The 72,089-nt window shown below is 53.3% G+C and overlaps 1 protein-coding gene across 1 annotated transcript; it reads right to left on the reverse strand.

Moving 5' to 3' along the window:
* Positions 1–6,977: 6,977 nt before the first annotated feature.
* On the reverse strand, positions 6,978–47,085 carry LOC122382393. The gene is made up of 6 exons (XM_043367633.1): positions 46,942–47,085; positions 33,356–33,671; positions 16,195–16,294; positions 14,225–14,247; positions 9,419–10,951; positions 6,978–7,454 (listed from the first exon to the last, which is right to left on the reverse strand). The coding sequence occupies exons 1-5, from the start codon at positions 46,975–46,977 to the stop codon at positions 9,993–9,995; spliced, it is 1,434 nt and encodes a 477-aa protein (XP_043223568.1). The 5' UTR covers positions 46,978–47,085; the 3' UTR covers positions 6,978–7,454; positions 9,419–9,992.
* Positions 47,086–72,089: the final 25,004 nt, after the last annotated feature.

Here is a 72,089-nt window from a genome sequence, read left to right on the forward strand (position 1 = left end):
CGGTAACCGAGTAGGCCTCAGATGCGGCCGACGCGACCATCGATCCCGGCAAGGTCGGCTATTCTTGCGGTCGGCGCACAGCGGCTGATATCTGGGCCGCGATCTCCAATCTGACGGACCTTTCGGCGGCTGTGGGACTGAGGACATTTTGTGGACTGTTGTCAGAGATGGTGTGACCTTTGGTGGACATGTGTGACAGAGGGAACAGCCACGAATTGGCACAGGCGACAGAATGTGTGGATGTGGTCACATATGGAGTGACACAGATCACATGGAGCTGGAGGTCACGAGTGGTATGGGTGATAGCACGGGAGTTTCAGTTGGCAGAGACGGCCAATGACGCACACGGAACTTGCATAGCATGCGGTATAGACGACACTGAATTTAAAAGATGACATAGACGCGTACCTACGGACCGTGCATAACATACGACATAGAGGGCACTGGAGAGTGGAGCCTACACAGGCATCGACGTGTTCTGTGCACAGGTGGGCCAGACGGCACAGACAATAATACGGGACATGAGTAACATTCTAAAGAAATAAAATACACTGCACATATAACTCGAACGGAATTTATGACACAAACGGCACGGGCGGCACAACTGAGGACACGTATGGCCACAGATAACAGTAGTACTACTACTGTTATCTGTGGTATGGCATAAAAACTTTCTGCAATTACATGTGTTGCAGACGGCCCTGAATTGCACAAGAGCCAAAGGTCACAAGCGGTCAACGACTTTCTTATTTAGCGATCATCTGTTGCTGGCTTGGAAGGTAAGTTGTCTTGCATATAACAACCTTACACATTTTTAATGCCTCGTCTTCAATGATCAATTCCAGTGCCAACACCAGATGGAAACAGTGCCTCAGCAGATAAATGCAACAATCTTCTTCCATTAGCAGTAACCGATCGTCACGATTCTGCTCACATCTGAGCACAGCTGCTGTGGGAAAATGCAACTCAAAAATGTTCTTTTCAAACGCGCTGTTCTATGCCTAATCATTAATCGTCACTCGTTAAGTCCCATTATTCTCTCAGCTCTCTTCCCAGGTCATCTACCCATTCAGCTCATGAGCCGGGGCGCTGACCGTCCGGCCTTATCTCGTCTGCAATAAAATGATTATCGATAGCGTGCTGATAGAGTGTGCTGTAGCTATAGCGAGAGGGGACCGGCGAACAAAGGTGGGTGCTTACACCATTCACGCAGCTCTCGGGACCAGTCATTGCCAGACGAGTTAATTACCTTGGCGGCCGTAAAGGAGTCAGAGAGTCGTGTAGCTGTTCATGCCACAGAACATACACATTATGTGGCCAATCATCGAGCCACCAATCGTGTCTTCCTGTAAGTGATGACAAGCTAGTCTTCAATAAACTGATATGACTTATATGTAGTGCATTTTCTTGGACATAATGTTTACATTTTCCCTTGAATATTATGAGGACCATCTCAGAGACATATCTAAGGAGCACGCACCCTTTTTAGGCATCTTCATGAGTGCTGGTGGCCATATCACCCGTCAGTGGCTCCCGACTTACCGTTCACACCCGACGTCAGCCCACCGCCCGCCAACGCCCGCTCCGGTGTTACGTTTTTACCGGGCGCTCTAATCTCCTGCCATGCGGCACAGCAAGCCCCCGCCGGCAGGCGGCTGCTGGGCTGCGCTTCTGTGCAGCATTGCAGTCTCCGGCGGCGCGGCGGCTAACGGGCCGGCCCCCGCGAAACGCGCGCCTCCGCGGCAAAAAGGCGCGCGCGCCGTTTTTGTCGCTATCCTGCGCCGTTCTTGCCGCTGGGCGCTGTCCGGCAGACGCCAGTCGTATGCAAATATCCCCGGCGTGGCCAGCACGGAAGCTGTGAAAAATCGCCGACTTTTGCGCCCGGCGTGGGCGCTAGCTAATGGCTATGTCCGCGCTGGTAAAAACACAATGGCCGGCAATTAGGTGAAAAGCCGCCAGTCGCATGGAGCAATTTTATTAGATATAGTAGTTCATGCTTAAATCAAAGGGGCGAAGCTAGACGGTGCTGGTTTAAAATACCGTTCAGGTTCATTATGATGCAGCTAGGTGATCATCACCTGCCTTATCCGGCGCTCCAGTTTCACATGAATTTCGTGATTTACTCACTACTGCAATAATACAGACAAATGTGAGAAAGCAAGTGATTTTAATCGCAATGTTGTTCATCGTTGTCCGACCGTGGCGTTACTCCATCCCGTGTCCATTTGCCGCATCGGTCTGTCCACTTCCTTTAGGGTGTTCTTTCGTCACCTGCCAAAGGCATTTCTCCTAGTCCATCCGTTCATCTATCGGTCAGTCCATCCCAGCCTCTCCCTCCACTCGCTCATGCGGCCGCTCCGTCCGGGCCTCAGAGGAGGGAGGGCGCGGCGCCATGCTTGTTTTGCAGCTGGGCCCGCCGGCCGGCGGCTGCATGCAAACTGAACCGCCAATAATTGAGGCGATAAACAAAGTGTATCGGCGCAGCGTCGATGATATACGCCGGTGGAGCGCCGGCGGCGCCGCCGCGGCATAAGCACGGCATAAAGCCGTCGCTGGCTCGGAGTTTACTGCGCCGGTCGGCGACTGTGTGCCGGTACAAACGGAGTTATTACCGGCTCGGCCGGCCGGCCGCCGCGGCTCGCCGCACGTAATTGATACGGCCCCGGCGCCGGCCGGTATCTGCTCTATTCATATGTGGTGTAACTGAAGTCGTCACTGCCGATCGGCGGCGATACGGAGCGCCGCCGGCCCGCCAATGATGCACTGCTGTCCCCGCGAAACGTGTGTAAGTGCCGGCCCGATGGATGGTCGGCCGGCCGCCCGGCAGCCAGTGGCACGACAACCCGCGACAGCACACGGCGACACGGCGATATACAGCGACCGCTGGACGGCTTATTGCATTATATATGTCACCGCTATTGCACATACATCACCGATTATCATTAACATAGTGGCGCATCCCGTGCATAAAGAAACAATATTCCGTGTCCTTTCCAGATACATTTAATCCACGCTAGCATGGTGCGGGTGTCATTATGCATATGGAGTCGGTGACGGCAGACCATCGCGGCGCCGTAACTCACTAACTATTTACGGCCCGTTCGGCCGTGTGCCCCGTGACGCGGCGCCGGGGGACCGGCGTGAATCGTGACCCGTGAAATATCGGCCCGTCGCGGCGCCCTGCCGGCCCGGCTATGATTTGCGGTCGGCTGTTGGCGGCGGCTCTCGGCGGGCTGGGTAGGATTACCGGACCGATCGCTGTTGGCTGGCAGCGCTGTTAATTCGGTGGTCGTGTTCGGCTGATAACGCAAACGGACACAGCGGGCAGTCGGAGACAGAGAATCGGTAGGGCTCCTGCGTGAGGCTCTTGGACAGGTCACAATTCATACAGTGGATGGCATTACGTTGATCACACTACCACCTGCCGTGATTGTCCATTTGGGTTCATCTCATCTTCGGACACCATCCACCAATCTTTCTGACCCACCTCTGACCAAGCTCACACATCTCACTGACCATTCCATCCACCGTCCGGTCATACTCTCCACAGCTAGCTATACGTGTGACCGATACTACCGTCAGTGTGTCCGTCGGGCGCCCGCCAACAGGCGGCCATCTGTCAGCGCGCGGCACTCGACATATGCAGTTTTTGTCGCGCCAGATAGCCGGACTGATCTATCTACCTAGCTCGGACAATGCCCGCTGGACGCCGAAACGTCAAAACACACTCGCGGTGCCGACTGGGAATGAAAACAAACAATGGCACACGGAAGTACACAAAGCGCCGTGCTGTGTTCCAATAGAGGCCTTGGCGGCTTTCCAGAAATATGAACGGATAATTAATCTTGGGAGCTCTTGGCGGCATGAAGGTAAGGTCTGCATTTCAAGGACCATGGGAATGCCAGTTCCTACAATCACACATCACGTTCGGTCTTTCGCTTTTGTATTAGGTATGTGAGCTGACTGTGCCAGAGACATTGGTGGTGTCAATTTCAGAAAACGCATGTCCAAAGTCCGTCCAATGTCCAATACTTACGTCGATTGTCCGTCCAAGCCAGACATTTGTCCAAAGATGTCCGACACCTACGCAATAGTTTACACTCAACACTGTTATTTAATTTGCTTTTCATGTACCGTTACAAGCTCAAAAGTGTTAATCATATCGAAAGCTGAGCTTTCTAATAGCCAATCAATGTTAAACACGACTACTTTGTTTAAAATGTTGAGATGTAGCAAGCGATTGTCCAAAGCTGTCCAAAGCCTGCTGCCATTGTCCAACCGAATTCCGAATTGGACATTAGACAAAATCGGAATTCTGAAGATTCAAGTTCCGATTGACACCACTATCTCTCAGAGGTTGTGAGTGACTGTCAGCTCAATTTTATTGCTGGATATGCACAAAATATAAAACTTTGTAGATGCGAACGAACTGAAGAGCAAATATAGCGCGCCTATGCACCAATGCCGGATATAACACACACCTCATATATTGCTGCACCTTCATTCCACTTACATCACCAATGTATTGTCTTGTCTCAATGAAAACTGGCATTTTCATAACAGATAACCGTCAACACTGTTGAAATTGTAATATCGTTCTACGCAGCTGTGCTACGTAATAACAAAGCGAAAAAGAAGCATGCTTTTGATTAAATAAAACAGAGATTAAGCTCAACTGTGGCTTTGTTCATAGGTGAGCCAGTGTTCCCTGTTCCCTGTGTTCCAGGTATATTAATGAAAAAGCAGTTGATGGATAATATGTCTTACTTTAGGTCATTTGGACAAGAATTCGTCCGTTTTACTTATCGTATAAGCAAAATCGTCACAAAATCCTGCATTGCGATTTGCCAAAACGAGCTATGATAGAGAGACAGTCGTCAAAACACTCGTCTGATCACACAATGGCGTGTAATCAACGTCTCGAAGCCCCACTGCATTGATTTCAAATTTGTCCATCACAGCATGTGTTCATTTTACGACCCCGTGCCGATTCGCTTCGGCAAGCGTTTGATATCCTCCCTGGCGTTTGATGAAAGGCAGGCACAAAAACATATCGCCATCACAATCGTCTAGACTATAAATACATGCTTTATCTGTGTTGTAAGCCAAACAATTGGCATGCAATCATCAACGAACTTTTATGACGTCTAGCACTTGGCGGAGCAGCAACGGTTATTTTCTATTGCTGATATGAGCTGGTCATATCTCACGGTAAGTGGATCTTTTGCTATCGTATTAACCAAGGTGTTGCATAAATATTGCTCCAAAGTAAATAACTACGCTGGAAGATGCACGTAATGAGGATTGAGTGATTATGCTTGTGGCTTTCATTGCAAGCAACACCGCGTGGTAAGCCGATACCTTATTCAGTGTAACTGGGGACATAGGTATATTGAACACGAAAAAACTGAATTGTTTTCTGTCAAAAGGTTCAATGCTTTTACAGACATTAACAGAACAGTTTGAGCATGTAAACTTTTACCAGTGCTGTCAGAGTATAATTGAAAAGTACCTCTGTAGTTTTACAAAATTGTAGCCTACTATCAAACACTGATTTCCTGCATCCATTTTTGTTTAAATGAAGGAAACTGACATTTCACTGCCACCGTGACCAAATCGTCTGTTGTCACTTGTCACCTGTGACAGGCCGTTTGCTGTCATGGTGATAGTTCATCCGCTACCGCCGTCAAAGACCGCCCGTGACAGACAGACCGTCCTCCACCATAGCAAGCTGGCTTCTGTCATCGTGGCAGCCCGTCCTCCGTCTCCGTGAGTCAGTCAGATGCCCGTGACGGCGTGACAGTCTGTCCTCTGGCACCGTGACAGTCCGTCCGTTTCCACCTGGTCCGGCCCTCCTCAATTACCGGCCGGCCCACCCGGTGCAGATCACGGGGTCACGCACCGGAACATGACCTGTCACCGGCCGCGGGCCCAGCTTCCGCCCCCCTCCCCCGCCCACACCCCCTCTGAGCCGCCGCTTCCGGCCGCGTAGCACAGCGGCGCGGGTAGTGGGGAGGGGGAGGGGTCATTGTGCGTGGCGATTAGCGAAGGGTGGCAGAGTTGGTAAATGGTAGTGTTAACGATTTATTAACGATATACGAACAATAAATGACTGGAGCTATGCTGTTTCAGCTACGCTACTTTTTATATAAGGTGGAGATATTTAATCGCCATGTGTGTTTCACTCCGACATTTCTCTGTTCCCAGCCCTGCCCCAGTCGGCAAAACTCTGTCGTAAGCCGCCAGTTCTGCTACAGTTGGCGAGTCGTGACTCTGTTCGCGACTCGACTTCAAGGCGGAACAAACTTGGATCAATACTGACTGAACCGTATCTGCCTGACCGTGAGCACGTTCCAGGTGATTGGATGTGCCGCTTTTAAATGTTTCGTCACAGTGCACGTGCATTGCGCAAAGTCTTTTAGAAATACGTGGAAAGCATCGAAAAGGGAATAACAATCCAATGGGATGACAGATGAAACGTAGTTATAAACCTCAAATGAGATGGCTGATAGAAGGTCTCAGATGGCATTGCCAAACTTATGATTCTTATAAATATGCATAATACTAATTCTTTTAATGCATGATAAACGTGCTGGCTAAAGAAGATACGAGTTCCTGTTAGTGTGTGCATGTGTGTGTAGGTGTGTGTGTGTTTTTTTACTATGTACTAGCTAATCTGTTTGTAAACTGCAAGCATCTTTCGCCTACGTTGTTTCATACCGCTTCAGTCGTCACCCATCAGGAGAACGACATGCGTCTGATTCTCGACCTTATTTCACACGAGACACGGTACCGCTCTATCGTCCCAGCTCAGCACGACGTCTATTTCCTCTGCCGACAGTTCCAGCTGTCCCATCAGCCGGACAAAGTGCCCCGACTGTCATGACAGCTAACGACCGTCCACGGATGATGACGGCGATAACCGACCAGACAATGTCCTCAACTTCGGCCGCGTGCCGCGTCCACAAAACGCCGCCTTGTTCAGCAGGTTTTTATTCTTGAATGCGATTTGGTATAGATAAGATAATACGATCTCAGGACTCCTCACATATGTACACACACGCATACACACACGTACAGGCAGGTTACAACAATCAAGGATATCACAAACGCATGGAGACGGTCTCCTGAGTGCGAAATAGTTTGATATGCCAGTGGCGATGGGCGCCGACTGCCGGATAAAGCCGAGCGCGTCGGAGGGACGCCCTCTGGAATGGTCTGCGGCTGGGCGGAACGATGACCTCAAATGGAGCCAAGTGCCTTCGCTGATGCCACCTAAGAGCGGTCGGGGCTCTGCAACTGCAGCTCTCTGCCGTCCATCGGTGCGTTGGTCCGTTGGTGCGTCGGCAGCCGCCTGAACTTCGTCGATCCGTCGATTCGTCGGTCCGTCGGTCCGTCGATCCGTCGGTCGGTCGCTGCCGTCTGTGCCGCGGCCGCCCTGCGATGCCGGTTACCTGGAACAAACGGCCGCCGAGTTACCGCGCTGGCCGAGCAATGGGGCGTGTCGCCGGCCGGCCGCACCGTTCATCAGCCACTCCGGCGGCAGCGGCGCCGGGGAACGGATCGACCCGCTTTATGCCGGCCGTTTCGTTTCACCCCTCTCGAGCATCACCATCGGTGGGTTTATTACGAATTTCCTCACGAACACAATCGGGCCCCGGCGAATGAGGTGACCCCTATCCCCTGAGGGAGGGGGAACTGCAGAGGTCAGTGACCTTTGAAGTTGACTAAAGGTGCTGTCCTGCCTGCAACCGACCTAGAATCCCACTTTGCTGCACTCCTAAGGTTCCCACAGGGGACAGCCCAAGTGTCAGAGACGGCGGATAAGTAGCTGCTTAAGCGTCGCCCATTTGAATGAACCTATCAAATTGATGACGAGGCGATGGTGAAACGTACATACACGAACAAAAGCTCTTTCAGTCGGAGTCACCGCTTCTTTCCGGTGACTTCCCAGGCATAATAATTTGCATAAAACCTGTCCAAATTATCCGTTGCAAATAAACCTAATTCGGCTTTGACAAAGTGTCCATTCTGCATTTTTATAGACTGGTTGGGAGTAACACTGATGTACCCATTCTAGTGCTGTCAATTCAGCCCCTCAACAAAGCGCTATAGCGCTGACATGGTCGGCAAATCTACGACACATCACACCTTTTGGCGTTTCAAAAATACGCTCGGGATGTTTATCAATGAGGAAAAGGAAACTGTCCCATTGTTCGTTAAACAGATAAACACAATTTTCTGGCTGAATTGGCGTCGGAAATGAGCGGTCAGCCGGGAAAGTGGGCATTCTTTTCCCGGTCAGTGACGTGAATTCCCCTTAAATAGTCGGCCGGTGAGCGACTAATCGGGCTGCGCTCGGAACTGTCACGTCAGGGTGTCAGTTCGCGTGTGCCTGACGCGGTGACACAGACCAGCCAATCAGCGGCTGAAGACGCGGCACTCGTTTGAAGTTGCCGAAGAATCACAGTCACCAGGATGACAAACACCGTGAGAAAATAGAACTACATAGGCTCGCTATCCTACGGAGGCGCTCTTTACAATGGTTTAGGGTTTGGAGGCGGTCTTTCTGCCTACCTCATTACTTATTAAGCTCACGGAGATTTGGAATATGCTGCTTGAAATGCCGAAGCGTCACGACACAAAAACTGGTGATATTCTAATGTTATTCCAGTTTTTCCTCGGCCCGGGCGCGATTCTCTTTGTACCCGTTCGTCTGAGATTTTATCATTGAAAAATGCGTGAAAATCATCTCTCTTGACCTCACGATTATTCCAGTGCTTAGCCGGAGAAATGTGAACGTTTTTACCGTCCGAGTCGGTCTTTTTGTGGGATTCGACACAACGGCCATCGGCAGTAAAAACTGGCTACTCTGAGGGACAAAACTGGCCGCTGTGAGGGTCGGCCGAGAGGCGCCGGCCGCGGAAGCCGGCGGCCGTTCCGGGCCTGTGCAGACACATTGACGAGCGAGCCGCGTGCAGTCTCCACCCCAGCTGCGGCCGCCGGGCCCGCCGCCGGCACCCAGACGCCACAATGAACACACCATCGACCGCTAGCATGCCCCCAGCCCATTTATATCATGGCTAATGATATGCTAATTGGAAGCTGGGGAGCTCTGCATTGGACCCGAGTTACCTGACAAGTTTTCAAACAACTCCTAGCGCCAACCGATAACATCAACATTGAGACTGGCCAGAACTCGCGGCAAACACACAAAGACGGCATTGCAGATCGAGTTTGCACCGGGCCGGAGGGGAGAGCTGGTTGCCATGGTAACCCCATCTGGAACCGGCATCGGCGAGCGCCGACCCTACCAAAACTTCCTCCATAACACCCCGGGGTAAATGAAGCGCAGTCCCTCACGGTTATTGAAGCTGATCAATTTGCATACCGGAAAGGGTGGCGACGTTATATTTACCTTCAGCTGGGTTCCAGCGAGGCAGGATCTAGTCGGCTGGAGCTGATGACGATATTGGTGATGACGGCCCAAGCGATGACGATGCTGGTGATGACGATCCAGACGATGACGGCACTGATGACGGCTGGTCGGCGCCGGTTGAGTCGTCGGGGACCGAACGGAACGACAGCGCAGAGGGCGGGACAGCGCCGCTGCCTCCCCCGCCCTCGCGACCGGCAGACAGTTATGAAGAAATATCGAGCTTCGACTGCGGAGTAAACACTGAACCGAGCGCACCGGCCTCTGCTCGGCGCATCCCGAACGCGTTTTTCTGCTCTCGTTTTTGTCTCCGGGGATGAGAGAGCTCGTGACTAGATGATAACATCACAGCGCTTGCCGACCAAAAACAACGGTTTCCGCCGGTAAGCTCGCTAAGAGGCTTACACGCCACTGTTTTTTTTTTTGTGCGCGGTGACGAGTTTTTATCTCGCCGGAGCGCGCTAACGCTGATCGGAGTATCGACGGCGGACCGGGGACGGCGCACCCGACCGCCGACCGGCAGCTCTATTGCACAGTGAGGATGACACTGCCGCCGCTACACATACTCTGACGCGTGCGGCGGCGGCGGAGGCTCCTCGCACTGCTGTGTGAGTGTGTACACCCCGCGCTTCTGCGGCCCCTGCACGCGCCGGCTGGGCAGAAGCGGCAGCGGCCGCCGCTCCAGACTGCCCTGCTCGGAGCCGGAGCGGTTACCCGAGTCTCCGGAGCGCTGTCCAGAATCAGGGTCCGAGCGAAAGCTCATGTTGTGCGGCTGCCGAAGCGGATCGGTCGCCGAAGCGCCGGCCACCGGTACCCCGGGCGGTGTGGTCAGCCGGCCGGCGGCGGCCAGCGTCCGGCTGTCGAGCAGGCGGTACTGCGAGCCGCGCCGGGTCGCCGCGATCATGGTGCTCTCCGGCGGCGGGTTCTCCAGGTTGTCGGGCAGATCTGCCGCGTCTGGTAGTAGGTTGATGGGCACCGGTAGCCGGCGAGGGTATACGACTCTTGCTGACACACTGGCCAGCTCACGGCGTCGGCGCCGCTGACTACCACCGGCCGGCTCTCCAGCCGAAATGTCCGAGTAGTAAGCGCTGCTGTGGTTGGAACCAGAGCCGCCCGACTCTCCACCCCCGCCCCCGCCGCCAACGACACCGTGAAGCGCCGGCTCTAACACGTAGCCAGCGTTCTCATACGTCCCGTCGGGCAACAGGCGGCGCGGGTCGCGAATCTCACTATAAGTGTTCATCACATAAGCGCGGTAGGCGGGTACGCCCTGGGAGCCGGCCACGCTGTTCAGCTCGGCGTACACGGCGCTCTCCTGGTCAGGGAACGTGTAGGGCTGGTCGGCGTAGCTGGCTGCTGAACCCGTACCGCTGGGGGGCCGAGCCCACAGCCGTCCGGCCCAGGCGCGCTGGCGACCCGCGTCGCCGCCGTCGCCCCGGCCGGCCGGAGGTTTGGAGGACGGTAGAGGAGGAGCGTCCTCCTTCGGTCGGTCCAGTGACACCAGAGGACACAGACCTGAAACACAGAGAGGACCGCGTCAGAAAGATGAGCTGGAGACATGCAGTGGGGGAAGAACAAAGAAGAATGCACTAGCGATTTAGCAGAGGAGGGAATTTAAATGACACGTGTGAGGTGATTTTCAGTTGCCCCTAGATCCTAGTCACGTCGGAAGTCACGCCTTTTATAATACCTACGCGTTTCCAAGTACTTATGAGGTCACTAAGACGAGATACATCATCAAGCTGCCCAATTTCTCCTGGCTCTCCCTCAGACCATACAAGCCCCGATCCATCTGCGCACAGCTGGGCGTGGTTCTCGCCCCCGCCCGCCGCCCGACCCGTGACCGGCGCGGCGCAAGTCTGGCGCGCGTGCTGTGCCAATCCATCGCGGCGTCCTTATTCGGCGCGTGGCGGCCCGTGCCGGTTATGGACGACTCAATCTGTCGGTGGGGCTGGCTCGGTAATTGGCCCCGGACCGCGGAACGAACCAGGCGTCGGCGCCGCCTCGGCTCATCGGTCGAGAGTGCTTGGTCAAGACCATCTCGGTCCCGACTGGTCCGATACGACTCAGTGGTCCAAGCTGGTCCAGTCCAGACGAGGTATAGGCCTCTACCGCTCCCTCCCAAGGGATTGGTCGCGCGGTACTCAAACAAAACGGGAACATTGGTCCGGACTCCTGGATGGATGGGTCCATGGTGGAAGAGCTGTGATTGGATTGAAGTTCGAGGGTTCAATTTGGCAACGGAAAATTGAAGACCTAACTGTTTGGTGTTTCCTGCGGTTCAATGGAATGGTCTGAGTTCAATCCAATTTACTTAGTCCATCTTAGTCTAATGATTCGATGTCCAATGTCAGGACCAAAGTTCAATGAGTGGAGTCGATTCATCCACATTTTCATTCGCAGCTAGCTTCAATAGTTCTTGCGTTTAATTTCGTGCGCCTATGCTTCAATTCGCTACCATCACACTGAATACCCACTACACTAGTTTCGTAATGGGAAAGAGATACTGCAATTGCAAACCCGTTTTATTTCAATCACTCTAAAGCACGGCTCACTAAATACGACCCAATCATCGCAATCCATTCTCACGTCCCTCCTTTACTCGGCCCATCCCGTGACTCAGACGCCACTCAGACCATCCTGGGCACTCGCGAGTCAAACTGATACCTCGATGACGAGCGCCGAACAACGCCGCGGCAGGCGTGCGACGCTGCAAATTGCACGGGACACCCACCAGGGATTAGCATGAAAATAGTCAAATCAGCGCGCCGAGGGCGGAGCGGGCGGCGCAGTGCGGCTGGGTCAGGAATGAAGGCCAGGGTTGGGACTTGGGAGCGGCAGCACAGGGCGGCTAGGGGCGGCGAGGGGCGTCCTTCGGTGCCGGGTCGACTGTCCACCCCCCGGGAGAAGAGATGATGGCTTTATGTGTGAGAATGGTGCGGAGAGAAGGTCAAAGTTGCATAGTTCCTCAGGGCCCTGAGACATAGACGATTGAAACATCCGAGCGGATTGTTTACAAAATGATTTGCTGTCTTACTTCTTGGTAAACATCAAACTGCGACTTTGACGGTAAGCTTGCTAATTCAAATATGCTAAGACGATCATGTTAAGATCGCAGAGCGAGGATTATGCATTATCAACCAAGCATGCAAAGATCGTTTACGTAGTTAGTGGGGATAACAATACCAGTTGCACCTTGATGGAATGCAGCGCGGGTGGAGCAGAACTCTGGCCATCGGATCGTAGCGAGGGGCCACTTAATAACCCGCCAGCAAACAGCACTGAGCCGCATTACGAAATAAAAACGCCGCATTCTAACTTATCGGTCACTGTCGGCTTGCCGGCTTAGAAGTCTTAGTTTCAGCCAGCCGTAGCAGGAAACGAGGAAAATTTTCGCGCAGATTAGAGCCTCACTAATAAAAAACGTGATGGATGATTTCAACACTACGGTAGCTTGTGGTAGCTCGTTCCAGCGAAGAATTTACTCATCACATCAACCATGCACTAAGACACAGTAATACGACTACTGAGCCGGAAGTCTGAGCATGCATACCGCTCAGCACCTCGCGCACATTCTTTGTGCTGTTCTTCAGCGCATGCAACAGTACCACCCTGAGAGCAACAGCGGCTTCCCACAGTCGGGACAGATTGGCGCGCCACCGGAGCGCGCGCGGGTCGGGCGGGCCGCTCTGCTCGGCAGTATATCTGTGTGCGCGCCACCTCCGGTAGTGTCGCGATTTATGTGCCCAATTTGACGGCCCGGACCAGCATTCCACGTCCGACGTGCGTCGTAAACAACAAAGGATCACTCCAGGTAAACTGGAACAGCCGTAAATAAATCCGGCCGGCACCATCGAGCAAAAGACCCGGCCGCAGCAAATGAGGTCCCCGAAACGGGGCGACGGACGCGACAGACGATAGACGATAGCCTTCTTCCGGACATCGCTGGGAGCGGGCCGGGCCGCGGACAGTTTTATACCAGCGCTCCCAGCTCTCAGTCAAAGTCAAAAGTGGATTTTACTACAGCCTCTTTTGTGATGCAAATCCATCATAAATTCTTTCCTTTTCCCTTTCCTTTATGGCTCGGTTCTCGTTTTATGCCACCCATCCTTTTCATCTGTGGAGCGTGGAAGGGATGAGGGCATATTTTCGCCCACTGTCGAATAGTGGCCGGCGCCGGACTCAAATAGCCGGAAGGTCAAGGGCCTCTTCACTTCCAAGGCTGGGAATATTTCACTGAAAAGAATATTGACATCTCCTTCCTGGGGTGGCTTACTGCTCCAATACAGCACCTGCCCTGCCTCAGAGGCGGCCGGCGGAGACTGCCGCGGGCGCCGCTACACACGGCCGATATTGCGTGCGAAGAGTGACCATTAATAAAAATGACCAGGGTTACCCTTCAAAGCCGCCGCTATCAAACGGCCGGCTAAATTACCATGTCGTGGCTGGCGGGACCAGCGAGCGGCTCAATTACAGCAGGACCGGACGGCAGCCGCTTCTGATAGCTCGGCTGTGAGAGGGACCCGATCGGAAAACGGTAGCTAGGCTCTAACCCTGAACCATTACAGACGGGAAGCGGGCACGGTGGCGCAGAGGGGTGACGTGCTACATCCCGGAAATCCTGTTCTACCAATCTGCTGCGGCCCGATAGAAACTAGCCCGATAGAACATAGTGGTGCTATCACGAAAACAGAAACTGACATATGTTTTTCAGCTACGAGGCCTGCAAGGGGTATAAATGACACCAGCTGGACGTTTTTGATAACAGAACCGATGTGGCGTGCTTACCTTTTGATGGCAGAACCCGCAACCTGCAACAAAAACAGCTTGTTAGCAATGGCTACCGAGTAAAGGCACGAACATCACAGCAACAAACAATGAAAGCAACACAAACAGCAATAACAACAACAACACTGATAGGCAGCTTTAACCCTCGCCCGTAAACGGCGATCTGCCACCTTCGCCCATGCAGGGGGGGGGGGTTGGTGCGACCCCCCCCCCTTGGCGTTTGAAAACGGAGCGTCGTAGAGCTTAGCGGAAAAGACCAACGGATTGCTCTCGCCGAGATCTCGCGATTGGTGGTATATTTTTTGGTCCTAGGTCAACATTTGACCTACTTTTGACCGGTCAAAGGTCAAATTTTCGGAAAAATAGACTTTTTCAACTTTCCGCGGCGATTGCGGCAAAACGGTGGGAGATATCGACTTGAAACCTTCACTATCGTGTTCCTTGATCAATTCTCTATCGTTTGGTATGTATTTCGTTTCCCTAGCTCTAAAAATGGCGCGTTGGGAGCGCCGGAAGTCGGCAAGGTCACAGTCGGCGGCAGAAATTCGAAAAATCAAAATTTAAATTTTTGAAATCTGATTGTATTTTTGGATTTGGAAGGTCCATTTGCTCCCTATAGAAGCTAATATTGCTGCATATTCCCATTGAGGTGACAAGAATTAGCAAAATAGTGGTTCGGGCGCTTTTCAAAAATAGTACCGGACGCTGTTCCTCTTGTGACGTCATAGCTCCGTGACCTGACCTGACCCGGTCAAGTTTCTTATACCATATGATAGCCAATACTTGCCCCAACATGCATGGGACGTTTCATCACGATCCATCAACCGATGTCCGTACCACCGGCAGGAAACCTCGGGCGTTGGCACTCAGTTTGTGAAAATCCGGCTGGAGGCTGTTCCCTTTGTGACGTCATAACTCCGTGACCTGACATTACCCGGTCAAATTTTTTTTATCAAAAGATGCGCAAGGTTTGCCCCATAAGGTAGCCAAAATTTGGCGGCGCTGCGCGCCGCCGTTTTTGCACTATTTCCGAAAAACCTCAGGGGGGGGGGTTGCACCAACCCCCCCCCCCTACATGGGCGAGGGTTAAAATCCAATGGGGTTTCACCGTAAAATTGTACGTTTCAAATCACAGCCGACAGCCGTCATTCTTTCAAAGACATTGCAGTAAATAAGGACGCGTGACACAACATCTCAGTGCTAAGTCCGGCATCATATTACAAGAGGTCCTCGTCTGGCATCCCGATGTCACGGCTGCTCAAACTAACCACTCATAACGACCATCCGCCTTTCAAATAGTGTCATCACCTGTCCCTGTACCCCCTGGTCCCCCCCTAGACGCCGCCTCACGTAATTGATCTGTTTCCGAGGGACGGGCGCGGGCGCCGGCGGTTGGTCAGACTCCACAAATTGCCGGGTACGGGTCGCACCTCTAAAAACAGGCCGCCAAATGGCCCCCGTTTGCCGACACCAGGGCCGGCCAAATTGCCGACCCGGGTTGCCGGCCGCGCGGGTAATGGCTGAGGCCGGCGCCGGGCGCAGCCACCCCGGGCCCGTCTAACCAGGGAGAGTGATACAGCCAGTGACCCCGGGACAGGGCAGCCAGCAATTCACAGACGGCCTGCGGGTAGGCTGAGTAGAACGAGTGATGCCCAGGAGCTCATACGTCAGCCGAAACATTGGCGAAACTTCCACCATCGGGGTGTTTTAGAATTTCGTTCACAGTGCCGGGAGTCATGTTGCCACACCCTATAGTTATTCAGTGACCACGCCAGGTGCCAACCGGGCTCGACCCAGCCCACTCCAGGGCACTATCTTGGAATCAGTTTACTGCCATGATCCCCGGTCAGCTAGCGTGCCGACGCCGAGGCACAGTGGCCCGCATGCACATTGCACGCTACAGCGCCGGGCCCAAGTAAGGAGTATCTGACGCCCCGGGTGAAGCTAAGGAGTTCAGCACGCTGACCCACCTGCGGCAGCGGATGACGGCCACCATGCCGATGGCGCCCAGCAGGGCGGACAGCAGAGCCACCACCACCAGGATCGGGATCCATGACGATGACGTCACCTCTGTCAACAGAAAACGGGAACGAGAGTTAGAAACTTGGCATTGCAGTGTCAGTGGAGAGGGGGTAGCATTTGATACCTATAGTTCTTCATAACGTAAAAGACATTCATGAAAGGACACATCACACATTCATCAATGCAAAAGCGTTGTCATTGATCATGCAATTGCATATATCAAGTGGACCGTTAACTTACACCATATTGCGTTTCAACCTGCCTCATGTTTATTCCCACGCCAAATTTCAAGAACCAAACTCCAGCTATAGCCACAACTTCGTCCATCTCAAACTCCCAACCCAGCCTGGCCAGTTTCGGCACTCGGCTGCGGTCAGTTTCCTCCCATCCCCTTCCCCAGCACCGCCGCTCCGTGGCAGCTGGACAAATGACTCCGATCGGCGGTAGAGGCCTCTCGCTCGCTGTAAGCGCCGTGGGCTCGCTGTGAGAGGCTGTGAGCTCGCTGTGAGAGACTCGCAGAGCCGGCTGTAAGGCGGCGCGGATCCGCCGGCCGCCGCGCCGAGCTCGCATTGTTCTGTCTCCGCTGTCGATAGCGAGTGCCGCGAGCCGACCACTGATGAATGGCCGCCTGGTTAGCGCCATTTGCCGACATCGACAGCCAATGACGTCATTGGCGTCAGTGTGCAGCACGAGCGTGACGTCACTGGTGGAGTAAGTGTGTGAGTGACGCCCGTCGCGAGGGGATAATCGCCTCTGAGAAGCACAGAGGTTTCCTGGCCTGTCGTGTGGTGCACGGGAGTGTGAAACTGGTGGTTATGGTGAGTGTGATTGTCACCTCTGGTGAGCTAGTGACTCAGTGGAGTCAGCGTCACCAGCTGCTGAGTCATATAGCAGAACCGGACAATGAAAAGGCACAGATGAGTGAGACAGCCATGGTTAGACTAAGCCTATGACCGGGCTATGACAAATCATATATTACGATTACTGACTGGGTTCAAAGGGAGCTTCAAAAAAGTCCTAGTGTCGGATGACCAGCACAATTCATATGAGTCAGAATCCATTCGTGGCAAAGCAGTCTCCCATCATTCTCTTTCCAGCCACGACCTTTGACCTTCCTTCGTCCCACTTCCCGTGTGTATATCACGATCACTTCATAACCAGTCTGTCTGTGCCCTACCTGCCGCCATCAGCACTGGGTCACCGACTCAGAGGTCGTAATTAGCCCTGTCATTGCGTCACGGTGATTGTCGGCAGGTCGGGGCGCACTTCACGCCTATTCCACCGGGGCCCGACAGATGCCACTTGCACAATGAGCTGTCCAGGGCACACAGTCGGCTTCGATGGGCCTTTGTCCCCGGGCGCAAGCAAATTGAAACCTCATTGTGGCGCATCTGTATGCGCACTCGGCAAAAGTGAAAGGCTGGAGATGAAAAACACTCGGCTATTGTAGCGCCGCTCGGTGTTGGTCGGTCTCCTCGGGACGACTTCATTAAGGCTGGCCCGCGGGCGGTTGTGTCGAGCCCCCGTCCGTGCCTTGCCTCGGGGCACAGCCCAATCAGTCGCTCAGCGGCCAGCCTTGACAGATATTGTTCTCCGCTGCCGCCAGAAGCTCCGCGTCACTGACATTAAACGACGCTACACCAAGGCCGGTTACACGCCACAGTGAGGTCTCTTTCATCGTCCAGCAATACCGGCCGTCCAGTCGCCAGGTAATAAAGCTTTTCGGCTCTAAATATGACAAATAGTGCGCGTGGGGGACCGGCGGCGAGGCCGTTGTCGACCCAGACGTGCTGCCGACGGCTGGGCTGTACCCGACGCCCATTACACGCAGTACCTGTGTAATTAATCTCTCGCCAGCCGCAGCTGCACCAGGGGAGAGGAACCGCGGGCGCCGAGAGATTGGGAGAGGCACAGGGCAGCGCGAGAGGCACAGAAGCCAGACAGGAGCGAGCCGCAATCGGCCGCTGAACACACCGCCACCGCCGCCGGCGCCCGCGGAAAACTCAGAGAGAGCGTCCCATTCGTCCAGAGTAGCGGCACTGGCCAGGGCCACATCGATTTTTCAATCTGGTCCGATCGGACTTATGGATATGAAGCGGCCTCTGCTCCAATGGAGCTATGAATCGTCCGCCGGGCGAGCGGTCGTACCGACGATGAAAGGCGGCCTGTGGTGGCGACATCGGTTGAGGGAGGCCCGCTATCCCCGGGTCCATCTGAGCTCTGTGACCGGCTCTACCTCAGCTCCGTCTCGGGCTCTATCTCAGCTCTGTCCCCGGGTCCATATGAGCTCTCTTCCTCTCTCCTCCTCTGTCCCTCTCCCGGCTCTGTGTTTCTGTCTGCGTCTCGGTCATTGTCCCTGGCTAAGTCCCCAGACTGTCCACGCATCGGATTTTAGCCCGCATCTGTCTCTATTTGCTCCCTCCGTTTGTCTCTAAGTCGGGTCCCGTCTTCGTTAATTCCTCTGTCTCTCGGACCCCGATTCCATCTGTCTCCCCTCGATCGCGTTTGTCCCCGTTAAGCTCCGGAGACGGCGGGCCCTGCGTCTGGTCCGACGGAGCGACAGAAGCGTCTCCCCCCCGTCCGGCGCGACGGACCTCGAGGGCTGGCCGGCGACGCCCAAGGCCTTTTTACAGCCATCGGCCTGGGACAATGCCGTGCTCACCGCGGCGTAGCGGTGGTGCTTCCTGCGCCAGTTGTGACGCAGACGCGCGCCGCATACGTCACAATCAGCGCGGCCGGCCGTGCGACAGCTCCGGGCGCCGCTAATCGTCACCAGTGCGGCGGATTGTGCGCTGCCGCCGCACACAGGACGCACGGCCGGCGCGCGCGCGTCCAGCGAACCTAATGACAGCATAAGCGCGCACATAATGACGCATTGTCCGCCCGGGTGTTTAGCATGAATTGGCTGAAAATGACGTTCGGAAGTCGACTGGGCGGGGTGCTGCGGCCATTCCGGACAGAGCAGCACACGTTGGCTCGTTAAACAGACCACGTGATGAATTGGCTTTGCGAAACCTCGCACGATAGTATCTTCCCATACAGTGCTTAATTGGACTCGTCTTGGTTGTTCGCATACTTGCACCACCATTAGTGGGTCTAAGCGAGGTAATTTGGCATGTCCGCCATTTAAAAAGAGGCTGTTTATGCCGCTGAGGTCATTCGTCATCGCTCACGCCTTGCCAACAAGCTTTTGTCGGCCGCGTTAGAACGTTGTCTCATCAGGGGAGATAGAACTACTTCGACAAGTACATCGTGGGCCGTACCACCCGCATATTGTCGCAATAATGACGGGAAGGCTTTCAAACCAAACAGCCTGTGCTCGCAATTTGCTGCGGATCCAGATCGACGGACGAGTATGTTCATGCAGTTTCGCTGCGTGCAATTACCGACTAATTTCCGCTGTGGTCGACTGATTACAGTTCTGTCTGGAGCGATAATTAAAACAAAGACGGCGGCTGTGGGCAGGGTGGGGCGCGCCGAATGATTCAGTAGTCATTTGCAGCTTTGCCGACGTCAAATTAGGGACTGTGCCGCCAGCGGGACGGCCTTATAACCGCGGTCAAACCGAAACAGCCCCGTGCTACGGGCGGTCACCTGGACATAACGCAGACGCCACTGCCAGGTAAACGGTGGGTTTGACTTTAATTGGCAGGCCTGAACCTATTGGTATATATTTGAAAGTTGTCATCGTTAAAAACGGAATACCTACGGCTTATCAATACAAGGATACGTCGAAATAATAGCAACACTGAAAACAAATCTACTCATGAGGGGAGAGTAATTCATATTTGACTCGCCATTCATGAGTATATTTGGATGAGTAACTCATGCATGGAGCGTTAACACTCAAGAGTAAAAGTTTACTCGTTTTGAAAACTCAATTGCCCAAATGCATGACCTTCTCCCTATGAGTTGCCCGACTCATGACGCACAAAACATTGGTATCAAAACTCCCTGTTGAGTCTCGCAAACTCATGTAAGGCGAGTAAGGAATGTACTCACGACCCGTGAGTTAGTGAAACTGAAGGTTTGGGTTTAAGAACTCATGAAAAAGAGGACAGGGATTCTTGCTAACTCATTGTTCGTGAGTAATGAGTTCAAAAACCAGTTTGAAATCATTAACTCTTCAAACGCAGCTTAAGGAAACCAATGATGCGCCGGTAAATATGATCAACCGTGAATTATCCATGAGCTGCTTTACACAAGCCTTACGCGTTAATATTACCGCCATGACGCCATCTTGCATGTTTGTGCCGGAAGTGCAGCACGGGACGCGGCGGACGCAGTGAATTGGAGGCTGGAGCGACTGGTGAGTGTTAAATGTTACGTATTTTATTGCCTGTAGGTATGTTTAAGTGCAAAATGCATATTTTCATTGAAAATGTACCTACATGTGCACTCACACAACACTACTGATACCTTGGGTTGTCCTGTGGGTTGATTCTTCAATCAATCAACTTCAATCAATTCCCTACAGGTACCCAGAATTTGGCGCGCCTGCGGCGCGCCGTTTTTATGCTATGGCCCGGCGAAAAAAGTGGGGGCGTTTAACGCCCCCCCCCCCCCAGCAACTCGCGGGTTAACTGAGAGGTCGCAAAATTCACCTGACCTTAGGCCATCGACATCAAAATGCTAAGGTATACATTTTGTACAAACTGTTGCTCTTATCAATCGCTGCAAGTTTCAAAGCAATCGGTCACTAGGGTGTAGCTATGGTAGGCTTTATAACTTTTTAAGTAGTGAGGTCACTTGGCTTGACCTGGCGACCTGACTTTAGGTGATCCGGAGCGCCGCCGTTTTTTTGAGATATTTGCGAAAATCCACAGAAGAGGTGTTCAAACACCCTCCCCCTCCCCCAGCAAGACGTGGGTTAAAATTGCGAGAGGCATGCTGTACCAAATTAAAGTTTGCAGTTCGTGGCCTTGATTTCTGAAGGTAAATTTTTCCGTCGCAGACGATGCGATCGACCATCTCCTCTGCACCGTGCTAAAGAGCACCAAGTTGTGCATTCACATCGGCGCCGCAGCCACGTCCTCATGTGGCGGACGACTTCCACGCCATAGAGGGCGTGCCAGCAGTGCAGTTTAAGGAGCTAACGGCAAAGGTGAACAAGCTGCTGACGTGCAGGGGGCCGCGTTCACAGTGTTTGCGCAGTCGTTCAACCGCCCAGCCATCCGTCTGGCCGGCTACCTGATGTGTGCCGTGATCCTGAAGACCGATGTGTCGCCGCCCCCAAAGCAGTGGGCGGCGATGACCGGCTGCGTTTAGGAGTGCACGGGGAGGGACATGAGGCAGCACTTTAGGGACTTTCTGTCTCTTTTTGTGTTTGTGTTTCTGCCGGGTAGTTTTGCAAAGAAATGGCGTTAACGCTTTTTCATGCGTGTAGGCCAAGTTCATGTCTGGAAGGGCATGAGCGTCGTGCTGTGTTCATCACCCTTGTTCATATGATCAATGATGTAATAGTCGTGGTTTATCTGCATGCTATGCATTGTTTTAATAAACCTTATGTTTTAATGTTATGACTCTCATCTCATGGGTGAGGCTGACCGCCAGGGGATGAGTCGACAGAGTGGAAAAACCGGCGGCAGAGCGATCTAATAGGTGTGTTCACTTGACCATCATGTCATGAGTTACATTTAACTCGCGTATCAATCGTTGCATGGCATGAGTTACTAGCAATGCTTGAATTCGTCACAAACGGTAAACTCATGTGGTATGAGTGAGGGAACGAGAGTTAACCCGCAACTCATTGGTGATGTGACCGCTACAGGGTTAGTAACATTTACTAGCGCCTCATGTAGTCAAACGTGTGGTGTCTTCATTAACGGTGTAATATGAGTAAGCCTATACTCGCATATCATGAGTAATCAAAATGAGTTACCAAGAGTACATGAGTTTTTCACAATCGGTTAACTCATAATACACGAGTGAAGAGACATGAGTTAACGCACAATTGAGAGGTGGAATGACCGGTGCAGGCCTAGTTACATTACCGGCGCCTCGAGCAGTCAAATAGGTTGTTTAAAATTACCGCCGGTTCATGAGTTTACTCATCACCCATGGGTAATTTTGTTTTCAGTGAAGCTTTGAACTGGCTTCATATTTTCCAGTTACCAGCAGGTTCCTTTCCTGGGCCTTACAAAAATATCCCCTAGAATTTCCTACATCAACGTCGCCCTAGCTAGCGCATTCTCTGGCCCACTTTGTCTGATCCCTCGCAGACCAGAGAATGTAACCATCCCTGCCGATACTCCGGCCCGAATTACGCAGAGTAACGCACTCGCGTCTACCAAATGTGACCTCCGGGACCTATTCTCAGGCGGTGGCAGACTGCGCCGCGCCGGCCGGGTCTCAGGTGGTACCCGGCTCTGCTGACGAGCAACGAGATAACGCCGCCTTCACCGGAGGGATATGGCAGCAATTATCCTCTGCCATCCGTCAGCGGTTCGCCGGTTAGCAGCGCTGCGTCTCGGCTCATTTCACGCGCCACAATGGTCTCAACGAGCGCCGGTAATCGTCGGAGAAGCGGCGCGGCGGCGGCGGGATAGCGCGGAAGACAGCCCGCTAGGCAAAGACTGCTGGTGGAATGCAAATGGTAGCCCGAGTTCCGTCGAGCGAGACGAGGATTCGGCGCTCCGAGAGCAGCAACTGGTGGACGGGTGCAAGCTATTTATTTTGACTGACTGACGGCTTGTAACTGTGCATAACTACACTGCGGTAAACGCAGTCCATCTGTTTGGCTTAGATCGGCAGCTGCAGCCGATCTGGGGCATTGATTAGGTATACGGTAGATTGAGCGCAGCGATAGCGGCAGATTTAGCGCAGCGGCTGCGGCAATTCTGGCGCAGCGGTGGCGATGCGGCGCGGCTGCCGGAGCAGGCCGGTGCAGGGCCGTGTACCACACCGGCGTGAGGCTGCCTCTGGCGCTCAGGGAGTGGCCGGCCATCCCACCCGACGGCTCGGCCGCCGCCGGCGCCGCTCTCCGCTCGATGGTCCGCTCTCATGCACGCCAATCAATATAATTAGCAGTCCATCGGCGGTTGACCCCAGCGGCGGGGCGGGGGCGGGGCGGGGGTGGGGGTGGGCCGGTACCGACAGGTCGTCTCCATGGGGAGGTCGCGGCGCATCCAGCGGTGGCGACGCGTCGGTCACGCGGGTGCCAGCGTCACACGCACACTGCGGCACGTAACGCACCGTCACGCCCAGTCACGCAGAGTCACGCGGTGGCACGCAATGAGTAACGCACGGCGTCACGGAGAGATCCCGTCTGTGACCGGCTGCGGCACGTGATGAACGGTCCTGCAGGGACCGGCTCAGAGTCTGTCACTGACACTGACCGGTCGTGTGGGCTGCCGCGGCAGTGCTGGCGCAGCCGCGGCAGTACCGGCGCGGCGGCGGCGAGCGCCACAAAGGCCGTCCGTCCCGGACATGTGTCCGCTCACGCCGCGCCGCCGCCCGCGCTCACTGATTAATCGTCCGAAAATGAGCCGAGAAAAGCTTATCGGCCAATCAGGGGCGGGGCCGAGCGACCGGCCGGCCGGCCGGCCGACCGGCTGCACCAGGCCGGCGTCCGTGCACTGTGTCGTGCACTGAGTGGTGCACTGAGTGGTGCACGGCCGGCCGATGGGCATCCTGCACGTATGGAGGGCAGCCGCTGCCGCCCCAGGTCGGTTCCTGGAGCCGGATACGGCCGCAGCGGACGGGAGAAGACGAGGAGAAGGCAATAGAGAGAGGATGAAGAACGGTCGGAGGTTATTGGGGACGAGAGTGAAATTTACAGAGAGATGGTTGGTGTATATTTTGTGACAGGAGGGAATTCACTGAGGACAGACTGCAAGGTGTTTGTGGCATTTTGTTGATATAGCATGTGATGTGATGCATGTAGGTGCTAAGTTTGGCATTCATCTTTTTTTCTAGCGATTGGAGGCGGCTCATATCTGTCAGCAAGCGAATGCTGGCTTTGATTGTATCTTTGGAAGCGTTCGTGGAATGCGTTTGTCGTGAGAGATGTTCGAAAAAATGAAAAAATCGAGGTGACAAACTTGAATTCATGATTAATTCAGTTAAACGAACAACAATAGCATGCAACTCAAAATTTGGCATACAATTTTTGCAGTGAAACAGCGAAATGTACTTTCATCGTCATGTAACAAAGAGGGGAACAGCATGCATTCTGGTTCCCGTCGAGGAAAAACACTTAGCGTAGGTTACGAGTTTCCTTGTAAAACTGACCTACTGAATTTGTTCACAAGCAATGAACAGCCAACGGCATAGCATGACATCACTGCCTGAAACAGTCACTCTACGCATTAGCATATTAAGCGGCCAATTTTCGTTCGCTGCTCATTGGCATGCCCCCTCGTCGTTTGCTACCCTGCGTGACGAGTCAAAACGCGCCCCGATCACAGCATAAATGGAATCCGCACCCGCCCCAGCCGCGGACAGTCACCGAGCCTGTTTATTTATTTTTCGCTGTATCATGGCTGGGCGCCGCTCTGGCCCTTTGTCCTGCCGATCCACCCCGCTAATATTTACGGCCGGTATCGGTCTGTACACGGTGAGCGATGGCCTCAGAATGGCTGTTTGTCACACCCCCGGGCCGCGCGCGGACAGACACGCGCGCTTGGCTCGTCAAAGGCCTCTGGACGCCGGCGGCCGGCCCGCCCGGTCGGTGTCACCATATGGGGTATTGTTGGGCGGACCACCGTCCTTCCTCCTTGTTACACACGACATTCAGCGTCGGGCCGGGTCGCGGTGGGCAGAAAAACGTCCCACTCATGGCCGGGAGACGACCGAGGAGCGACCACCACAGCCGCTTCTGTCCCTCCCGCCGCCACCCACCAGTCCAGACCTCCGGCTGGTGCTAGCGCCCATGTTTTCGTCGCAGTCACCCTGGTGTTCCGCTGGCACCGCGCGTCGCAGTCCCCGAAATGAATTGAACGGAAGTCCGTGCGTGTTATTAACGGTCCGGCTGACAGCGGACGCTGTTCCAATATTTGCCGGGTATTTTAGCTGATTGCAGGTGGACATCAGGTGACAGGCTGGGGACGCAGGGGGGTGGGGGGGGGGGTGCAGAGTGTCGGCGGTGTCATTGACAGAGCTGACTAACCGCGACGGGGAGCGGCGGCGACCGGCCCAGCGTCCGCCCCGAGGACTGCATATTTCATGAGATGAGTCGCCAACACTGCATTCAGCGTGTGTATGTGTGCTCTGTGAATACAATAACGAGCGCATAACGTCCAATGACGGTTGCGTCCGCCCGCGAAGGCCACTTTCGCCGGCGTGTCGCTGTCCTCCCTCTGTCCTCGCCTGGGGAAATCGGGAGGACAAGCGGAGAGGACGGGGAGCGCAGGGATACCGGACGGGCGTGACCAAAGGTTAGTGGTAGGAGGCGAATATCAGGCAGGCCCAGCAGTCACAGAGAAGTCACAAAATCAGCTTGGGGGACCAAAATATATTTATACGACGAAAAACTAAGGCTTGAATAAAAAAACGTCATCGAAAGAAACACAACCTGGCACCACTACGCATTACCAGGCAACTTCATAATGCAGCAGCTCTTTTTTTAATCTTCTTTTACATTATCTATACTACACAATGCATGCCTATATGTTTTCGCCAGTGGCCATAAGCCACAGGGCCAGTGTAATATCGTTATCTGGATCACGTTGCCACCACCGTCGCCTCGGCGTACTATTACTGGCGTCGGAGCCGCAGCCACCAGATGGTTTCATTATTAATTCGCTCGGCCAGAGAGCGGCTCCATCACTGTGGTCTGGATATCTGACCAGTGCGGACCGTGTGGCACTCGCGCGGTCAACGGGAGCAGGTCACTGGCCCCAGACGGACCAAATGACCGAGGATGGGAGAGCCTGTAGTGCAGAGGACAAAGTACTACGCGATACTTGTATAGAAACAGGCAGCAGTCACTGGTTTAGATAATTAACATAATAAGGAATAAAAATACTAGAATATCGTCATGTCACTAATAAGTTGTCTCAGAGGGGTGTTGATGAATGACCTGCGAGTGGAGAAGTAAAATACCTGTTACAATGTTTGCTAAGAAGTTCTAACAACCAATGGTTTTACGTTAAAGTTAATTAAAGCATGACGCATCAATCGTGCAAAGGTCAAACAAAGCATCATTTATGAAGGTTAGAAACACAGAGGTGAAATAATGCAATTCTCTCCAACACCTTTCTGACCTTGACTCAAATTGAGCCGCAGTCAAAACCTACATTAATAAGAACTTAGGGCACCTGAGCACGAGTTGTACGCGGCAATTTACTCTCGCTCCAGCCATCACACACGCCGATGCCTGCTGAATGACCGCACATCCTGATGAGTTGATATTCGCTCGGACATTCAGCGTGCATTACTGCCGGGGCCGGCCTGGATAACAGAGGCCGAGAAGTGGGATAGGGCGTGCCCCTACATCTGGCTCAATAATAAGCCGCCCAAAGGTGGCCGATACCGTACTTGCCCGTCAAATACATCACAATTACGCAACGGTGCAGCTCTCTGGCCTTGTGAAGGCTAATCAAAATGCAATCAGGTTCTATAGATCAATGCTGTTATGATAATAATTTGCCTACGAGAGTCTCGGGTGAAAAATCGGTCTCATTTCTGTTGCACGAAGTTTCTCATAATCGACGGTTACTATTGATTGGTGTCCGAGTCTCACGCAGCCAATGCATCAGCGGCCCTCGCAGCAGCGGAGAACAAACGAGCTGGCGTGGCCGGCGGTTAGAACACATCCTCCGCCGCGCAGACAACCATTACAGAGGCGTGGCCACCTCCGTTCAGATTGAGTCATTTGCCTCAGCGACGCCAGCAATAAACATCCTAGACGGCCAAACGACCGGCTCAGGAACGCATTGATCACGCGGAAATTTGTTGTCGTTTGCCCGACACTGCCCGTGGCGAGTGCCAACGTCCATCTTAGTTCCACCTTACAACCGAACTCCCATTACGAAGATCGGGAAATAATCGCCGCCAATCACCTGTTCGACGCGCAGGTCACAGAGGTCAGGTGTGCGGCGACAGCGGTCACGTGACAAAAGACAGCCTGACAGCCGCAGGACACGTGACAACGGCGCCAGCACTGCCGGTGAGCACGCGACTCTGCTCCTGGGCAGGAAGACCGGCTACCCCGGCTGAGTGAAGGTAATGAGAAGAGGCAGGGACTGCCGCCCGTCGACGCCGCCGGCGGTGCCGAGACGCGTCCAGGGAGAGGAATAGGGAGAGGAATAGGGAGAGGGAGAGGGAGAGGGAGAGGGAGAGGGAGAGGGAGAGAGAGAGAGAGAGAGAGAGAGAGAGAGAGAGAGAGAGAGAGAGAGAGAGAGAGAGAGAGAGAGAGAGAGAGAGAGAGAGAGAGAGAGAGAGAGAGAGAGAGAGGAATGAACAACTCAGCCATACCTCTCCATTTTGGGAGAGGTATGGCTCGTAAGCCACCGCCTTCGGAGGCACACCCATCCTCTCTCCAGAACTCCCCCACTGCTCTGCTTTGAGCACCATCCAGCGGAGTTCTAAGATCTACCAAAAGCTACCGAGTTCCACCGATACCCGCAGCGGCTCATCGAGCTACCGGAGACACGAGAGCTGAGCGATCACATAATGGGAATCGTAGGAGACTGGAACTACTTTTCCGCTCTCTCGCCGCAACAGGAACAGAAGAAATGGAGAAACCGCGCCACATGATACAATCCAGGAAGAACGATAATGCTATTCAGAAGCATAACGAAATAGCCTTCGTTAGTGATTTCAGACGAGGCCGCAAAGTAGCTACTCAGTCACCCTGAATAAGATACCAAAATGAGCCATGTTTTATCGCATGGACAGCTGGATGAATGCCATGGAAGCGAGCCCGCGGAGCTCCCAACACGTGTTTGTCAGGTCACTGACTTGGCATCAGCGAGACAAATGGTGTATGACGGCTGACCCGTGGCAGCTGATAGATAGCGGTCCACGGTTGACGGCTGGTTCCTGGTGTCTGACGGAAGACGGATGACGGATGACGGCTGGGAGATGACGGCTGACGACCAATGTCTCAGATTGGACTAGCCTTCGATGGTTGACTCCTAACTGATAACAGTCTCCAACCGGGCTAAGCTTCTGACCACTCAGCGACGAGTAGGAACAAACACTATACATAGTCTCATTCACCCACCTCATGAGTCCTGACCACTCTTGCCTCCTACCACCGTCTATCCAGCAGCCCGGCCGGCCGGCCGGCCTGCTACCAGCGGCCCGGGGCGGCGCTGGCGGCGATTCGGCCGGGTCCGCCTCCTCACCCGCCAGCAGGGGGCGGTCTCACCCCGCGATGCCTTCATCGTGCGCCGTTCGACGGCTGGGCATGTCGCGGCTCTGATTTGCGATCTAACGGGGCTCCCATAAACCAGCGGCGGCCGGCGGCGGCACGCGGCGCGGCGGCCGGTACTGCGCCGCGCCTCACCGCGCCGCGCCGCAACACGCCGCATGCTAAACAGCCCCGCCGGCCGGCCCGTGGGCTGAGGGCTGCGGTCGGTCAGCCCTCCAATACCGGAGGTGGGTGACAACGGTCCGTCTCCAGCCGGGAGATATACAATACATGGCCCGTAAACCGACGTCCGGCAGACCCGCGGCGCAGCGGCCGCTTACGACCCACCCGACACTGAAGGCGTCACTTTACTGACCGTGGGGTGCACACGGTGGGGTGCACCAGCGCCGGGCGAGGAGGGGCGGGGACAAATTACCCCCTGCACGCGTAGTCGGGCCACTCCAATCCCCGCAGCCGGCGCCCGGCCGCCCGCCGGCGAACCCTCGCCCCATGCCGCCAATGTCATTACGGGGCCGACCCACATTGGAATTACGGCTTCCTCCCTCCTCTGCCTAGTTATCGCCCTCGTCCCAGCTCCTCACGCCTGCTTCTCTCCCCCTCCTTTGTTCGACTCAAATCTATTTTCCTTTTATCTTTCCCTTATCTCTTTTTTCTCTCCAGCTGGCTCCCTCCTTTGCTCTTTTCTTTCACCATTACTTCATCTCTCTACCTCCCTCTCCCCCCCCCCCTCTCTCTCTCTCTCTCTCTCTCTCTCTCGATCCATCCTTCTTGCTGTAGTTACATTCCCTCTATTCTCATTCCGGCTCTCTTTCCCACAGCACTGTCTTTCTCGTGAGACAAACGATTCTACCTGATGAAATATGTAGGGCCCATCGTGGATGCGCGGCGGTCGTGAAGCCGCGGTCGCAGTAGCCTGGCTCTCACTGTTGACAGGCCACCGTTACTCCTGCTCCTCGCCTCTCTCCTCTCTCTCTCTCTCTCTCTCTCTCTCTCTCTCTCTCTCTCTCTCTCTCTCTCTCTCTCTCTCTCGGATCTACTCCTCTCACCAGGTTCACCGATACTGAGCCGAATTGGCGGCAGCTCCGCCCCAGCGGCCGCCCGGCCTGCCCACTTACTTAGCCGTGTAATTCGAGGGAAATTAACCCTCTCCGCGCGCGAACTCCAGAAACAACGCCACCTGGCCGCGTAATTGAGACAAAATCGTTAAAAATAGCACGACAAGTCCCTGAGGTGATGTAATGATAGTGGGCACCAGAGAGGGACTCGACAAAATGAGGCTGTTTTTTAGTCGAAGATCAATTACTCTCCACACGTTTGTGGCCTACCAAACACTTTCAAATTGAGCAATTAAGTAAATGGCGAAGTTCGAACAAAAAAGACCACAGCTGTTTGAAACAGTTGAACACAACTCTAGAAACAAGGTCATTATCGTTATGCAACCGATCAAAGGCGTGTTAAGCGGCTACCGTCATTAACACAGCCGATAAACAAAACGTTTAGAGTCCGATTGCGGCCGACTGCGGCCACACGTTGACCGCACAGTCCCCGAGGTAGCCGGCGTGGTGAGAAAACACCGCCATGTTTTCACTAATTAACGCTCGACAGCCGTTCTTTGAATTGAGATGTCAGAGTCGGAAGACAAACGAGCGTCTGCTTCCGCCATTGAACGGCGACACAAAAAGCGGTGTTACTCGAGACACTGCGCCCCGGGCGGTCAGAGTGGTGTGGCGGCGCGTCCTCGGAGAGTGCTGGGCCCACTCGGAGTCCGCTGGCACTGACGGGATGCCGACTGCCCCGGCGGACACCCTCTCAGCCTGTCAGCTACACCGCATCCGGCCCACCAGCTCGTGTCGCTCCCAGTCCGAACCAGAGGCCTTCCACTCTCCGAGTCAACACACTGAGAGGTTCCTTTGACGCTAAACCACCAGGAATTCAACATCTCACCGTGTTATCGCGCTACAATGCCACGTTTTCCACAGGGCGGGGAGTTTTCATCTCCAGTCCAGCCGCCGGCGGGCAGCTCGTATATACAGTATTCATCCTCTCAGCAGCACTGCGTAACAACTCCGCCTTTTAGCGATCCGGTACCTGGCAACTCGGCACAGTCGACTTCATCCCTAAAAGCTTCCAGGCATTTAGGCCGCACTGTTCGTGCACTGCTGTGCTGCATGTTTTAAACAGAAACATAATTAGGTAATTACCTTGACTCTAATTAGCGTCGAATAAAGGTGTGCCAACATGCAGTGGCGGTGGGCAAACCCAGCCCAGGGTCCAACCAAGACAAAAATACCGGCGTACCTAACGGAATAGTGGTGAACAAAAGGCTTCAATAGAACCAGCAAATTATGTTCTTTTGCTTCTGAACAGACATGGCATTCACTTAAACGGTAAACATTACGTGCTATGCACCTAAAACTTAGGGCAAAAATGAAGAAAGATGAAAAACGATCAGAAGCAAACGCCTTCACTTTCTTGACACAAACACTGATTTCAGAAGCCCGTTCTCTATCTCGTTGCGTTAGCTCGGCCTCACGACAGCGATGGTAGGGTGCAGCGGGACCATCCCCACTCACCAATCAGCCCCACGGGCAGCCTTCCGCCCGCGCCAGGCCCTCAGATGAAGATGTTCATAATGGGAACAAACAGGGCCACGAGTTACGCGCTGACCTCTGACCCTGTCCGCGCAGCCGGGCGACCGATAATACCCCGGCTCGGACCGCTCCGACCCGCCTTGTTAGCCGTTCGTCGATAAATCCGCCCTCACAATGGCGGAAAATTGTCCAAAAACAAATAGCGGCGCGGTGCCGGGACGCCGCACGACCGGCGGGGTCAGAGGTCGACCGTGTCGCGGCGTCCGCGAGGTCACGCCAGGTCGGCGGACGCCCGGGGCCGCGGGCCGACACGCCTCACTCCTCTCCCGATGAGGTGTTATCCCGACATGTAAACTCCGCTTACTAAGCAGCAGCCGGCCGCAGGCACGTCGCTCGACGCGTCTGTACAGTCGGAACGTCATCTTTGTGGTGTTTTTCAGAAGGACCCGTCTCCTCCCGGCACATGCTAATCCGCCGGGAAAGCTAACAGCATCTACAAGTATAATAGTGTTGTGAGCCGACGCTGCGTCGACGAGCGTACCGCGCCCGCTTCTCGAAATCCGCTTTCGTAAAATGTTCAAACCGTTTTGTTGCACTGCGCGTTTTCCGCTCTTAACCAGCAGCCTAACAGCCACAGAAAAGGAAACAAGAGCCGCTGGCGAGCACGTTATTAGCAGTGGCATTACGTCTCATTTCCTTGCCTCGAGGCGGTCTGGGTCTGTACACGGTCTGTATCTGGCGCAGACGGCTGGCCGAGTTGACACACCGGTTGTCATGGTAACCGCGAGGCACGATGAGAAAAGAGGCCAGCATCGTGTGTCTGTGAGCGAGAGGCTGTGACAGACAGTGCTGATAATAAATAGCTCTGCCGAAGCTTGTCAGTTATAGCGCATTGACATCTGTTGACCGGGTTAAGCTGAGCTGCAGACAGCTCCAACAGCTGAGTAGGTATGAGGGAGTCCATATGCAGAGCGCGTCTGCACGCATAGAGTGAGTCCACTTGCCTCTCGGAATATTGATTTTGGGGCTATTTTTATCTCGCTAAATGATCAGACTCTCATGGGGTCATCAGACTCAAAAATGATCAGACTCAAAAATGATCAGCCGTCAACTGACCAATGCGGATATGCATCTGTCAGCTATGCCATACTGTCAGCTAACCATGGTATGAATTACATAGATGCTTCGTAGACCTAAGGAAAACTACTAGATGTCTAGATGGAAGCAGCCCTTAATCTATATAAATGATTGCCAGAGCCCCCAAATGACCCATCCTCAAAGCGTTTGAAGTCATGACTCCTCATAACGGTGATATCAATTGCCCGATTAGTGAATTTCAGCGACGTCTGTTCTGAATTACCAGAGAGCTAGAGCATCTCATGCCATTTCTGTCAGATCAACGCAGCGAATTTAAAAATCCGACTTCCATTTGAGCAATTTTACGGCGATCTATGACAGTGCTAAACCACTCCCGGAAAATTTATTCCTGCGTTCAACGCAGCTCAGGCTGGCTATGCAAATTTCACAAATGTCTTCCGCAATTGAATTGCGTCTGTTCGTATGGCTCAAAGAAAGCCGCGCTTCGAGGAAAGGAGCCATGCACGGCATCAATTTAAATAAGCCGTCAAAGCGAGTCCTGAGCCATTTCAGACGACGCCAGTGGAACGATCAGCCATGAAGACGGCTCTGGTCGTAGCAGCGGCGGCGGCGGCGGCGGCGGCGGCGGCGGCGGCGGCGGCAAGGGTGACCGATGATTAGGACACCGTCGGTCCCCATGCCGCCTGCGGCCCGGCCCGGTCGAGTGGCGCCTTCTCATCAGCTAACAACATTGGCGGCCACTAATACGGCCAATCAGAGGGGTTCCAGCTGGCCAGGGGTCTCAATTACCCGCATTTCACGCTCAATAACCGGCCCAGCCAGAAAAACAACGCCGCCGTGTTTGTATCTGTTTACGGCCGGGGCAGGACGGCGAGGGGAGAGGAGAGGATTGAGGAAAGGGATAAAAAACAGAGTGAAGATTATCCGGAGGCCGCCTTGCTGTCAGTAGTCACTGGTCAGTAAGCTGGTGGAATGTCCGACTTCTTTCTGTCTCAATCCGACCGTTTCCAACTTCATTTTGACTAAAGTGAGACTACTCACTAGTGAGCCTTCGTTACCCACCCCTCCTCTATCCTAACAACACCCTCCGGTGGGACTGACCTGCGCCAACCAGCAGCATCGAGTCGTTGTTGTGCGCCCAGTTACAGAGCAGACACTCTCCGCTGGCCTGATGGAGCCGCTGCACATAATCCTCCATGAACTCTGGCACGGGCGGCGGCGGCACCATGCGCAGAAAGTCGGGCGGCGGGCCCAGCTCCAGCTCCAGCTCCAGCCACCGGTCGCAGCTGAGCTCGGAGCTGTCGCAGCCCGGCTCCTCGGCGGCTGAGTCCGGCTCCATGAGCAGGCTGTCGGAGCCGTCAGAGGCTGCCTCGGTGGCAGCCGCGGGTCGGACCCAGCATACCACCACCGCTGCCGCCTGCAACAGACAGAGCGCTATGAACAGACAGATCATACACAGGCTGCAGCTCCGAGCACCGCCGCCATGATGAGCTGTGTGACGTCACAGGCCCAAAGGCAGAGCCTCACCTGCGAACTGGACCGGCTGAATGAGCGTCCAGTCGGCAGGTGGGCGGTATATCGGTGATACTGGGAAGGGATAGCAGGGGGCACGTCTGAAAGCCAAAAGGAAACAAATACGATAGAGAGACAGTACCTACGGTACGGCGCGGCAAATTATTAGAAGCACGGTAAATCACGGAGAGAACTGAAACAAAATCTGCAAAGCACCACGACATGAATTGAGGAATTGGTATCACGGAAAGTATCACGAACAACAGAAAGGAAATTGGTTGTGCAGCTGTCAGACGGTTCTGTCGCCAACAAATTATCACCACAAACTGCAGGCGGGTTCCCAGTACTCCGCGGTGGTCTGCCCAGCGTCAAAGAAGCCCCCTTCAAGCTATCTGATGGTCACGTTTGTCATTGTACTCTCGTTATACCCGGTCGATCCGAGTTTACTCATGTTTGACCACCGCTGTGGGGAGCCGGCGCTAATGCAACATTATGCAGCTATTCTGAAACATGGCCGCGGCCGGGAACACCAGGAGTTGGTGCCCCCGCCGACGGGCCATTTGTAGTGCCGCCCGGCGCCGATGTATATCGGAGAGCGGCCCGGCTGCTTTGAATTCAGCCTGCAGACGGCCGTATGTGTGCCGCGCCGCGCCCGGACAATACGCCCGTGTCGACAGGGACGCCACTCGAGAGCCCGTGACCGCGCGCGGCCGCCGCGGGAGGGTTCATTTTTTACTCAGCTGTACATCATCTCTCTCGGTCGTCTTTCGCGCACGGACAGGCCGCGGCAGAGCTGGCCTCGTGCCAGCGAGCGCGGCCGAGCTGAACCATCTGAGCTCGCCCATCTGAGCTCGCTGGCGCGTGGTCCAGACCGGGCGGCGTCTGTCTGAAACACGGCAGTTAAACTGCCGACATTTCCATACTACCACGTCAAACTATCACCTAAAGAGCCGGCCCATAAAGATCCCCATCAGCGCGACGGGTGGCGGCCGCGCGGTCGACCGAGTGAAACCGAACTCGCCGCGTTCTTCATATCGCTCCCATCTGGGCACTAATAGTCTTTTCATTAACTGCGCGATAGCAAGATACGTTCTGAGAAGCCGCTGGTAGTCAGAGAGGACGTAACCGTGGTCGGAGCCGCGTTTGAATGGCGTGTGCGCGGGAGGGTCCATTAGTGGACGAGAGGCGATGGTGCGCCGCGGCAGATCGGGCCCCCAGGAGCCATCAGGGAGGAGACATCCCTCGCAGCGCGCTGCACGGAGCGAGGCAAAGAAGTACTGGCGTGGGCCGGATCTGACAGCCACTAACCAGCGGCATCCTCCCATCGCCGCCCCCGCCCCCTCCATCGCTCTCCCACCGGCTCCACCGCTGTACGTTAGAAAGTGAGAGGCACTTGGTCGGGATGTATGACGGATTGGTGACCCGCTCCCCGCCCAGTCTGCCTCGAGGGCTGTCAATGGGGTGCCAATGACGAGCGCCACCCGCCGGGAGTTGTCTCAGAATCGGCCCGATCCAGTTTCGTCGGGCAATTAAGGTTAAATGGGGCTTGAAACGTTGTCATAGCCTAGTTGGGGTGATGGATGGGCATCTGGGATCAGCACGAGGTCAGGATGAGGGGCGGTTCGGCGAATTGCCCCCGCAGAGCTCGACTCAGCGGCGGCCGAAATCTGGACGGAACACTGCTGAGACAGCGCCAGCAATAGTCAGAGGCAGCACCTTCTGACGTAGAACAGAGAAATGTCGTAGGAAGTCGGTGGGAAATAGTGGGATAGAAATAATAATGCTGGCTGCTGCTATACCTAACATATATATATTCATATTCAAATAAATCATAGTAATATTTTAGTCATATTCAAGCATAGACACCATGATGTATAGAAGAAGGTCAATCGGGTCTTAGAATCAAAGCCAAGCTGCGACCGCCCGGGAATATCGTAAAGTCATTCGATCAGATTCCAGCGAGTGCCACTTAAATTGACATGCTACAAAAACGGTACTCAGCAAATTCGGTTAGTGCCAGAGTGAATAGTGTCCTTTGAACAAGGATGTGCAATTTGGGGAAGGATGGCGACTACCAAATGCGTTCAATTGCTTGAAAGGCACTCGACAAAGTTGGCTGAAAAAGGATGGCAATTGGGGTTGAATTATGTGCTCGTGGGCTAGTATAGACCCACGCAGGCCTTGGTATTTACCGATTGAAGTGTGTACACTGTACATACAGGTCAAGGCTGAATCGACAGTATTTGATTTTCCGGCCTATTTGAACTTCACCGTTAGTGCTCCATTTTGCAGCCGACAGTTCGGCTGAAACATGTCATTTCACTTCATCAAAGGCTTGCACTAGCTGTCCCGCATGCGAGCGCATATTGAAAACCAATGTTCTTATTCACACAAGTGGGTGCTCCGGCACTCAATAATGCCCAGAATTCATCTGATAAAGGCTTTATGCGTTCAGCGGAGCTGTTCATATCAAATGCCAGCGGCACACTTGGTCGATCAATTCCTGACACATCACGGTTGACTTCCACAAACTGACGCCGGCAAGTTTGCGCAGGCGGAAGGTCTGATTCGGTCTGATTTATCAATTTGCTGAAGTTTCCACTCGAGAAAGGTGACTGGATTTATGGTGGCATTTGGCGGCAATCAGCCTAACCTGGTTAGGCCGATGAACCGCGCTGATTACAGTCGGATACCAATCCGAGTCGACGGCGCAGAGGCGGATCCAGCTCAGAGGTTTGGGGGGGGGGGCAAACCATAAAAATTTATCGATTCTTTCCATGCATCGTCCATAGGCGTAATGTTAAAATCATGCCGTTTGGGGGGGGGGGCAAATGCCCATTTTGCCCCCCCTGGATCCGCCACTGTGCGCGGCACGGCTCGATATGAATTACCCACGCTGCTCGGGGGGGGGGGGGGGGCAGCAGCCGCCCGGTACAGGAGGGAGTGCTCGCACCCCTGCCCCGCGAGCTGCTCCTGTTCGACAGATGCGAGCGGCAACAAATGTGGCTATTGTTTTGCGAGCGGGGCCGCTGGCCGCGGAGAGAGCGAGCGTCAACGTCCCTAATGGCTGGTCCGTCGGCCTGACTGCTCCCAGACCTCCCCAGAGCAAGCTTAGGCTGCCACTTTACAAAAACACCCGGAAATTCGGCGAAAAGGATTTCGGAAAAACGAGGCGAAAGTGCGAGGTAATATTTTCACTTGTGACGGCAAGGCTTTGACAAAATCAATGAAGCAGTAAGTAAGCATTGCGCTCTTACCAGGGTTTTCGAAAGCATTTCCTGAGTGATTTCACAGAATGTGACACTCTCTTTTATGCTGCAACATGAACAAAGTTATGACCAAATTTCACAAAGCTGGATCATAGTCATGAAAATTTTCAAGCTGATAACTCGTTGAACAGTATTTGACCTCGGGTCTCGACGGTCCTCGCAGAAAGGATCTGAAATCTGAATTACCCTTCCAGCAGCGCACGACCAACAGTTTCACTGGCAGACGCGGCCATCCCTGGGAACGAGCGACATGGTCCGCGTTCACTGTCCGCCATTCGCCCCACATTCAGCGGCAGTCTTCTGACGGGAGGACCGGGGACGGCCGTGACGACGGGCGACGACGACCCTGCTAGTGCCGACGGTCGAAAGGCAGAACAGTCGGCAGTCGGCAATCGAACAGTCGGCAGTCGGTACTGGATACCCAAGTAGTCGGAGCAGTCGAGAAGTTGACAGCCTAGCAGTTGAGCAGTTGAGCAGTTGAGCAGGCGAGCAGTTGACATCCAACAGTCGAGCAATCGACAGACCAACAGTCCAAGTGCAGTCAGGCAGTCGACAGCCATAGTCGACAGTTGAGAAATGAACAGTCAAGGCAATCGGTGAACTCTATATGGTATCCGGCAATCGAAAGGCGACAGTCACCATCGGATAACCGTTCCGCAGGCCGTCCCAGCCCAGCGGCCGTCTCAGCACGGCCAGTCATAGCCCACCATAGCCGGGTCTCACGGGCTGCTCCCGGGTATCGCTCGCGGCGCATCGCGCCTCCAGTGGCTCGACCAATGGCGATTACACAGGCCATCGGTAGCTGTCGTCGCCCCGCGCCGGTCCGCGCACGATCCGGGCCGTCCCGGCAGCCGGCGCCGCCACGCCGCATTTGTATTGCAGCCGGGCAGCGCTCACAAACAAAGGCAGCCGGCCGGAGACGCCCAGGGAACTGGCCAGCGGGGCGGCAGCGGGTTCATTGATTTAGGGGCAACAGCGCCGTGTTCAAATACTGGCTCAGGATGTGAGCTGTTCCGGGTCAAACTGCGACCAAACACTGCGGCTGGCAGCTGAGTACCGGCGACGCTGCAGCGCTGCCATTGTGGCCGCACTATTTGTGTTTCAGCGAAACCCGCCGAGGAGGTCTGGAGGCGCGCCGCTCCCCGGCCCGGCGCTCTTTACTGCACACCAAGTGTCGGCCTCCCGCGAGCAGAGCGGCTGTAAAATCTAAAAGCGCCGCCGGCACGGCGACCTGGGATTAACCGGGCGCCGGCCGACGGCCGTTTCGCTTAAAGTTAGCACCGGGCCGATGTCGGCTAAAATTCAATCGGCCCCCGGGAGCGGCCGGCCGGACAAGCCCGGCTCGCGGCTATTGACACGTGTAAACGTTACAAAGGTAGCACACCTGAAGTGACGTATGCGCCGGCGCGGCGGTGGGCGGCGGCGGTGGCGGGCGGGGGCGGGGGCGGGAGTGGGGGTGGTTCTGCAAGGCTTCCGCAGAGTCGACCGGGCTGTCGTCCAGGAATCCGCGATAAGCTTGACTGAGAGGATTAGCACAGCGCTGACTCAGAACGCATCCCGTCGAGTGGCGCGCGACGGCCGATTTGGAATAACTGTGAGCTCCGCTAGCACCCCACCCTGGCATCCGTCCAAACAACTTAGCTAGTGCTTATATTGTGGCGCTCTTAAACCGCACGCAGACGCACAGTCCCAACACAGTGGAATTCGGAAACAAAACTGCTACTTAGCGCGTCTGACAGTCTGCTTAGGATGTGAAATATCACATTATTCTGACTGTCACTTTCCCGAGAATGGCTCGATTCCTTGGAGAAATTAGACCGAAATTAGCATAGCGTCTGGGCGGCTTTTACGACAGTCGACGGACGGGATCTCGTCAGACGCGGGACGGAGCAGTGTTTCTGACAGCACTGTCAGGAACAGCCGTCGACACCGCCTTCCGTGACCCCATGACCCGAACTGCGACCCGAGCTGTGACCCCAGTCGTCGGAGGTCACCGGCGCGGCGGAGAGCTTGAAGACAGTGGGGCGGGTTAGGGGAGGATCCAATTTTCCTGGGTCCTCCCAGCACTCAGAGTCCTCCACCCCCTCACACCTCTCAGCTGCCGGGCAGGGCGGGCGGCGGTGCGTCTGCCGGTCTCGCCCTGCCCTCCAGATGAAAGTGAGGAGGACTGTCAGAGCTCAGAGTAGCTCCCAGCGCCGACGACCTCTGGCGCCGGCGGTGGCCGTGTGATGGCTCCGATAACGCCGACTATGAACGCCCGGGCCACTCTGATAACTCAAACTGGGACCGGCCGGAGCCCACGGCACCATATCTCCAGTCGGACGGCACCTTCCACTCGACCCACTCGCCGACAAAAAGGTCAGACTGGGTGATCAGACTGGATCGTCAGACTAGACTGTCAGACTGCACGACCAGACTAGATGGTCGAACTCTGCAGACAGGAAGGTATGTCTCACGAGTACCGCCAGACTATGCCCCCGTGACCGTGCAACTATGGTGATAAGCTGTTAATTTCGCTCAAATTACAAAGCGCCGTGCTCGGTCGAAAAACAGACGTATGACACCCCATCAACTACTTCCTTCACGAAGGACATTAGCTGCAATTAGTAAGGAATTCCGTCCTTTGTCAGATGACTCGGCAGCTTTCGTTTGCACATGAGAACCCGAACTCATTTGCTCCCATCAAAACTTAACATACTCGCCATTCAAAAATCACACGAATGACCACGCTGATACCACGAGTATGTTTTGTCCGCCAGATAACAATGGCTTCTTTGGAGAAAATCTCGGTGAGAGTCCGAAACATATTCACAAAATGCCACAAATATGCGGCGACAAAGCGAGCGAGCAAATTTAACGAAGCTCGCCGCTAGACAAAACACACGGAATTCAGAGCCGCCGAGCTAGGTTTTCACTCTGCTGGAAGAGCTAATTAAGAGGTACACTTGTCCCATCGAGACCGACATGCCATCGTTTAAGATTGTCCGGATAGTTGGGAGGCGGCCGCATAGCTGAGCTGCGTTTTTGTCCGGCTTTCGTCGCACGCAGATCGGTCATATTTTGTCTGGCTCGGGACGGGTCCAAGGTGGGACACGGGGCCGAGACGAAGCCGAGCCGGCGGGGTTTCTCCGTGGATGGTCCGACCGTCCCAGCTCGGTCTCCTGATAGCGCGGGAGGAGAAGGTCGCCTCTGAATCACCTGAGGATACGCGTTCCAGCATGATCTCGAGGGGGAAAGGCGAGGGGGCGGCTGTCAAAGACACTCCCTACTTGTCACAGCGGGTTCCTCTCATAGCACCCACTGTTCCGCGCTGTTCCGATCTGACAAACCCGCCGTGACCCGGCCGGTGATGGTATCACCTCCTGGCGTGCCACGCAGCTGGCACACTTTGGCACAAATCGGCTGTTTTGAGCTCCACGTGCGCACCGGCCGCCTAATAAAGTTGTTTAGAGGGATCGGTTTGCCGGTTCACGACGGGGCGCCAATGGTGGCGGTGGATTTTTTCATCAGCGGCTCAGCTGGAGCCCGGCTGGCCGGCGCTCACGCCCGGCCCGCACCCGGCTGACACCCGCCCGCACCCCTCTCACACCCCTTTAGTGCCGCCGCCGCGGCCGCACCCGAGGCCGGCCATGGCACCATCACCGGCCCCAAATCGACCCCAGATCGGATATCGGACACCGGACGGGCGTCTCGGAATGCCGCGCCGATCCGAACGGCGGCCGCGCGGTGTGAAGAGGTCGGAAAAAGCGGCATGGCAGCCGCGGCGGCTCCTCAATGGTCGCCTATCTGCGGCGCGGCCCTCTGTGGACGCGACTGTGGTCGCGGCGCACTGATGGGTTGCTGATAGGACGGACGGCTGGACGGGCTGCGGCGGCGGCTCGGGCGCCCACCTGCCCCCGGCGCCGCCCCCGCCCCCGCCGGGGCGCTGTGAGGTGCCGCTGCCGCCCCCTGACGAGCCGACGAGCGGGCTGGCTGACCTGGCCTGTCGGCGGCCTGCTGACGGCCCCAACACCGCCCTGCACAGCAGTCCACCTCGCCAGCTGCCAGCCTCACCGCTGGGTCCGGTGTCCAGGACTGATTGCCATCTCCTGCCCATCTGCCGCGGCGGGGAGCGTCCACAGTGGACAATACATGACCAGAGCCGGACAGGACGAGCTCTGTCCGACAACAGGTCAACGGGGTCACTGATAGCACGACGAAGAGCCACCGATAGTGTACAGACAAACGGACAAAGGAATGACATGAGCACAGCCAGCCAGGGGCGGATCCAAGGGGGGGGGGTCACATGGGTCATGGCCCCCCCCTTGAGGCCCGGGGGCCCAAAGACCTTCCAGGGGCACCACCGGCCTATCAGGGGTATCACAGTCCTGACAGGGGCACCACAGGACCGCCAGGGGCACCACAGGCCTAGCAGGGACACCACGGGCCTGGTGCCCCTGGGCCCTGACAGGACTGTAACGCCCCTGACAAGCCTGAAGTGTCCCCGGCAGGCACGTGGTGCCCCTGACAGGCCTGAGGCGCCCCTGCAAGGCCGGTGGTGCCCCTGGCAGGCCTGTGGTGTCCATGGCAGGCCTGTGGTGCCCTTGCTAGGCCTCTGGTGCCCCTGACAGGCTTGTAATGCCCCTGGAAGGACTGTGGTGCCCCTGGGCCCTGACAAGCCTGAGGTGCCCCTGACAGGCCAGAGGTGCCCTTGCTAGGCCTGTGGTGCCCCTGGCAGGCCTCTGGTGCCCCTGACAGGCTTGCGGTGCCCTTGGAAGGACTGTGGTGTCCCTGGGCCCTGACAAGCCTGAGGTGCCCCTGACAAGCCTGAGGTGCCCCTGACAGGCCCGTGGTGCCCTTGTTAGGCCTGTGGTGCCCCTGGCAAGCCTCTGGTGCCCTTGCTAGGCCGCTGGTGCCCCTGGCAGGCCTCTGGTGCCCTTGCTAGGCCGCTGGTGCCCCTGGCAGGCCTCTGGTGCCCCTGCGCCCGGAGAGGACTGGTGCCCCTGAAAAGTCTGAAGTGCCCCTCGGCAGGCCCGTCGTGCCCCTGACAGGCCCAAGGTGCCCCTGCGAGGCCGGTGGTGCCCCTGGCAGGCCTCTGGTGCCCCTGGCAGGTCTGTGGTGCCCCTGGCAGGTCTGTGGCGCCCCTGGCAGACCTGTGTTGACTGGTGCCCCTGCTAGGTCGCTGGTGCCCCTCACAGACCTGTGGTGCCCCTGGGCCTTGACAAGCCTGAGATGCCTGGCTATGACAGGCTCGTGGTGCCCCTGATAGACCAGTGGTGCCCTTGCTAGGCCTGTAGTGCCCCTGGCAGGCCTCTGGTGCCCCTGCTACCCCTGCGCCCTGAGAGGACTATGGTGCCCCTGAAAAGCCTGAAGTGCCTCTCGACAGGCCCGTGGTGCCCCTGGGCCCTGACAGGCCCAAGTTACCCCTGCGAGGTCGGTGGTGCTCCTGGCAGGCCTCTGGTGCCCCTGGCAGGTCTGTGGTGCCCCTGGCAGGCCTGTGTTGACTGGTGCCCCTGCTAGGCCGCTGGTGTCCCTCACAGGCCTGCGGTGCCCCTGGAAGGACTGTGGTGCCCCTGCCCCTAGGGGTGCTCATGGGCCCAACAGACCGTTGTGCCCCTGACAGGCCTGTCGTGTATACTTGCTAGACCTGTGGTGACCCTGCTTCCTGGCAGGCCTGTGGTGCCCCTGGCGGGCCTGTGGCGCCCCTACAAGGCCGTAGGTGCCCCTGACAGGTTTGTGGTGTCCCTGGAAGAACTTTGGTGCCCCTGACAAGCCTGAAGTGTCAAGGACAGACCCTTTAGACGCCAGGGTCAAGTTCCTCGGACTGACAACGATTTGCTTACCTGATAACGTTCCTGGTAAGTACTCATTACTCAGCGTCCACAACATATATACACATAGCACATTCATATATACTTGCTTACAATTGGTAAATGTGGTTGTGGCTAAGAGGTAAGATACTGACTAAAAATAAAAAATAAAAATAAAAACTGAAAATGGGGGCACCACCAAAATGAAGTGGACGAAATCCGTTGAGTTTTTAATTTTGGGTATAGGTAGGGGCACCACTTCGATTCATGACCCTCCCCTTGGAGTTTTCCTGGATCCGCCCCTGCAGCCAGCTGCATTCTGTGTGATTGGTGGGTAAGCAAAAACATTGGCAAGCCCGGGATAATATCGCAATAACAGGATGCAAAGCAATGAGCGTTCTGACCCAAACGTACCCACATCCGCACCCAAGACATGACTGAGATAAGACGTCACCAGGAACAAACCGACTGTTCAACATTTCTCGAGCTCATTTCCATGATGGGCGTTCAAGACGCGCGGACATGACTCCGTGAGCTCGTGCCGTTTGTCGTCACGTGCCTCCCGGAATAGCCCGGCACTGTTCGTCACGTGTTCAATTCACTCGGAGTCCCGCACGACATTGCAGTGCCATCGGCACGGCTCCCGTCAATGGCATAGATCTCATTTGGCTGAAAGGTTTCCCGGTGCGATTGGGTACCGGTGTGAACTGCCAGCGCTGCCGACTGCCGACCTCTTGGGGCGTGGCTGGTGCGATTTGGAGCTCATGGGATGATGACAGATTGATGGTGTTTCCCAGGAGACATCGCTGTTATTTCATGGACAGTTCTGTGCTCCAGATATGGTGTCCGATTCGGAGCGTTAACCTCTCAGGGGTCTCATTATGCTCTGGGCATATGCACAGCATTTCGTTCCGGAGGGCCATTCTTGCACCGTCCAATTTTTAAATCAGCATCTGATGTGCCACACCTCACCCTCCAGCCAGGCACGCTGAGTGCACTCTGGGTAGGTGCGTTCGCTCACCGAGGTCCTTCCCCGCCGCCGGACGTAGCGCCTATACGTGTCACATTCGCCTGCATTACGCAAGGCGACAGCGGCTCTCGGCTCGGCGCCGCGCCCGTCTCATATCCCCGCCGGCCCGCCGAGGCACTGCACCGACGCCGCGGCAGCGCAATGCCCGCCACTTTTTGCTGATTAGATTAGGAAATTAAATATGCAGTCTCGAGTTACAGCCGTGTTAAGTTCGCGCCGACTGCGTGTTAGACCCCAATGAGGTGTGCTGGAAAAACGGCACCCCGACGGACAGGTGTGAGGGAGCGCAACACGAGAGGCGCCAAATGAAACCGCATGAAAGCGCGGCCAGATGCGAGTCGCTCGCCTGTTGCTAATGCGTAGGCGTGAGGCGACACGCGAGCCAGCCGCGGCCGACGGGCGAGGACCGTCTTCTGACACGTGAGAGAATGAGACTCATGCGGCCCATCGGCGGCCGGGCGGTACAGAGGCTAAATGGCAACAGGCTGGAGAGAGGGCAAGGTAAGCCAAATGCCATTGTTCCAATTGTCACCCGGTCGACGCCGAGACAAGATTGCAGTCACCGAAACCTGAGTTTATTGACTGGAATGAATGTCAAGTGCTACAATCGAGTCTCAGTGCAGAAAGCCGGGCGATAGAGTCTCCGGGTTACTCGACTCGACGTAAACATCACTGCACTGGAAATATCTTCCTGGTTTGATCCTTGATATGATAGCTCTGAACCACTGATTGGGCGGAATTCGATCACAACAATCATTGCAACGCTGGTGTTCCAATGTCACAAGTCACCCGGAAAGTGATAGCGTCGGCTTATCCACAGCTTGACACTAATGGCTTCATGATACGGATTATATTGCCAGTTAAACACCACAAACACTTGCTTAATGCCTTACTTACATTTCGTAAATATGCTAATACTGATGTATTACAACCCTCTTACAGCTGTTCAGAAATTGAGAACCAAATGGAAAGAGAGACTGTAGCCACATGTTTTTCTTGCTTTTAATTCATTCGACACTGCCGTGCAGGGCCATTCATTCTTTAGACAGCTCGCTCCATCCGGAAGCACCGATTCCGTAAAAATGCGAACAACATCGGTCGGTCTATACGGAGTTCATTTTGTGAGGACGTCCGTAACACAACACGCCGCATGTAGTACGACTATGACCAGGTGCGTCCGGACACCGCACCACCGCCTGTCGGGGGGGGGGGGGACTGGAGAGGGGGGGGGGGTGCAACATATAAAACTGGGCTGCACCGGGCCGGCGGCGGCGCTGTAGCGTGTCCTGGCCCGGCGGAGCGGGATCCCCAGACACGCCACCGATGTTGGCTGTGATAGCGCCCCTTCAGACAGCGCAGCGGTCGTGGGCAGCGGCCCGACGCATCGAAACGCCGAGAAATCGACCAGCAGTGCACATTCTAACGGGACAGTGCGGAACAGGGGGCCGCACTGAAACGATTGTTCGGTGTAGATCCAGTGGGCATTGGAACTGCACAATTACATCCTTGCTTGCAGCGGTGGAGCGTATAATGCATAGAAGCAACCAGATGCACTTCGACACAGAATCAATTTTAATATTAGCTCATTCAAAGGGCGTATTGAAAAAGGAAAACATCAGCACTGCGCCAATTTTGTACGGTTCAATATCTGTTCCTATCCAGCAAGCTAAATTGACAACATGTTGAAACGCACTTTCAATTATACACTCCATGGGCAGCCGGAGTTCAGCTTTGAAAACACGGAACGTTACATTACATAAGAACATTTGATCGCCATCATTCACTTTCCTTCATTGAAAGTGTGTACAGAGAAATCATGCAACCATTGGCTCTCATGCGTTCCAATGGCCTGGTCGAGCGTGCAATGTGCCGATTGAAATGGCTCGACCGCTGGCGATGTTCTGTGAAATGTTCTGCATCATTTGCCCGGGGACCATCTGACATGGGGAGCCTTCACAAATTGAAAATGCGTATTGCGATGAAGATGCTGCAACCGATCACGACCAGCGCCACGTTACTATTTTGCATGCCACGAATCGTGTTTGGGAACTGAATCCGCTGCTATACACAGTCCTGTATCTCGGCTCAGGGGATCCAATATTTAGTACTCATAATCTCACAATAAACGACGACATAAACCGGGCTGCGGTCAAAATATGCCTCGTGTACAATTCCCAAGTGCCTATGAGGGTGATATCCGAGACATCTATACCCTATGAACGACTGCCGCTCGTTTTGTATTGGTGCTCAGTTATGCTCAAGGTCAGCTGTCTGCTGCGAGTGGAATCACTAGTGAAATCACAGTAATGCGTGACACTTGGCGCAGTTCGCGTGCCTGAGCGAGACGTGCACACTGCACGTGCAAATGTGACACTTCTGCGCTAAAAATGGCAACCAGAAAAACGTACACGCTTCATAACTTAGCGTCTATTTTAAACGGAGCTAGATTGCCGATCGGTGTCAATTTTACCCGTGGTTCTTATCAAAGTGTCACATCACAATGATTTAGCGGCCATAACACTCGACCGGCCCTGCAGCTGATCAGACAAATGGTGGAGTCGGGTGGCCGAGGTAAAATGTTCGGCAGTTCGGCGGCCACGAGACATAGGGGTCTGTTCCATATTTCAATAATGGCACGGCCGACAACGCCGAATGAATTTGTGTTTTATGCTGAACAGCGGAGACGGGCGGCGGGAGGATGTACCGAGCGCTAAGGAGTCACAGGATTTGATGTCTATCTTACATCTGTGAAGTATATACTCGGTCGATGCGGCCTCACATGCAGAACAAGTAGCTATTTTCCCATTTACTTAGTATGTTGTTGCCTTTTGTCGCGCGTCCTGACTATGTGTAAATAACTTAACAAACATGCATGAAATTGAAATATCGATGCCAAGCTTTCAAGATATTCATATAATTGTTACGATGATCAATAGCATTGTTAATAGATTCTGCTGAAATCAAATGGCCATTACGCGTCGCTATTAAACAATTTTGTAAGAATCGTCCTACCATGACCGTCAACAATAAAGGGCCGTAACCCAAACTCTAAGCACACTACATGCCTGTTGGACCTCAGGTGCTCACCAGAAGAGACGCTCCACGCTGCGTTGAGCATCGCATCCCTGTCTCGGCGTGTTACAGTCCGGGCATATCTCGCCCCGATCACCTGTCGGCCCGCTCACAGCACTGACGTGGTTCACCCAGACACCCTCTCAGCAGCACCGGCCGCAGCCAACTGCCGGGACGGAGCCGGCCCACAACACGCCTACCGACGACCCGATAGATGGCAGCACCGGCAGGCTGCCGCCGCCGCCGCCGGGAAGCGGCTTATGGCCGGAACAAATTTATGGCAGCGCAGCATGGCGCCAATACAGCGACAACTTGTGAGAATTATAGGAGCTGAAGGGATGCGGTAAGTTTTTGTCTGATGGAGAGGGCTGTTATGTCGAGGCGCGACCGCAGAGAACATTTCTGATGCCAGTTCAGTAATAGGGTGCCGGCAACCTAACCGAATGACGGCATTGTTTCAGGAAATTCTGGCCCACCGTTCCATGCTTCTATCCTCAGGATACTGAAATCCTTCTCCTCCACACCGCCACCCCCTTCCGGGCTGGACAGGCAACTTTATCTCATGCGGGCTGCTCCCTTGGAGCGGCACCGCTGCTCCCGAGGGAGCGCACCCCGTAGCCGGGTGCAGTGAGTGCCTTGGGGCTGGGTGGCCTGTCTTCGGACGGGCTCAGCCCCGGCGACTCACTAGGGTGCCTGCCCAGACCAATGACTCCCCCTATATCCTATCATCCTCCCGGCTCTGAAGTGGTCTTACTGGACCGAAAGGGCCTAACCCAACAAAACAAACAAACAATTCTGGCTCTCTGTCCTCAGAATAAGCCAAAACGTATCGCTGGTCACACCTCCCTGTTTCTCAGGCACCCTATTACCACCACCAACTATCATCAACCACCACCCTAATAATACAATTACCTAATACCACCACCCTATCACCAACTTAACTCATACAGACACGGGGGAGGGCAGTTCAAATAGGAGCATAAGAGCATCTGATTGATCGTTTGGGCGCGGATTGCTAGCCTGTCCCATCGTGACACCCCTGTACCGACAGGATGGACTCAGCCGTCGTGATGCACTACACTGTAAAAAGTTAAGCACCCATGTCAAAAACTAGCTCCATGTACCTGCTTATTTTAAGCAGGCTAATTGGGTGCAAAATTTTAGCACCCTTTTCGAAAAGTAGCTCCCTGTGCCGGCTTATTTTAAGCACCCTAAATGGTTGCAGCCATGAGCATACCAAATCGAAATGTCCTCAAGTGGAACACGTAAGGAGTTATTTTCAGCCGATATTTCGCCTCGTGCCCTCGAGAAAGCATTAGCTTCATCATCCTAATTACCTCAGGTCAGGAAAAGTTGGAAATTGAGATCAAACCAAGGTTATCGCAAACTTTCCGCAACTCAGAACTATTTTTAATTGGGTACCAGAAACGACCATCACCATGGTTATGAAAGTTTTGAATCAATATCCAGGCATTAAACGTATAATATTTTTGAAAAATGACAAGGGCAGTATGCCTGCAGGTCAAGCCATATATCAAAAATAGTTATAAAGGTGATTTAGCGAACACACTGCAGGAAACTTGCATATAACGATGCTAATAATGCCCGAGTGAATACGCAGAAGTAGTTGAGATCTTTTGACAAAACTTCAGACAGCTTTTCCGAGTGCGCTTGGTGAAATTTAATTGGCGTGTTGACGTTCGTTCCCGAGTAATATCGGCGCAGTCTCGCTGCCTTGCAGGGTTCAACGGTAAACACAAATCACTCAGCCCTCAGATCCAGACTTGTCACCAACTCATTGCCTAGCTTGCTGAATGGACGGTTAGGTTATCACGGTTAGGTTATCATTCAAGCACAAAACGGAAGATGGGAACTATATCTACCAGGAACGTGAGCAAAAAGAAATGCAGCTTAATCAGACAAGATACAAATGACGTTTTATGAAGTAGAGATAGCCAGAATATACCTGTTTTGTTCCTTTTCAATTTCAGTAGCAGAAGGTGCTGATCTTTTGGCAGAAAACGCAAAAAAAAAAAACACATTCCTCGGTGGTTGCTCACCGCCTGCTCAACATTCTCTGGTCCGTAAAACAGCTCATACAAAAGACAGAGTCGCCGTTTTTGTTCCGTTGGACGACCTCGGTCCCGGGTCATCCATCACGCCCTCTCCGGGTTAGAGGGATAGAGGGTGGGCGAACCTCACAGACGGTGGCCGCACCGTCTCGCTGGCAGAAATGTCACATCGGGCTGCGCCCTTGGCGACAGACAGATTCCGGAAGCGTCCATGTTCGGGAACAGTGAGAAATTCCAACAACACGACTTGTGATGTCATGCCATCAAAATACGGAGTGGCGGTAATGTCATGCCATAAAATTACTCCGTTTTATCAAGCACCTCCTTGGCTCAATGCTTTTCTCAATATTTGCTATTAATTCTCAAGTGATGTAATCAATTATTACGTCTTTTTATCTCTCCGTGAGTCACATGTATCCTTCGTCTTCATTCTTCTCGTCGGCGGCCCCTCCGACATGGCCATCGTTTTAGCCGATCCCGCAGGCCCCACACCTGCTCCCCTCTCACCAAGCAAGTACGGTCGAGTGCGGCTAAAACGCCTGCCATGTTACAGACGCTGTTTTGGCTTCAAATCCCACCCCAAAGGCAGTCGGCGGCGGAGACGGTGGCGGCGGCTGAAGTGGTGTCGTTGAGAGGAGCGGGGGGGGGGGGAGAGGCGGCAGCAGGTAGCTGGCATAGATGAGACATTTTTTTCGCATCATCTCCCACCAGTCTCTTCAGTGACATGGCCACTTGAGTCGCAGCGTCCCGACATTTTGCCAGTCAACCGTCCAGGCCCATGATGTCACTACACTGCAGGTGTCCCATGGCGTCACGAAGTCCAAGGCTCGTAGTCCATTAGATATAACGTCTTCAGGACACGTGAAGCCAAACCAAAGATCGCACTTGATATGGTCGGCTCGGCTGCCAGCGGCAAAGCCTGTGATCAACGAGGTCTGGTGCTAATCGATAACGTATTTCGACAATGTACTGCTGTGGGTGAAAAAGACAAATAACCTGTAAAATGCCGCTTGCTATGGTATTACTTATGCTCCAGTGGATCGAGTTTTGTCTTGGTGAAAATGAACTTCCTGGTAGATTATCTGAAAGTGAGTGAATGAGTCGTGAACGTTAAGCAATCTAAATATGTCAAAATGAAACAACTGAAATCGAGTCAGGTGAAATTGGAAGACATCCATTGATATAATTATTATTATCTATTTATTTTTATATCTATATATTAACATTCTAAAGGATGTTTCGCGATATGATAAGAAGATCATCGTGCGCATCGTTATCGGGATCTTAAAAATGGAAAGAAAAGATAAAAATATCCGAAAAATTAAAAATCCAAGTGAGATGAGCTCTTGCCGTTCCAAAAATGGAAGGAACGCAAATAAAAGCACAGAAAACAACAGCAAAATATTGATAACATTTGGAAGTCAACTTGAGAAGCAACTCTAGCTAATGATCGTATCTACAGGGTGGGGCAGCATAATCGGGAATGCTTTTTGGGCTCTGATCATGAGTAGGCATGGCATTATTTTTATAAATTATATTATGGCAATGAAACGCCCAAAAGTTGTGCATCATCTGACATGACTACATCCATGAGCATGCAACTTCCTGGAAAAGAGCAGCAAAATAGTTCGACGGTGCTCCAAGTGCTTTGCGCGCGCCCATAGACACTAATGTTAAACAAGTAAAACAAGAACATTTTGTTTAAAACCCTGCAATTCCACGTAAAGGTTGCTGGGCAGGTCAACGTGTTATCACGGACGATAAGGATTGTGTGGGGATACTTAGGACAACAGGTTAACGTAATCGTCGTAAAATAACTCTTAGCAGAGGACATACAAGATGACTCACTTGAATATAAGGAAGAAGCACTTGAGCATATTAAAAAGAAACAATGTTCAAAACTTCAGCGACAAAAAATCTTATCACCGACTGGAATACGATAAAAAAGAATGGCATGCCATATAGGGGATTGTATCGAGAATATTCCAGCGGTCATGCAAAGTAAACATCCTGTTGGGGTGATGGACCTATGGGTGGTCTTCAAGGGAGGTGCACGTGGTGCACCCTACTTCATCGAGCCCGGATAAAATGAGCACCTCTGGTAAATACAACCGCACTCTGGCAGACTCACGTGGAGCCGTCGGAAGAGAGGATCACTGACGGTCCAAATCACGTCTTACGAGGACTCTGTCCGTGCTGGTACTGCAGTGAGGACGACATGTTTTTGTGTAGGGCACCTCCACCTGAGATGAACCAAAAACTTCTGGTCCTTCAACTCCGCCGATTTAAATCCGACCAAATTCTTTACATGGAGCGTTTTTTGGTAGAAGTTTAATGAACAACTTATCATCAGTAAAAACAGTCTTCAGTGCAGTGTACGAAGCTGATGGGCGATCATGGACAAGCAGGAGGTTGCACGTGCATGCGCGTGCTTTTGGACCCGCCTTGAGAAGGTCATCGACGCCGAGGGCGGTCAAATAGGATGAGGGATAGGTAAAAGGTGACCGATTGATAGGATGTTGCTAAAATAGTGCTTGGAGCTATATTTTTAGATTCATGACCAAATAATCCCGTTTGATATTTATTCCCGATTATGCTGCCCCACCCTGTACAACCGTTCTGAACAGTAAGCGCTAAGCACAGACTCAGGACTCAGCATCTGGTCCAAAGCCAGGCCACCAGCAGCTCATGGTGAGTCTGAGACCAGACAAGCTGGGCTTATGCTGGAATCAATAAGGATGAGCCTGCGTGAAGAGATAGCCTGATCGGATTGACGCCTGCCACCGCGGAGTAATTTACTGGATCAGACGCTCGGCTCTCCTCAAATCGCTGCAGCGCTGAACTGACGCTTCTTTTCAGGAATCTCGTTTATTCAAAGGAGATATCTACGTATGGTGTGCACTTCAAGCATTAAACTAATTAATTACTACATGTTCTATTACGCAATGTAGTTTTGCAAGAAAGTAAACAAGTTTTAAGAATATATAGAGGCGCACCATCTAAGAAATATAGAGCTCACCTTATCATCACATACACTTGAGTCAATCCAGCAGTTGAGCTCCAAAACAAACCCTCCACTTATCAACATTACTGAAGCATTTGTGTTCCAACAGACATGTCTTTTGCGTTTCAACAAAAGATAACAAACAACTTGTTTCTTGTACAAACATTCCTATCACACCACCACATAAATTCCGTGCAAAATTTACCTAAAGATCATGCAGATCTACAAGCATTTTGTGCAGAAGTGCAGTCTTGTTTTGACGTCTATCAGTGCATTTCCAGTCCAGCCCGGACGACTGTCGCGTCGACCGCTGCTCTGCGCTGCCGTCCTCCGCGGCTGGATGACGTCACTGACGTGCCACCGATGACGTCACTATTCCAGTGCACGGTCCGTATCTGATAATGTCTCTGATCTACGACGTCCAGCTGTCAGCCGAGACAAGCACTGGCCGCCGACTCCAGCCGGCCGACAGCGAATTACTTATCTCAATGTGCCCGGACGTCAGCTGCGCTGCTCCCTCAGCCACGGCTCTCTCTCCCTCTATCCCTCTCTCTCTCTCTCTCTCTCTCTCTCTCTCTCTCTCTCTCTCTCTCTCTCTCTCTTTCTCCATCTCCCCTCTCTCCAGCTTTCTTCCCTCTCTCTCCTCTCTCTCGCTCCCTCTCCGTCTCTCTCTCTCTCTCTCTCTCTCTCTCTCTCTCTCTCTCTCTCTCTCTCTCTCTCTCTCTCTCTCTCTCTCTCTCTCTCTCTCTCTCTCTCTCTCTCTCTCTCTCTCTCTATCCCTCTCATTCTTCTGCTGTCTGTTGGCATTGCAATGAGAAAATCCAATTACGATCTTTGGCATTCCCCATTGCTGCGCCATGTCGACGACCCCATGCAGTTCCCATCTCCCCATCGAGCTGCCCATATATGTAAATTAAATGACGCAACAGACCGCTTCAACCATCCCACGAGGTGCATGAATGACATTTGTTTTGTCAGTCTAGATCTTCGATTTCATATACTAAATGCTGCTGCTTACAGCATCCATTCATCATTCGGTTGCATTGCTTTGCACTTTAGCTGATGTACCGCCCCTACGCTCACCATTTGTGCCATGCAGTAGCACTCCGTACCATCCCTTTAGGTCCGTACCTTACCGTATCATGCCATACCGTACCATACCATGCCGTGTCGTACCGTATCATACCGTACCACACCATGCCGAGTTGCACCGTACATACCTTGGCAACTGCCCTACCGTAATTGTAACTAGTATGAAGCTGCATGGGTCATGATCCTATTACCATACACATATGCACTTTAGGACGAGTTCAAGGGATCCTGCCGACCACTACCCTCTCACTACCCTCGTCACGGACGGGCCGCAGCCGGTCGCCCGCCGATCTACCAAATCAATTACGCCGGCAGCTGAGCCTCGGGCGGCGGCGGCAGCTATGAAGAGCCGACCGCAGCACTGGCGTGCCCACCGGCGCCTCGTGCCCGTGTGATACCGGCCTCGGAGACGCGCCTCGAGCGCCGCACCGGGACGGGAGGTCATTGGTATTCGGGAGACGGCGTGCCGCCCGAGCCGCCACGCCCGGCCGTCCGTGCCGCGGCGTAGCGCGCCGTGCCCGTGCCGAGGGGTGTGCTGAGGTGGGGAGAGGAGAGGAGGGACGGAGAGGGACGGAAGAGGGACGAAAGAGGGACCCCTTCCGCCGCTGTTCTGGCCTCTGACCGGCGTTGTTTTCTCCCAGGGCCTAACCGAGTCACCTGTAGCGCGGTACGACTGATGAGCCAAGTTCAGTCACCGCGACGGGACTCGTGCCTCCACCGCGCCGGTTTCGGACATTTGCATACATTTTTAAAGGCGCCCCAATCGAGCCAATGTATCCAATTGGCGTAATGCGGCGGGCGTGATGCGGCAGTGGCGTGTTTTAATCGAGTGATGGTGCGGTAACTCGCTGCGGCGCCGCGGACGCAGAGTTATGGCGACAACCCTTCCGGCCCGGTCAGAGAGGGGGGGGGGGAGTGGGGTCACAGGGTCAGCGGTGGTGGTGGTGGGGACGGATAGTGATGTTGGGGGAGGGGAGGAGCAGTCAACGGATACACGTGTGACTTTTGGTACTTTCGCTGGAAGGGGCATGCTTGTTTTAACTATACAATTACATGACAGTTCGGAGTTGAATTTCGGCAGTGAATAGCAATGTTCTGTGGGATTGAAAGCTTTAACGGAGATGAAGTGATAAGTCATTACAACTTACGAGGGATATCACATAACATTGTGATAACTGAGAATCATCTGTATTGCTGAATAGGTGAAACAGTCGTAACTTGTTGTCGTTCACAATCACAGACGAGAGTTACGATCCGTTTTTATGACTTGCATCGAGGCGAACAATCATCGAGACCGTTTGTCTATTCTGAACCATGTGGAATGCTCTAAGCAATCATTTCGCTCATCGCCAATTCACTGCTCTGCAAAACATGCTAGTAATAACTGCCGCCGTTTATTTAAACACCCATAAAGTAGCGATGCTTTGGAAAATAAACAAATTTGTACCGTCATTGACGAAAGCTTTTCCAAGTAACACTCGACTGATGAGCCATAATTGGCTTTTGGAAATGACCCATCACCTTAACTATCAGTAATAACTGGCCGGGCTGCGAGCGCGGATGATTCACGGCGGGCAGCGCTGCAAGAAGGAGGGAGCCGCGCCGCCGCGCTGGAGGCTCCGGTCCGCCGCGCGCCGCGCCTTCCTCTGGTCGGCTCGTTAGGCGGACGGTACTTTGGAGGAGCTGAAACGGTGCTGGGAGGGAGCTGAAACGGTGCTGAGTTCCAGCACCAGCAGCTGCTCCGGGCTCTGGAGCGCACCGGCAGGTCAGCTGGCCGCGCACCGAGCGACTCCACACAGTCATGACGGGGCCGTCCACGCCGCTTAAGATGGAGTTGTCGATTTGTTAGCTCTCGACCGGGCCGCACCTCATCATCAATAGCTCATCTGGCTGGTAATCATTATTTGCCGGTCGTTACCAGCATTCTAGCGTGAAAAATAGCACTTCGCCGCGGCCTAACAAGGTGGCGCCGCGGCCGCCGGCGGCGGAGCATTAGATGAAGCCATCAGGAATGCTGGACAGTCTCGAAACACCACCGCCTGGTGGTCGTGCCCAGCCCAGGGAGGTACGGCGCTCAGGTGGGCTCGGAGGAGTATCCTGGAGACTGTCCGACCCCGGCGAGTTCCCTGTAGGTCCGTGCAGCAGCTTTTGTCGGCTTCGCACGCGAGATGGTGCGATAGGTGTCGGCCGCTGGTTTGACGGACATCGACAGCGCCATGGATCGGCAGTGCACGGTACCTCGGGAGGGGTAGGGAGGGGGCGGCCCACACACGTTCGCACGCCACCCGCCCACCCATAGCGCTCGTATCCCGGCGGCCGTGCCCTGGGGCAGACCGTGCCCCCTCCAGCGGTACTAACTGGCACGGCCCGGCAGAACTCATCACTCACACATCATGCTATCGAGCCGGCCCAATCAGGCGTCGCCAATAGCAAGGCCTTGCTGCAGGCGTCTCCTGAACAGCGCGCTTTGTTTCCGTTTAACTAGAATGGAAACGTAACTCCGTCGCAAAGTAGCGTGAGCGTCATAATCGGTCCATGCAGAGACCCGCGGATGGAGTTATAACTCACGACGTCTTTGGTGCTGTGTGTAATTATGTGGCGTATAACGTTTAATCACACCGCTATTAGAGCGCGGGGTGCATTTTACGACAGGATATGACAGAGCGTGTTTTACTTACTGCGCGGTGATTTGGACGGCTCTGCAGGGTCAGACGGATCCACTTTCATCACGGCAGTAATCGGCGAGAAACCCGTCATCACACCTTGTGATCAAGACATAAACTGTAAGCGGTTCTGTCCGCTGCTAGAGCATTGCTCACTTGGACGAACAATAGGATGAAACTGTACATAAATGTGTGTACTTACCTACCTCATAATCTATAAAAATAGTGTGCACGTATAACGAGGACGGAAAAGTGCCCTGCTTTCTTTCCTGTTGATGAGCTTCAGGGATTTTATTCAAGTTTTAGACGCTCCATAGCAGCTTTGAGATAATATTGTGGAAAAACGGGTCATACGGGTCATACGAACCAATCAAAAGTTGCTACGTGGGCCTAACTATGCATGCATTGCACGCTTTTCACGAGGATCAAATACCGAACTGAAAACTCAGCGCATATGTGGCATGACTTTTTCTTTATCACATAATTTACATAAGCCAGACTCCGGATACAGCATCCACGACACCTCCCAATTGACACGCATCGATACTCACGGCTCACTGCACCACGCCACTTCATCGGCCGCTCGCATGTTGACCTGACCTCTCTAGGCAGCCGATCGCGTGACATATTCCCAATTCCCTCCAACCCGATGACACATTCGATAGGGCTCATCTGACTCATCTCATCTGATGTCATGTCGGCTCATTTCCTGGTGGTCTGCGTGTGGCCAGTGATCGTCTCTGTCCGTAACGCAGTCTCATGTCTTCCCTCCTGCCTCTGTAGCCTGCTTCCAGTCGCCTTTAACCCATCCTGGCTCGTCCAGCATTCTCTTCCCAGCTCCATCTTCATCCACCCTCTAGCTCAACTCTGCCGCCTTCAGCCCTCTCTCTGTCTCTCTATCGTCTTTAAACCACTCTCTATCGCCTCTAGCGCTCTCTCCATCGCGACCCAGCGCCCCGATCACCTACTAATTAGCAGTCACATGAAGATCAGAGCTCATGATGGGATGGCCGATATGGTACTGGCGGCTTCCCTGGCTGCTGAGGCAGGCCAGTGACCAGGGATCCACAGATGCGATAGGACAGAAAGTGTGAACGGAGTGGACGGGAATGCAGACCTCATTATCGATCGAGCAGGTACTGGATGTGTAAGCGCAGTAGGGATACACAGAAAATAACGCGAACTGCACATAACTGTACAAACGAGCGCAAAGAATAAAGCGAAATAGTAAAACGTCGCATCGCATGCACAACTGCACAACAGCAGAACTGCAGAACTGCAGTGACTGGTGCCGTCACGGCGGAATATATCATTAGACCAGACCCTCCACTTCATGACATAAAAAACAGGAAAAATGTATATATCACAATCTGTTGGTCAGATTGGTTATAACTTCACAGCAGCAGCAAGAGCAGCAGCGGGCCGGCAGCAGCGGCAGCAGCAGCACTTCAATTGTTTCTCAGCGCGAGCGCCATTAGACCAGCGGTGTAACTCAGACTTGATGTGACACCCGCTGCCGGCGCCACACCGCTATACGCGCTTTTCGTGCCTAGCTGGAGGGGCTCTGCAGTGGCGGCAGGGTCTGCACAACTGCGGTGACTATTGCCGCCACGTCGGAATAAATACCTGCATTTCGTGGGGGCTCGTTAGGTGGAAGGAGCTTCTACAGTGCCACGCTGTGGTTAGCCATTTTCTGTACAAAATGTGTATTAATCACTCTCCGTTATAGCCAGATAAGTGATAACCAAAGGTATGTGTTCAATAGCTATAACAGTATTCGTCAGAATCGCGTTTTTCGGCTATTGAAAAACAAACCTGAGTAGGTATGCTACATGGGTTCAGCGTTAGTGTTATGCGCTCAACACACGGACGGGTTGGTCCAAAGTAAGCTATTAGGTCGCCTACTTTGTTAGAATTATAACCTCAAAATGTCCAAATATGCTTTCGATTATTGTGTTAAGGTTGGCCAGGTATTTATCACGTATTTATCGACAGCGCACCTCAAGATAAGGTGCTCTTTCAGAAAAACTTACCCGCTTTGAATAGCTTGCGAATTGAATACTTAGATGTTGTCGAATCAGATCAATCTTAATTTGAAATATTAAAGATTTATCATAAGCAAAACAGTTAAATCATGATCGATTGAGGACGAGTATAGGATATTCATTATTCAAGAAGCAAAAACAAAGGAAGCCATCACCTTGTCAAATAAAAACGACACATTGTGTTTTGTTTTCCAAAAGACGGGTGGAATGAATATTCATATATAGGCTAAAAAGCACTGATTTAATCTACGCTAAAACGTTATCCCTGAATATAATTGCGAAACAATCGTTTTTTTATACAGGATATCTCTACGCTTAGGTATTATGTGACCAGTCACTACATGTATCTATGTGCCGTGCATGTCATTAGCAAACCCTAGTCAACCTGGAAATGCAACGTGTAGCTTTTATAGAATTTGAGCCCTCTGAGTCGCGGAAGTCAGCTCATTGCTGTGACCTGCACAATGCATCGTCTGTCAGGCACGTCATCGCATATAACGGTGGAGCTGTAAAAAACATATAGGGTGGAGACTTCCATTTCGCGTCTAGCTAGACGCGTCTAAGTCTTAGACACGTCTAGCTGAACGGCGGCTGCGCCTATCTGGCGATGGCTAACTTTAGAATTGGGTGGAGACTTCCACTGACGTCCAACTGGCGTCTAACTGAGCAGATGTCCAAGTTGGCGTCTAATTTGGCGTCTAACTGTTGGACGGGGACTTCCAAGCTAGACGCGTCTAAATTTAGCCGTCGCCAGATAGACGCAGCGGCCGTCCACCTAGACGCGTCTTAGACTTAGACGCGTCTAGCTAGACGCCAAATGGAGGTCTCCACCCATTGAGAAATATGAAGTTTCTCTATTAATGCTAATATCGGCACATTTATGTGTGCCTGTGTGCATATATGTACATTTGCGACTTGATTAATTAAGCTGGATATGGTGTAGTCTTTACTAATCTTGCGATTACATAATGTAAAAGATATAATTATATACGGGAGTCCCGCTTCTGAACTTCTCGATTTGAACTCAAGCTCGATACTACGCCCGCCAATGCGGGCAATTATTTTGGGCATTGATTACAAAGGATGATTTATGTTTGTGAATGCACATCATTTCCAGGTATCTGGCTCATGAATTGTGATAATGCTACAACAATAAATACCTACTATCTTCATCAGCACTATATCATAAATATAAAATATAATAAATAACAGCAGTTATATGATTGTACTTGTAGGATGATTTAACACCCAAGATCTGTAAGCTCGATACACTGGTACAAGTTTGTTAGCTGTTTGTGGATAAACACAGTATATCATTCACAATATAGGTAGAGAATATGATAATTCCCGCTTATGAGATTTCATATTGTCCTGATGCTCAATTAGAAGTTAGTTTAGTTGTTGAGTCACTCATAAATCGATTTCACTTGTTATTAGCTTAACAACGGAATAATTGCTTCAAATATCCGGTTTATCAGAGCACATTTGGCATTTATTTATTGCTTATGTTACAATGCGCGTAATGTCTGCATAACGCGGGCTTCCTTTATGGTTTTTATAGACCCAAAAAATATTTCCTTGCTGCAATTATCTGCGTTGAAATTCTTGATACGTGTATAAGAGATTATTGATATTCGTTGTCAATTTAAAAGCATAAGTTATCATTCACCGCCGTTTATTGCCACCTTCTTCCGTCATTTTTTTTTTATTTTTTAATGGAGAACTTCTGATTGTGTCTCCAGTTTCAGCGTTGTCTATCTTTCTATGTTGAGGTTTATTCTTAATTAATAAAATATTGTATTCAAATGCATTCATCTATATAAAAATAGATTAAGAGTAGTTTGTTCTTATTTCATAAGTTTCATCTAAAAACAACCATTATAAATGTCGTTCGGTTATTGACCCATCATCACATGAACTCTTGCTTTTTCGCTATGAACCCTCGAGACCTTATCTTTGCATCTCAGAGGGATGCAGATATAACAGATTCTTATCTTTGCATCTCAGAGGAGTGCGAGATAGAAATATCCCTGCACTTGTAGACCCAATGGCAAATAAACCTCAACTAGAAAGATAAAGGATTCCTCATGGCTTCGAGTGGAAGATATAGAGGATTCTTCATGGCTCCGAGTGGAAGATAAGGATATCTTTTCCAAGCGGGTTACTGAAAAACCGAGCGACGAAGGAGCGAGGTTTTTCTGTAACACGCGAGGAAAAGATATCCGATCTTCCACGAGTGAGCCATGAGGAATCCTATATCTTTCTATGTTGAGGTTTATTCTTAATTAATAAAATACTATATTTAAATGCATTCATCTATGTATGTAAAAATAGATTCAGAGCACTTTCTTCTTATTTGATAAGTTTCATCCATAAGCAATGTCGTTCGGTTATTGACCCATCGTCACTTGAACTCTCGATTTTTCGCTATGAACCCTCGAGAACTTATCTTTGCATCTCAGAGGGATGCAGAGATAACAAATTCTTATCTTTGCATCTCAGAGAAGTGCGAGATAGAAATATCCCTGCACTGTAGACCCAATGTTAAATAAACCTCAACTAGAAAGATAAGGATATCTTTTCCAAGCGGGTTACTGAAAAACCGAGCGACGAAGGAGCGAGGTTTTATCACTGCGCATCACTCGGCTGTTGATGCTAGTCGTACGCTACTGCAGTGACTGCCATCGCCTACAGTTAACTGCTGATGGCCTCCGTCGTGCTCGCTACCACGGTAGCTGCCGCCGTCCACCGTCGTTTGCATGTCGTCATCATTCTGCGTTAGTGTTTACAGCCCGTGTAATCAACACTTCTGTGGCCGATGTGGATCAATTAACACCCGAAATGGGTTTGAGCAGGTCGCGGCATAGCTGTCGTCTTTCACAGGTGATAACTCAGGCGAGTTAGTTTTCGTAAACGGGTACAACCGTCTCTAACCCTGCAGAGGTGAGTTTAGGGGATCTGGAACAACGACTGGCCCAATCAGAGCCAGATAGGTGAAGAGCCAGTCTCGTCAGGTCAATCCTTCTGTGCACTCCACGTCTGGCGCATCCAATGTGCGGCTAAAGTAGAGGCCCCGATCCGGACCGACCCGACGGCTGGCCGAAGCAATCTAAACCAGCTCCCGCCCGAGCCCCTCATTTCTGCCGCTCCGTCCACCGTGCACCAAAACCAGACACTTGCAAACCGGATAGTTTGTTTTTCATCTGTGGACAAGGCTTCTGTTAGCGGCATAATTTATCGGGAATATTATCCGTTTAGCATAAGAATGCCAGCCGGAGCCCGAGGCGGTCGGGTGGGCGGAGTCGGGTCCTCAGCGCCGCTCGGAAGAGGTGTTAAAGCGCCATAACTTGGCGCTCCGTCTTGCGGCCGTCGCGGCCCTGTAATTTGGTCGGCGCCGTCCACAGTTGGCCGTTCCCGAAACAATGATGGAGGCCGAGTGGCCGTGCAACGGCGGCCGCCCGGCGCGGCGGTCGGGTCGGCACGGCGGCCACGGTAGCCACGGCACGGCCCGCGGCCAGGAGGGGTTTAGGCTGCGGGTCTGCCAGAGGGGCCTGCAGCTGCCGCCATGCTGGCTGCTGTCCGTGGTGCCGCTCGAGATCTGCAGTGCTGCTCGTGTCGCCTCTGGTGTGCCGTTTCATTATAAGTTGCTGCAGTATCTCAGCATAATTGACGGACGTGGAGAAATTCTTCATGATTTTCCTGAACACACAACAATTAGACCGAGTTGTCCTGTAAATTTTCTACTACAAACTATGTCTACTGTCTCTTGTGATGACAATGTTCAGACTCAATTTTGCCTCTAGCTTGGGAGTGCCTGCAGTCACGTACTTAGCTGAGACTGAAGCCCTCAGGTCAGCAGCAACAAGATGCCGGTGGCAGGGCGGCAGTATCCAGTCATTTGGACCATTTAGCTATCAGCAGCTGGAATCCGCCGAGAGTCGTTAGCAGCATTTAACAGAGCATCAGGGGCAATAACGCTAACCGCCAGCAGCCATCGGCAATCACCCACAGATTACAAACTGGGCTCGCGTGCAGAGCCGAGCCGGCGTCGGTCGGGAGCCGGCGGTGGCTAACGATGTCCCTTGTTGAAGATTGTCGGCCGTGAGTCAGTGAGTAAGTCAACTGCAGTGGTCAGCACGGAGTGATAAAACTCGCTGACAAGCATCCTGAGCTACCGATCAGTGTGGCGTCACATAAAACACTTCTTAGCTCTGCTAAAACACAGTCGAGCTTTGAACTGGCTCGCCAGCACGGCGGCGCGGCACTGGGTGTTACATTTCTACAGCGCGTCGGAGTCCCTGTCGCCGCCCGCTGCGCCCGGCCCGCTCTGACCCGAGCCAGTCAACCAAACAGCTCCCCGGCTGACCCACAACAGCCGACCGCCCGGGGCACGGTCTCACCTGAGGCCAGACCGTCGACGTCTCCATTAGAATGTGTTTTCCATCGTGATTAATTGCTGGCCAGCCGAATAAATGCGATATTAATTGGTTTTCGGTCGGTGTGCCGCTGGCTTCTGTGCGGGTCTGCGGCCGCTGGTCTCTGCTGGAGGCTCTCTCAGCAGCACGCACGTGCTCTGTGCCGGCGAGCGGCGGCTCTACACGTGTTCCCGCCGCGGGCACCGCCACCGCTCTCCGAGCCGCTCACCTCGCCATTGTTCGCCGCCCCAGCACGCCTCGTCTCCATGGCAACCGAGACGCGTAAAACTGTGCGCCCCTGCTATAAACAAATCAATTACGTTCGGCGCCGCTGGGCGACAAACCGGCGTCTCCGAATTGAGTCGTCAGTTGGGGAGCGAGCTGAACCGAACCGAACCGAACCGAAACGAGACGATCCCGGACCGACTGGCGGAACGCTGATGACGTCACACCGGTCTGGTATCGCCTCGATGAGGTCACGTGACCGGTGATGAAGTCACGTGATCAGGCAGGCCGCTGTAAATCACTGTCCGCATCCGAGCCGGTATTTATTCCCGATAGACGGCTGTAAAATTAAGTGACGATGGCCGTTCGAGCATGGCCTCACTTCCAGGTGACAAATTAATGGCCAATCGTCGCCCGGCAAGGGTTGGCCAGCGCCTGGTCGGGATGGGCGCGCAGCTAGAAAATAACGGCTGGGATGAATCAATTGGACGTTGGGCCCGGTGATTTGTGATTATTGCCGCCGCTGGGTGGGTCGACGCGTCGGAGGGCGCCGCCGCCGGCGACACTCCTGGCTCGGGCCGTTCGATATCGACTGGATCCCGTCCGCGCTCTGCTCTTCTCTACCCTGCCCCGCCGCGCCCTGCCTCTACCGTCGGCGCCGCTTCTCATATCCATAATGCCCGGCCCATGAAGTCGTGATCGCTGGAGCTGGGCGCCTCTGAGCCCGGGTCATGATACGTGAGCGGGTGCAGAGAGGAGGCTGACGAGATGGTAGGAATGACCTAGGAGCGACCGCTCTGGAGGGTCCGGGAGGAGGAATGTGAGGGAAGAGAGGGTCAATCAGACCAGCGAGGAGGATTGTGAGTGGAGGATTCCTGGCAGGGAGAAAAGAAAACGGAGAAAAGTAGGGTCATGATTGGAGGGCTAGGGCTGACAGGACAGCATTTTGGGAAGTTTGTGCAATATGCACGAAATCCAATGTCTCTAAAAATAAGCAAATCATATCCGTTGAATTTTAAGGGTGAGATACGCTTTGAATTTGCGCGACGTGAAATTATTGATTCTATTTTACAAGATTGACAAAGAAGCGACTTCTACGCTTCGTCGATGAACTGACTATAAGAAATAAGAAATGCATGCCTTTTGCCGTGCATTACCTACCATTATTGTGCAAAACTGTTACATGAGCACGAAGAGGGCCTAGCTACTTCACCTCTCCACCGTCTCTGAATCCGCACTACCTCCGCCTTTGGCTGCAGGACCTCCGCAGTCACCATCGATTGTCGGTGCATCATCTCCGAGTTAGGCCTGGTGCTGTCGATATCGACAATTACCCAGAAATATGGAGCTGCCCACCGGCCGCTAATGGGAGGCCGATGGAAATTCTCGGCACTCTGTTCAGTCAGCTCGAACGAGGTAAGCGAGCCGGAAGGTTTCCGGATCAGTCCGCAGAGGGTGACTGGACTGAGTTCGAGGAAACGCGGCAGTGCCGGAAGGTTTCCATGTGACGAGCCCAGTGAAACGGGAATAATAATGTCAAAAGCATATGCGTACTTACAAAGATGTATAAGACGTCACCAATCTCTCTCTCTCTCTCTCTCTCTCTCTCTCTCTCTCTCTCTCTCTCTCTCTCTCTCTCTCTCTCTCTCTCTCTCTCTCTCTCTCTCTCTCTCTCTCTCTCTCTCTCTCTCTCTCTCTATCTCTCTATCTCTCTCTCTCTCTCTCTCTCTCTCCCTCTCTCTCTCTTTCTCTCTCTCTCTCTCTCAATCTCTTTCCCGCTCGATTCTGTTCCTGTTCCTTTGCCATCCACCATATTTACTGTATTCTCACCTATGCATTTTCTTTCTTCCTCCCCATCTCTCCTCAACATCTGTGCGGGCTGCCGGTGGCCGGTCTCTCTTCCCTCCGCTATCTAGTGCAGGCCCGCAGCTAACGAGCTACATGTGTTGTAACGGCGATCGGTCTAGGAGCAGCGTAGTGGACCGGGCGCACGCAACCACCGCGGCGCCGCGTCCCCGACTCCGACCTGAACACATCTGACTATGAAGCATCACCGTCCGCCGCCAGTTAATTAACTCTTTTTGTCATTGTCAGTCGAGATCAGATGGAACGCCTGTTTCGGAGACGCTATCGGGAACTAGTTACCGGCGGGTCGCCGCGGCGGCTCTGGCCGGACCGAGCAGGGGCGGAGAGGGCGGCAGAACGAGCAGACGGTGACGGAAGAGAGGTACAGAGTAATGTGACAGGGCAAGTCCGCGGCTAAAAACGCACAGCTCCAAAACACAGAACGCACAGATACAGTCCGTGAGAAGCAGTAAAAACAATGATGTGTTTTGACATTGGCAGCCTCACAATTGGATGTGCGATATGTCGAGCTAAATGGTTGATAAACGAAGCAAATTAATGCGTGTCATTAGAGCAGAATGACGTTAGTTAATGGTTGATTTTAACGCACTCCTCTGCACGTTTCAGGAGCTGCAGCCCTACGTTCAAACTAACCACGCCTGATAGGCCAATAACTGGAAGCAGTTCAGCAAGTGGTGATTTACATCAGCTCAAGGCTTCACTGCAGCACAGCACAGTGAAGGTACCTACCGACAGTGAACTCTTCTCAGGACAGCGGACAACGTTTATAACTCTTCTCTTCTCAGACAAAAAGTAGGACGTAAGTACTGATAACCACCTTGAATTAATGTCACAAATCTGACCGCACCATACGACACAAAATTGACGTTCAACCAAGGGTGAAAATTACAAATAACACAAATAACCTCCATTAAAATGACATTAAAGGTCAAAATATTGCACGCAATTAAGCCAGACATTTAAAACACTTGCCAGTAGCTGTTTACATAGACGTTGTAATCGGTAAGGCTGGCGTGTTGATCGAAAGGTACTTTATTCAATGCGCTAGAGACCAGTAGCCGAGCCCGTGCTCGCACAAGTTTTTCTCTTGGCCAGAATCGATAATTTCCGTGTACACTATCTGCAGGTTATCATCGCACCCGCAGTAATTAGGGGAGCGCACACTGCGGTATCGCCCTTTATGATTGGATGATCACATCAAATTAAGTCAGACCGATGGGCTAGGTCGCCTGGCTACTTTTTGGTCGGTCCCGGTTTTTACGTGTTGCACTGCGCCACCAAATGCCGCCAGCGCGCCACCAAACGACACCGGCACGCCGCCGATTGTGCCTACAACGTCCGGTCGCGCCGGTTTTTCTGTTTTGACATTCCACAGCCGGGTTGACATTCAACAGACTGGTCAGCTATCATAACAGCACATCCCGCGAGCAGTTCGCTGAGGTGTTTTAGGGGCTGAGCAGTCACCTGCGTTCCAGACAGTCTGCTAACGCGCTAAATTAGGTGTTCTATCGCGAATGCTTATCGCCCGTGCCGACTTGTCGCAAACTGTTTAGCACGGACAGCATTTATAACAAGCACAGATAAAAGGATGCTGGTAAGGCCTCTCTACTTTTTGGCTTGATTTGGCGTAATTAATTCAAGATAAGCCTGGCAGGGGTCTTCAACGTGTTGGGAGATGCGTGCAATGATTAAAAATGGAAATTTTGCCGAGCTTGAAATACATGAATATCCTAACTGGGTAGGTAGGTAAGTACTAGAAATGTGACTACGCTTAGTTTGTTTGAAAAAAGCGTGTTTCTGCCCCAAGTCCTCTCTTCTCGGCCGAAAATGTACCTCACCGGGCGCCCAGTTTGACTTCATGCAGATGGACCTGCGCCGGGCTCGCCCTCTCGCGGTCTCGCAGCCGGGAACACATCGCAAGGGACACCTTGGGCTCGCTGTTCCCAAACATAGCACACCTCACCGGACACAGGGCGGTCCGTTTGGCCGTCGGGCGGCCCGCTCGTGCCGCCTTCCCTGGCGGCGGCCCGTCTCGGTCCCAGCGGACATCACTCAGCCGGCCGTCCTCACACCGCTGCTACACCCATTATAACTCCTTCAGGGGCGCCGCATGCGGTCCCCGCGCCGGCTCCGACCGACCCCGCGCGGCGCCTGTCCGAAGACCCGGGGTTGGGACGGTGGGCGGTGGACGGTGGACTGTGGAGTGTGGACGGTGGTAGAAGAATCATGGACAGTGGGCGGTGGGAGAAAAATTGTGGGTAGTGGACGGTAAACGAAAAACAACGGATGACGGACGGTGAATGGTGAACGGTGAACGGAGGACGGTAACATAGTACGTAGCCGGCGAGCGACGGATACGGTGGGTGTTGGTTGCGAGTTGGGCAGTGGGGATAGCGGACGGTGGACGGTGGACGTCGGACGGTGGGCCGCGGTTGCCCGTAGACCCTAAGCAGCGCCGGTGGGCCCTGGTATCCGCGCTGGGAGCCAGCAGAGGCGGTTTTACGGCCCGGGCTGCCACCAGTTCACTCTCCTGCCAACACCCCGTTCGTCGATACTTTATAGCCGGCCTGGCCCGCTGACGCCACTTTATTGAGCCCGATCAGGCCAGTGTCTTCACGGCTGATGGCCGCCCTCCTTTGTAGCTCAGAGGCCCGCGGACAGTGTAAACAATGGGTTCGGACCGCCGACCGGCCGACCGCCTGATCGGCAAGGTTAACTGGACGGACGTCAAACGATTGACCCGGCACCAAGGGCCATGTGAGAGGCGGATGGCTGTGTTAGAGCGGACGGGGAATATGTAGATAGATCCGGAAACGGTAAAATATTTTCACCATCTTGTATAGAGAACGATTCATGACTGCTCGACTGAAACCAGTGCAGTCAGTGTCTTCTCGCGGCGGTAGCTTTGGGTGGCCGGGGATACACATGAAAACAACTTGCCTGGCCATTTTTGGTGCCTTCAGTTGAGGAAAACATGATAAACCATTTAACTTCGTCACAACACTGGTGGTCCAGTGAGCGGTGACAAAACGTGTTTGTGGCATTGAACAGTGACAGGTACCCGGTGACATAAGTTGCAGTGCCCAAATCCCACAAATATTCGTTGCTTATCTCTCCATAGTGTAAGCAAGCTTTTATTGAAAAAGCAAAAGTGACATCAAAGCCAGTTCAGCCCTCATTTTGTCTGTGAATTTGCATTTTTACCTGCGTGTTACTCGCATGATGCATCCGTTTAGTTTCCGGACTATGCGTGAATCACTGGTACCTATCTATTCACTATTGTGCGGTGACGCATGCTTGAAACTCCCTCGAGTTCCAGGACCCCCCCCCCCACACACACACACACACACCTACTTACCGTCGAAGTGTGCGCGCCCACGTGACTAAGAGAAAGGCCGCCCTTATGAGGCGTCTCAATCCAACCCTGCCTCTCGCGGCCCCATTTGCACCCTCTTACAGTTTCCCCCGAGAGGTGTTGGCCGGCGCGCGGTGGCCGGCCAGCTAATTGAGCCGTTCCCCGCCGGCCGCTGCCCCCTGTTAGCAGACTGGGCTCCCGGTGGGCGGCGCCGGCGGCCGGTTAATTTCACCTGTCCTGTTATCCGTCTGAGTTACGCCGCCAGTGATTATCGCCGAACGGCGAATAACTTATCCCGCCGCCGCCCCCAAACGAGGCCGGCCATTTCTATTATCTAACTGCCATATTGGCGTGCCAGCATGCGGCGAATTTATTAGCCCTTGACGTCCGGCCGCTCATGATGAACTGTGGCTGATATTTCTCGCAGGTGACAGCGGCCGGTGGTGGTGGCGGCGGCGGCGGCGGCGGCACCTGCCGGCCCGCCGCCGCGCAGGCTCCGCCCCTTTTCGCGCCGCCAGCCAATCGGCGCGCCGTGCATAAGCCGGTGAAATCCGAGCTGTCAATTTCGGTAATGAGTAAGCGGCGCTGCGGCCGGTCCGGGCCGGCCGGCCGACCGCTGGCGGCCTCCGAGGGACGCATTCCTCCCGTCAGCCCTCTCTGGGGCGGCTCTGAAATTCAAATCAGCCGCCAGTAATCACCTGTTCCGAGTTTGTCGGTATTTTGGCCGACGGACGGCGGTGGCGGAGGGCGGCAGGCTCGCTTCAAGGGGTGACAAATTGGCACCCCCGGCCGGCGCGGAATCCAGGGCCGGTCCTGCGGTCGCCCCCGCCACCTCAGCGCCCGTATCACGGGGACAGGAGCTGCCGAGCGGTCCTCAGAGAATCGCCGCCCGTCAGGTCACAGCGGGGGCCGGCCAGATGCAGCTTTGCGATGTAATGACGCGACCAGCGCGGGCCGATTGATCGCCGAACACGGCATTAGAGATGCATGACTGTTTATCGGAGGTCGTGCTGAGGCCTGCTTTGATGCGGCGGGAGGCGGCTGGGAACAGCGCGACTGCGCAGCGCAGCTAGTGATTACATGTAATGGAAACATGTAGGTAGGTAGGCGTGAAGACGGGAGCAGGATAAGCTATCTATGTTACAAACAGGACAGGAGCGAAAGAAAAGGTAACATTCTCTTTATTTGTTTAGGTGAACTTTCCTACTTTTTGCAATTTCCCAAGTAAGTTCTATTCAAGATCAGCCTCCTACGCAAGTGTAAGGTAAGCACCAATGCTCGTAAGTCGTAACTGCCTCACATATTCGAACACCAACGTTGTTATTATTAAACGTTTTCCGGGAAATATGACGTCACGATTCTTGTAGTCCAGTGACGACATCAAGGTTATGGTTTCTTTGTGAGTGAGGCCTCCCACACGGGTTGCGTGATTCCTGAAGTCGAGAGGCGTCACAGAGACGGGTGTGATTAGAAATGTAGCTAATCAAACTCAAAATTAGACGCCTAGGATGCCGCCGGACAGAGATTAGGGTTGCAACATGGCAGTGTGAACGCTGCAATATGAACCCTCGGGCTTTCTTTCGCAAAAAGACAATAGGAATGGAATTTATCACAAGAAAAGAGCATCATAGGTACTCGTACCTATACCTGGGCATTGGAGATCAGAGATAATTTTAGTTTTGCTTCAATCCTCAGTCTATTACAGGCACGTCAAACGATGCAACATCGCTTAATGAGCTCCGCCAGCTAGTTAGAGAGGAAAAGCTCAAAAGTACGTGTACCAAGCCTGCCATTTACAGCTTGCGAAACGGACAGTACGGCGAAGTGCAACAGATGGCGATAGAACTTCTCATTTGATAAGTCAAAATTTGGTCGAGCAGAAATCAAGATAAAGGCACCAGAATTACAAAAATTAGTCACTTTTAAGTTCGCCTAATTGATTTGCTTTTTATGCACAGATCGTCACGTTTTTAAATAAAACAAAAAGTGACAATTGAAGGCCAAGTTTTTGTGCATGTATGTATGAAATAGCCAATTTTCGTAGGGGAAAATAGAAACATATTTTCTAAATAGTCTGCCTATAAATAAATTGTTAAAAAGAACAATTCAAAACACCATGTAGCGCAGACCATGTCGTTAGCGCGGGTAACCAGCCGACGGATCCCGTGGTTTGACAAATTCCCAGCGACACCCCCGCCACCCCCCTGCTGAGGTGTCCGCGCCGCGCGAGCAGCGTGCGCCGCCGCGCCGGCCATCCATAATTCATACATTCCAATCATCAGTTATTCATGCCAGTCGCCGCCGCTTTATTTCGGCTTTGTTTTTCGGCGCTGGGGCGGCACTACGGCGACTCCCTGCCGACCGACATGACCTCTTCATTTGGGACGGGGCCGCGGGAGGCACGGCGCATGCGCACACCGCCCGCCGTGAGGCGCCGAGCGGGGCTGTTGTAGGTTTATGGAGGAAATCAGACAAGTGCGGTAAGCTGGTCAGTGGAGCTTCTGAATAGATTTGTGAGGTTTCGAAAACACAGCTACATGTAAGAAAGACAGCTCGCTCGCAGTAACAGTGTTTTACAGAAGTGGGTAGGTGTGTTCTTTTCCCCGAAGGAAAGCTTGACGTCTGGTCGTCGATAAACGGCCTGATGGTTATATTTAAAACTTACCAGGCTCGATGTCCTGGACAATCTTGTGCTAATGAATCAGGAGTGGAAAATACCCCATTATTAACCATTGTCGGACATAGCGGGTTTCTTCATGCAAGGTCGAGAGGGGGGCGCATAAATGCATAAAATAATATTGTCGTTTTTTTGCGTAACACACCCTAGTCTTCTTACCCCTAATCAAAGGATGGGGTGAATTCAAAGGCCTTTTCATTCTTATGAGTATGGCTACAGACGATGAACAATAACCAGATTGTTTCTCTATGACCGTACTAATTATCCATCAGCTGAATTCCAGCTTAAATCTTTCACTAACGAATCCACGGGGAGGGCGTTTGGAGCATTCGCCGCTCCCACATCGTTTGAAAATGACAATCTGTGATCATTTTCCGCACATAGAAAGAAAACTACATAAACAGCTTATATTAAAACCAGCTTTCGTTAAATTCCTTAGAGCAGTAGCAAGCGTAGCTCCAGGAGTATTTTTAAACTAGAAAACTGTTTTTGATTGCCTTCCCCCCCCCCTCTCCACCCGTAGCGTCCAAATATACCTTCCTGAGCCTGCCAATGAAATCTTTTATAGCAGCAGCCATTGAAGCGAATATAGAAGTTGGTCCTGCAGGCGCTTGATTCTCAGACTCGGTTCATGAAGCATGATCAACTAATGCAGCTTCAGACTTTGACATCTGAACCGTAATTCATCAAGCCATATCCTCTTTTCCCGAATCACTATCTCTGACGCTCTTTCCTCATCAGGTGGAAAGAAAAGTTTGGAATGCTTGCTTTGGTCTATCTTTCATTCTTATTCCCCATGTCGCTGAACGATCAACAAAACGATTCAAGTAGGTACAGTTTTCGCTTCTAAAGAGCCCGTATCTATCCTCCACTCTTACGGTCGTTACGGCCTCGGAGCCTCGGACGATAATAAGGTTCAAAGGTGTTACACCTCAATCGACTGCACTGAAGCCTGGTCTTTGGAACGGCGCTGCAGACTGAAGCCGGCACTGTCTCGCTATCGATTTGCATGTCCATTATGAGCCTCGTTGCTAATGTATGCAATTTCAGCGCATTAGCATCTAAATGGCCTGCATGTTTACATTAACAACATGATGAAATGCACTGCGACCATTTTCTTCAGCCTAATGTGCATATCTGCGTGAACTATAAGGCCGGTGGGTCGTATCGTGAATTGCGGTCGGCTGGTGTGACCGAGCTGCCTCCTCCAGTTCACTCTGCCAGTGAGTCTTGCAGTTCGGGCGCGCACGTCGCTGACTGACAGGTCACAGGGTTAGTGTCTGCAGGGTCACGGGTTCGCCACCACCCGCTATCAGGACGATTGTGCTCGCTCGGTCATGAGGTGATGTCTATCGATCGATCCATATCTGAATACCTCTGAGTCTGTCAGGTCGGTGTCTGGTGTAGTGACCGGCATAATGTCCTTCCCGCCCCCGCCCTGCCTATCCCCCTATCCAATCGATATTCATTTGCCGATCTATATCTGCCGTCGCTGCTACAGGTCTCCCCCCTAATCCCCCCTGTCCTCCCATATTTCTCACCGTCTGTACATATTCCTCAGGGCATCCGTCAGCCGGCATCACACGCGCCACGCACCAACAATGCCCCCGCGTCGCGGATATCCATAATTAAGCGACACGTCCAATTCGGCTGTAATTTTATCCGCCGGCCGGCTCGGATTAATGAGGTCATCATCCGGTCCGGGTTTTGATGGATGGCTCTGATAGGATCGCTCGTGCCCACCGCTGA

Source organism: Amphibalanus amphitrite, unplaced genomic scaffold (assembly GCF_019059575.1).
Source record: "Amphibalanus amphitrite isolate SeventyFive unplaced genomic scaffold, NRLGWU_Aamphi_draft 000138F_arrow, whole genome shotgun sequence".
Taxonomy (NCBI): Eukaryota; Metazoa; Arthropoda; class Thecostraca; order Balanomorpha; family Balanidae; genus Amphibalanus; species Amphibalanus amphitrite.

Coding starts and splice junctions, on each gene's coding strand:
- LOC122382393 (XM_043367633.1), bottom strand. CDS start 46,977: ATGCGATGCTCAACGCAGCGTGGAGCGTCTCTTCTG. Junction 33,672..46,941: donor AGCGTGGAGCGTCTCTTCTG/GTGAGCACCTGA, acceptor TGTCTGTTGCAG/GCGGCAGCGGTGGTGGTATG. Junction 14,248..16,194: donor GCCGTCATCCGCTGCCGCAG/GTGGGTCAGCGT, acceptor TTTTTGTTGCAG/GTTGCGGGTTCTGCCATCAA.